Source organism: Uloborus diversus, chromosome 1 (assembly GCF_026930045.1).
Source record: "Uloborus diversus isolate 005 chromosome 1, Udiv.v.3.1, whole genome shotgun sequence".
Classification (NCBI taxonomy): Eukaryota; Metazoa; Arthropoda; class Arachnida; order Araneae; family Uloboridae; genus Uloborus; species Uloborus diversus.
In genome coordinates this window covers 165,553,866-165,625,954 of record NC_072731.1, presented here as the reverse complement: position 1 = coordinate 165,625,954, position 72,089 = coordinate 165,553,866, and the positions used below count along the sequence as shown (strand labels likewise).

Below are 72,089 nucleotides of genomic sequence, written 5' to 3'. Positions count from 1 at the left end.
GAACATCATTCGCAGAAAATTTCCGGGAAGAGTCTATGAAATCCACTCTTTTCCCACAACACTAAAAAATGTCATTCCCCTCTCCTTTCCTTAATAACACCAATAGTGGTTTATGATTGCCTTTCTGGAACTTTAATTTCACGAAATCGCCTAGGGAGTGCCCCTGAGCCCCAGCGGAACCAAACATGACTTACTATCACCTGTTTAAGTCTTCAGTTTCCAAAAATTTCCTGAGCCTAAACTCCCCCAAACATCGTCAAAGACTGTCTAAAGTTTCATTTTCAGAATCTTCAGGGGCAGAAATCTCCGAACACCACTTTTTCTAGCTTAACATTACTAGCATGATATAACTCATTTTGCAAACTATTTCTCCCACACAAAGCAATTTCTCTGATTTGTATACTTAAAATCCCCATTTGTGCGCCATGGAAATGTTCAATCAGAATCAATGTACTCAGAGATAATAAAACGAATGATTACCATGAGGGTCCCCCTCCCCCCCCCCCCCCCAAAAAAAAATTTATGTACAACATAATTAATTCACCATTATATTACAAAACTTTTTGAGTAGAAAATGTTCTTATCTGTTAAATTTTATATGGATAAAGTACGTTTTCTTTTTCTTTTTTTCGAATTTCACCAGAATGTCTCCTCCAAAATTCCTTGTAATTCCTCACTGCCGTTTTCTCTAGCTAATCTGCCACTGTCCACTGGACATCTGTAAATACCTACCCTCAGTGCCGGATTTAAGGGGAGGAGGAGACGGGGGTTGCCAAGGGCGGCGACTTTTAGGAGGCGGAAACATCACACTATTTTTATGTTTTTTTCGTTGAAATTCAATTTAAAACTCGAAAGATTGATAAAGGCGGCAGTTTCGATATTTGCCCCGCCTCGGAAAAAAAATGTAGATCCGTCACTGCCTACCCTTTCCCCAAAAGTATCCTTAAATAGCCTAAAACTGTGTTTTTAAAACTTTAATTTCGAAAAACCTTCGGGGAGGGCCCCCGAACCCCCTATCCTTTCCTTCGCGTCAATAAAGATGGCATAAAATCTTTGTTTTTAGAAATTTCTAAGGAAGAACTCCCGAAAACCACCTTTTCTAGAAAAAAGCATATTGACTCCAGCGAAAAAAAGATGAGAATGAATCCACGGTCCTCTTGCTTCTTATACAAACCAAAGCCTAAAATCATGTTTTTAGTATGCCAATTTCAGAAATTTTTCGGAGGACAGCAGTCTATCTTGCCTTTAATCGAAATTAATGCATCCCCTTAGTAGCACTGAAGCACGTCTACAATTGCATGTTCCAGACTGCAATATGTAACGAATTCTGGTCAGAGACCCTGAATTTATATATATATATATATATATATATATATATATATATATATATATATATATATATATATATATATATATATATATATATATATATATATATATATATATATATGTGTGTGTGTGTGTGTGTGTGTATGTGTACGTATATATAATGTGTGTACGTATGTATCTGTCGGGTCGGCAGAATGTTAGGAGTCAGTCGGCAAAATCAGTTTCAACACCCCCCCCAAACGAATGTATCTGGCGACGGCCCTGATCAAAACGAAACATAACCTTTATGTCTATTATTTCCTAAAATGATAGTTCATTTTCTCTCTAAGTTACTCTTCAGCTTGCAGTAAATTCCTACTGTTATCATATTTTTAATGAGAAATTTACTTACAAATACTTTAACGCAGTGTATCAACATGAATACGTCATAAAGGTAAGAAAAATGAAACATACAGCTGAACTAAGTAGAGGATAATGGGATATAAGTCTTTAAAATTGGAGCTAACTTGAACGCGACTTTTTCACCGGTAAGCAGAAACAGAAATTTTGTTTTAAAAGCAATAAAAAATGGAAAAGAACTAATATCAGTGTTTCATTCCAATACCAAAAAATAACTATTTTAAATTAAAATAATACAACAATAAAATAATACTGTCAACAGAAGTAATTAAAATTTATACATCTCAGAAATTATTTGCAAATAAAATAAAATGGTTTTTAGCACTTTTAGATCACACGAAACTAAAACCATATTTCATTTATTTATCATTTTCAAAAATTATTCTTCATATTTATTCTTTAAACAACGAATGAAATGCGTGCGCTAAGAATGAGAGAATAAGAATGCTTCAAATCAATGTATTCGTTTCGAAACTTTAGGGTAAAAATATTCCCTTTTTTTCGTAAACCTTTGTCTCTTGCTCTGAAAATCCCTCAATAGGATTGAAAAAAAGTTTTTGGCAAGTGTATTTTTTTCAGTATTAATTTATGCATCAGAAACTTAGACATTAACGGGCATATCTGTACAAAAGCTTGAAACAGCACAAAGAAGCAGGGTAAAAATGAATGCTAACATTAACCCGAAGAGCAGATAACGACGCACATACATCAAGAAGCAAACCAATTAATCATTTATAATGTAAAAAGGTTGAAATGGTACTTGGTTGGCCCCCCTGCTAGAAAGAACATCCATAGATGGACCGTCAAAGTGATACATTGGGAACCGAGAGATAAGAAAAGGACGAGGAATATGTGGATGGTGGGAATGATACTTTGTAAAGTTTATAGGCGAAAATTGTGAAGAACTGAAGAAATTAGGGCGAATTGGACAGGTCTTTATCCTGCAGTGACTTGATCAAAGCAGACGACAAGGATGATAATTTAATAAAATATATTGTCAAAAATGAAGAGAAGCTAAAAGTTTTTTTCAAAGCTTATTCAAATGAGCAAGATGAAAGCTTGTTGTTCCCACATCACGCGAAGCTCAAAGTAGAAGATTTTTTTCTTAGAATTATCTTTTCTCTAGAAAACACTCATTAATTTTTAAGTCAAGAAAAGACGTGGAAATATAATTTATCCACACCAAAGCCCTTTTCCAACATGTCAACAAGAAACTGCTAACGGAAGCTGGAAACAATGCACAAAAGCCAACACCAAAAGGATTTATAGCATTCGTGTTCCCTACAATTACTTAACTGTCACCAAAAACACATTAGTTGAAGTGCGCACCGATTCAATCACCAGCGAAACAAGACAAATTAAAATGAAAAAAAAAAAACTCGAAAAACCTCACCTCCTTTTGCGTGACTGTGCAACTGACAGGAGTCCAGCAAGTGGGATAAACAAGAGTGAGATCTATTTGAGTATTTTCGACGAGAGATAATTAAAATGCGAGGATCATTATGCAAATGCCGAAAAGAAAGCAGCATAAAACCCTTCATCTAATCGTTCCGGTCCGACAAGGAACATTTATCTCTCTTCCCTTCGCTCCAACGGAAATGTTCGAACTTCGCTTACAACCCCCCACCTTCATATTAACACAAAGCAACAGGACTCACTGACTCATTAACAGAATGACCCTACCGTTTTGCGAAAGGGACTGTGGTGGGTGTTCTCCCATTTGGTCCAAAAATTTCTCCACGGGGGGCTTCCACCCAACTGACTGGGAACACGATTGACCAATCGGGTGTCTTCCAACTCTACGTAGGGTTTGAAGGGAGGGGCTTAGGTGCTCGGACATTCAAGGCTGTTTTCAAGAGTAAATTTCTAAGCTTAACAATCTGGCGCCTTAGCTTGGCGCAATTTTTAGCACCATTCGGGGTTCAGGGCGTGGGTTGCCATTGAAAAGTTCAACGTGGTATAGAAGAGAGCAACTGGGCTAGCACCATTCGGGATTCCGGGAAAGGGCGGGGGGGGGGGGGGTCCATTTGAGAAGTTCCACGTGGTGAAACTGGTTGCACGTGCCTATGCAAAATGGGAAAGTTCATTGAGGGTAGTCGTCAGGTTAGCAGACTGGAAATAACATTCGGCTCAGGCATCCAGTTCCAGGGAGAACCGGCGTCTTCAATTAATTAAAAAAACACGCTAGTAATAAAATATGAATTAATTCTAAGGAAAATAATAAACATTTATAGTTTATTTTCAACTGAAAAATTAAGTATAATGACTTTATTAATTATTTGTTCAAACTAAAAAATCAAATGCTAATTTAAATAATAATCTAGTTTATTAAACCGATAAATAATATTTTGTTAAAAAAGCGCAAATAATCGCTTTTTTTTAAATAGCTAATTTTAGTGTTCATTGAATGATTGATCAGGAACTTGGAAGCTATTTTCTCTAAGTTTTTCTGAATAACAGTTGTAAATAATTGATAATTAGTTTGTAATAATTGATAATTAGTATTATGCACATAATCAGTTGTGCATTTAAGCAAAATTCAGCGGGGGGAGGAGGGGGAGTCGTATTTCACGACTTTGCCAACTAACTTTAAAATATATTTTCATCTCGAAAACCGCGTTTCTCATCTCATATGGTTCTAAGTTCCAAATAAAGTCCAGTATTATTAGCCGATCGGATCAAACTATTCACTTTTGAATGTAGCAGAGAATACTTGTGCGTTTAAAGATGAACACCCCTGCAAAAGTCCCTCATTTGTGTTCGACTTTTTAAAAAAATTCAGCAAAAGAAAAAATTATCTTAAAAAAAATTGTATTGTACTTTTTGTAGAATGTGCAGAAAAAAGTTTACAACTCGTATTATAATTTATAAACACAAGCGTTTAGTAAGCCGCACTTACATTGTATGAACCTCAATAATTTTATTTATATTTTAGCACAAAGGCAAAAATTGGTGGGGTGCATGGGTTCAAATGCCATTTTTTTTTCAAACATATAGTAACTTTTTTCAAACAAAACACTCTCTCTCTCCCACTCATTAAAGCAGCTCCAGCTTCCACTTTCGGAGAAGTCATTATTAGCATATACAATAGACAAAATAAAAATGAAAAAATCAGGAGAATTGCGTTATATTAAATGACTAACTATGGGCATGGTTTAGGGTTTTTTTTTTTTTTTTAACTTAGATTGATTTTGAACTGTGATGTTACAGGTGCTAAATATATTTCAACCCCCTTTTAAAAATTTCGAGCCCCCCCCCTCCCTCCGCCCTGTGCACGCCCCTGAGTTACAGGCCAGGGCCATACTAAAAACTAAAACTGGTCATGCTCGCTGAGTTCAATTATTTTCAGGAAATACACAAAAAGTATGTTAAAACTTACTTTTTTAGCAACATCATCAAATTTCAAGCAACTAATTCCAGCGTATTTTAATTAAAAATTGGATAAATAATCCCCATTTTTATTAAGCACTTTTATTACTTGCCATGGAAAAATCTGAGGCCTGCTTTCGCTTATATCTCAGCTACTTAACCACTTTGGGATTTTACTTAATGATTTGCTTAATTTAAAGGTACAGCTTAACGCTGAAAAATTAAAATTCTAAAATAAAATTATTTTTTCGTTTCCGATGGAAAACAGCAAATTTCATGCACTTTCCCCATTAAATATTTGAATATAAAACCCATTCTTACAAATTTTGTTGCCTTGCAACAGTATTGTTAATAGTAATCATAATGACTATTTTGAATCAAGGCTTCACTGGAGCAAGAATGAAATTTATACACTGTCGTTGCTTTTTTAGAGTTTTTATCCTCATCCATGCCTATAATCGATAACAGGGCTAAGTAAAGAGACATATTAGGTTCTTTATCACAAAACGTATGTTATGAACCATTCTTTTGCTTATATCTCAGCAACTAGACGACTTCGAGACTTCGGAATTTCACTAAATGATTTGTTTAATCTTAAAGTACAACTTAACGTAAAATAAAAATTTTATTTAAAAACAAAAATCTTCAATATAACGGATTAAAAAAAAATACTAAGTACTTCACATGATGCACTCAAAAGGACAAAAAAACTTTTTTGGTTGAGAAAGGCAATTATATAAGAAAGGAAAAAGTATTCCTGTAGTTTTCAATTATTCCAAGAAAAAGACTTTACTAACGAAGAAAAGCGCGCGCAAGTCATTTCAAATCAAACTTTCCCATTAAGAAAAATATGCATGTTTCAACCCTCAAATTTATGATTGAAAGCTAGAAAATGATAAAACATTCTCTACATGACTTGAGCCGTACTTCTCTTCGTTTGTGAAGCCTTTTTCTTAGAATAATGGAAAACTACATGGATACTTAAATTGTCTTTTCTGACCCGGAAAAGTTATTTTGTCCTTTTGAGTGCATTATGAAAAGTGCTTACTTAGTATTTTTAAAAAAATCTGTTACTAATCGCATTTTTCAAAAGCGATTTTTGACAAATCACTTTCAAAAGGTTCGCTTGAACCAGGGCTGCGGAGTCGGAGGGAAAATGGCCGACTCCGACTCCTAGATTTTTTTAAATCTATTTATTTATTATTTTTTTTCAATCCACTCCCCCTTATGGGAAGGGGGAAAATTTCAAAACATAGGTTGAAATACTAATTCCTTTTTATGAAAATTTAGCGTTGTATTTCATTGCTAAACTAAGATGCATACAACGTTAGAAACTAAACGTGAATATCAAGTTTTCCAATGGTTCGGATTTTATAAGTAAGAATACTTTTAAATCCCATGCTTTAAAATAATGGAAAAGAATTAGTTTGCTGTGTCATAATATATATTTATGTCATAAATAATCCTGCATTTATCTTACTCACAAATACAAACCCCAGTTGCTTAAAATATCATTACAAATTAGAATTTATTGAGGTGATTTGCTGCTACTCATCGGTAACTTATAAGCAATTCTATCGATAAAATTGTGAAATGAAGTTTGAAACATTGTCAAGTGCTTTCATTTTTTGTTATTAAGTTCAAATTAAACTTTGATTACAAAGACTAATTCTTAATAGGTTGTGTTTTTAATCAATATTTAATATTTCATAAGATGTAAAAATTAGAAATTAAAATGCTACAAAATTTAAAATGCAAGTGCTTTTCTTTTTACATTACATCCATGATTTTATGTAAAAAAAGTAGCAGTTAATGTAAACTAGCAATAAATTAATGTTTTAAATTTATTACTAATTAACATTACTGAATTTTTTCTATTTATAGTGTCATATTTGTTTATAATAGTAAAACTAATGTAATGTGTCAGAAGATTTAATAAACATTGAAAAGCAACAAGATTTAAATTTAAGGTCTAAGCATTTTTTAAAAACATTTAAATTAATTTAAATGAGAAAAAATAATAAGTAAGAATTTTAATTAATATTGTGACATGGCATTATACTGATTCTTTCATTCATTGCATAAAAAATGTTTCTTTGGGAATTTTCGAAGTTTTAAATTTGTTCACTATGCGGTTGTCGAATGTTGAAGTAGGGGAATGCGGGACAAAGTGAATAAGAGGGGCAAAGTGAAATGGTGAAATATTTACTCTGCTGTTAGTGCCACCTATCTAGTAATATTTTAACTATGTAGTAAAAAATATAGCCTATTCTAGCTAAGAAAAAAATAACTCTGAAAATCATAGAATGTGATAACACAAGCAATTTTCGAAAAATGATTCTTATATTGTAATATTTTATTGTAAGTCGAAAATTATGCTAGTTATTATTAAATGATAAATTTCTTGCAATTATCATTTGAAATATTAATTGAGACCTAATATTCGATGCAACATTTATTTAGTTAATATTAAGCCCATTAATATTTTAATTATTTTGCGCAGTCAGACAAGTACATGCGGGAAAAGTGAAAAATTAATTTCGTTTAATTATTCAGTCATTTATTAAATCTTTTACGCATTTTATTAATTACTTTATTAACATACCTTAATTTAGTAATTCAATTATTTATTCATTCATACACTTATTTTCTTATTCATTCACTGTTTTACTCACTCGTTTATTTGTCCCCATACATTAATTAATTTATTTAATTAATTATTTGTTTATTTCTTTTAGCATCTTTTCATTTATTCATTCAACCTTTTATTTACTGATTCCTTTGATCAAAAATATTTTTTATAATCCAATAGAAAATATTTTATTTCAAACATATTTCATTTTTCACTTTGCCCCATGAAAAAATAAAGCGAAATTTTTCCACTTTTTTTTTTTTTTGAAAGCGAAAATTCACCGGCGAAAAAAAAAATACCATTTCAATGCACGTTTTATTATAAAATACAATGTTCTTTCATGTACTGTAATTTTCAAAACAATTTCCAATTTGTTCATTTTGAAAAAGCTCAGTCAGCTTAACCATTTCACTTTGCCCCACATTCCCCTACTCTGCCAAAACAAATAATCGGTTTGTCTGCTGATATACAGTATACCGAATACCAAGTATTCCGTGTACAGTCGACGCCCGCTACAACGCGATTCGACTTACGCGAAATGGCTACAACGCAAGTTTTTTCCTAGTAACGAATTTTAGAGCTAACGCGAAATTTCGTCCACAACACAAATTATTTTGGAAGGAAGTATCTGCTTCGTTATTGGCTACAAAATATTTATTTTGTAAATGTTACTACATCACTTGAAGCATCACTGACAGCGAAAGTTCTCACACCAAACTAATCTACGCATCGCGTTGTTAGTGCATCAAAAAACCACTCAGCATCTTTCATTTATTCATTTTTTTCATAATAAATCTTAAAGTGTATGAAATTTCTGGCACCTCAGTGGCACCTTTATCTAAAGTTTGTGAAGATGGGAAGAAAAAAAAAAGGTTCTGATTTTTTTTAAAAAAAAGGGCCTTAGATTCTCGATAGACTTGCACAACTACAAAACGTCGACGGTAGCACGACATTAATATGAGTAAATTTTCCATACGTACAATTAAAAGTCAAAACAAAAAGATATTCCTAAAAGTTCATAACTTAGTTTGAATACTGAAGCTTGCAGAGCAGTCTAGCAAAGTTAATATAGAAGCTGCTCTTGTATTGTGGATTAAAGAGATAAGAAAGAGGGGCTGTTGCCCCAAATTGAAACGTTATAAAAGAAAAGGCGAAGCAACTGTATTTAAAAATACATTAGATGAGAATAACGATCTGATCATGGAGCATACATCATCATCTTCATCTTTTAACTCATAAATATTATTACTGTATTTGCTATACAGTACTATTATAGTTCAGCATTTTATTATTAATACATACTTTGCGTACTGTGTTGTTTTATTTTATGTCTATATCTCCATTCATTTTGAGCACGTAAAATATTTCATGTTGAATAAGTTTTTTTTATTTTTAAATACGGTAAAAGTTCAGTTCTTTATTTAAGAAATTGTGGTGTGTAGTTAAGGAATTTTTTTAAAGCAGTTTGAGGGGTGTTTATAAGTGACTAAAAGAATTTGGTATGCTTTAAAAAAATGTTTTTCATATACTTTTCCACAACGCAAAATTTCAACTTACGCGAGGAGTCATGGAACACATCCTTCGCGTAAGTCGGGACTCGACTGTATCTCTAAAATAATAATAATAAAGAAAGAAAGAATGAATCATCAAAATTCAAAGAACTGGGTGGATAGGTTTTCAAGAAGTTGTTTAGAATTTTATGCTATTTAACATTTATTTACACGGGATTGCTTTTTTAAAAACTAATCTAAAGTTTGTTACTTTTATTTTATTTTTAACCTCATTCTTGTAACTTTATCAAAATAAGTTTTTCGTTTTTGTTTTCCCTTTATTTATCCTTGTTGATTTCTAGCTGCTTTTTTCATTGTGCTGTAATCTACTTTTACAGTCTGGACATAAACTACAAAGTTTTGATAATTTCGATAATTTTGTAACCTTCTCTATGGGAAAATCAGTGTGCTTTATTGAAAAAAAAAAAAAAAATAGCATTTATAATCAGTTGATCATTAATTTGTCACTAAAATAATTTTAATTCACTTAAGGCATTAATTATGCAATTAGTTTATTATTTGGAAATTTAAAGCTTAAAATATAATTGTGTTTTCCTTTTCTTTTTAATTTCCTATGTAGGCAATAAATACTTTCATTATCAATTTGAGCCAGAAAAGTAAAACACGCGAAATTTTCGCCATAGTAATACGAGTATTTTCCCCCTGTCTCACCACTCAACATGGCCTCCACTCACTCACAGTGTACTTCTAACTGGACAATAGGAGTAGATAACACGGCATGTTCCCCTCCCTGTATTCCTACCTCCACGGCAAGAAATCCTTCCACTATGTATTGGCATTTATCGATATTTAGGGATCGCCAAAAAAGTTTATTTTAGACAGTGGGCAAAGATGGCGATGGAGTGGCTCAGACTTTCAGATCTCTTTATTAGGAGGGAGGTGATCGCCCCGTGACAAGCTTATCTTGATGTGTTTGACAGTTTGGGCCAGTTGGAACCTCACCGCTTAAAAACCCTCTTACCAATGGGATTCCCAACCCTTTCAGGACAGGACACTGCCTATCCATTGCTACTTCTTTTGATCGAACGTTATCAGCCTTTTCACTTCACAATGAGCTTTTTAAATTGACCCCTATTCCACAAAAGTATGAAATGTTTGTCAGGTTTACTGGTCAAGGTAAGCATAGATTGCAGTTCGGGAAACTGGCTATAAAACTTAATCATGGAGACAGTTTAGTCTTTTTGTTTGTCTAAGGTCACCACACATCCCGTTTTGTATGTTACAGTCCCGCTTTCAGGTATCCAGCCCCGATGTATCCGCACTTACTGAAACGTCCCGTTTTCTGAAGAGACAGGAGGGAACACCGAGTTCTTTAACCAAAAATCCATGTGTGGAGCTATTTAAGCATTTTAGAACCAAAAAATTAAATCATGCATTTTTTTTTTTTTTTTTTTTTTGTATATTTTATGTTTGCGTGAGCCTAATGCATAGAAAAGATATTTTTGCTTATGACCCATTTGTGGGCTAGCAATAAAACAGTGTTGCAGATCGCAGTTCTTAAAGTAATGCTGATTTCAAAAGCAAATTGAATAAGAATTTATTAAGAATTTTAAAAAATGTTATTTATGCATTTAATATGCAATGCCAAATGTAAAGTAACACTTTTTTTAATAATACAAATAAATACTTTAAATGTATTTATTTGTATATATTTTTTTCAAAAAAATATTGCTTTACATTCGGCATCGCAGAAAAAAAGGGTTAATTTCTCAGAAAAAGGATTTTCTCTTCTTTTCTTTTTAAATAAATGAATGAGACTGACATGTTTTCCTCACATATTATTTGTTGCAGTTGAAGGTGCGATTTTCGGTTCGTATCGTATTATACTATAAAACAAAAGAAATGTTTTTAATTAATATAATTTTTTATAGTAAACGTTAAATTGGTAGAATCATTTCTTTTGGTTTTATTTCGAAAATCCTCCTAGAATTCAAATGAATAAATCTGTTTGTAGTTGGAAGGTCTCAATTGGTTCGTTTAATTGAATCGTTATTTTTTATGAGCTCGTTTACAATCACGTTTTCGGATATATTGCGCTTTTTGTTACCTTCCGACAAGTACGGCATAACGAGTGTTTACTGGTGCGGTGGGGAGGGGGGGGGGACTAAATTATAGGGGAGTCGAAACCAAGGTATTAATGGTTAGTGCTGGGGAGGATTATTATGGCATTAGATGAGCCATTATGTACAGTAAGTAAGAAAAATATATTCCAAAGATTCCTTCAACACTGCAATAAAGAATGCAGTAGTTTGTTTCAATCTCAAATATTAACTAATAAATCTTAGAAATACATTTCCGATAAGCAATAATTAAAGCAACGAAAAGCTCTTTTTAGTCTACTTTTCCAGTAAATGTCAGAGAAAGAATTAAAAATATATGAAAAAAGGCTTAACGCATCTTTAAAATATGCCGGAAAAAAATTGAATAAAAGTTGAAAATTTAAAAAGTGGAAAGTACGGTATTCAGATGGTGGAAATTGTCTGTTCGTCTGCGTGCCCCCCCCCCCCCAATAACTTTTGAGTGAGTAGTCCGATTCGAACAAATTTCTTTTTTGTTCGAAAGACCTCGGTAAGGACAAATCATTTCTATACTTCACTTTTTGATTCTAACAATTTTTGATTCAATTTAAAAAACAGAAAAAGTAAAAAAGAAACATTAGCCCGCTACGAGGAAATTTAAGGCAATCTCGAACGTAGAGAGGAATTTACTTCACATAAATTTTGCAGGAAAAAAACTTTTGATGAAAAACATGTATGGAAAATATCTTTTTTTATTTGAAGAATTTTCCGTTCAATTTTGAACAGTTCAAATTCCTTAAACATTATCGCCTACGGGATAATTGAAATTCAATATAGATTCAGAACTTGAAGGCAAATTAACTTCAAGCAAATTTTGTTGGAAATAGCTCTTGACGACCAACTTCCCACTCCACGATTTTTGGGCACCTGACTCCGACTCCGACTCATTTGTCCGAAAATTGGTCGAACTCTGACTCTCCGATTTCTACTCAGACTTCGTAGCTTTGGCAAAAATTTATACACGGAGGGAAAATGACCGACTCCGAATCTTGGAAATCCGACTCCGACTCTTTAATCTCAAACCAAGTCCCACTCCGACTCCGCAAACATTGGCATAGTTGCAAACTTTAAGGAAAAATGACTGATTCCAACTCCGAGTGTTTGAATATTTAATTTTTTGATTTGAACATTTTTTCGTTCAATTTCGAACAGTTCAAAAAAACTTAAGCATTAGCTCCTACGGGGAAATTTTTTTGACAATGTTTCAGATGCAGCGAAAGGCTTTATTTTGACAAGGCTGAACTGGATCCGGTCACTTAACTGTTTTACTGGTAAGACTGTCATTTATGGTGAATGGAAAAGGAACGCTAACTGCTGGAATTTACAGTTAACACACTGGAGTTACTGTTCAAATTTCAAGTATCGAACTATCACCAAACAGTCAGTTGCTTCGTTCAAATGTAGAAGCAATTTTCCCCCGTCATATCTTGACGGGCGATTTTCTAGTAAGATGATAAAAGCACATTTATTTGCAATTTTTACTGTCGTGAAATAAATCAATCGACGCTATTAAAACTAATTTTCAATTCATCATTAATTTTTGGTTCTGAAAAGTGAAGGGACAAGATCCCTTTACTTATGAAAGTAAGGGGGCTGTTGCCTCCTTACCTCCGTACGAGTCACCTAAGGTAAATTTTTAAATTTTCCTCCCCTTCCCGCCTTGCACACTAAACCTTTTCTCCTATCACTACCAAAGATTGAATAAAACTACGTTTTCAATAACTTTGAAAAGCTTAAGAAGAGCATCGATCCCACCCCTCCGCTTTGTTCTGAACTCACCAAAGCCATTTTCCTTTCAAAGCAATAATTTTCTTATCAAAAACTTTTATTTACAAAAAATATATTGCATTTTCAAAGGTTCTTCCTTCTTCTTTTTTCCTGTTAAAATACTTGATATAAAAATAGGAGAAAGATCGGTAACGGTGGCAGTTTCAATTTTTAGCGGTTTTAATCTTGCTACTGAACTTGACGCGTACATATTTTCTTTTCTAATTTTAGCGATATTTCTTAGGCTGGGGACCTGACAGATTAGTCACTTCAAAGTTTTCTGGGGGTGGGAGGGCTGGGACGAAACATAATCACGGCATATTATAGGAAGAAAGCAACAAAATAAATAAATGTACATTAAAATTGTGAAATCCGGAGAGAGAGTCGCTACCCCCCTTCCCGGATTCCCCAAACAGCCGGCCCGGGCATAGCCCTCCCCTCCCGTCCCCAGAAAAACTCCTCCTATGGTTCCACTTGTGAGGCACACTCTCGAATACCTTGAATCGAACCGTTAAGGGGAGGGAAAGAAAAAAGGATTAAGTGCTTCCGCGCCCTGTCAATCAAAACATTATCAGCTCTTGCTTTTTAAGGAAACCTGTTCACTCAGAAGCCCCCTACTTGTTGATAGTCTTTTAAACCCATTACATACAGTTGGAATTGCGAATACAGTCTGCCTCACTTGCAGAGTTTATTTGGTTGCAGTGAGAGCAAGTGTACGTTAATTTTACAGCTGTTCGGAGAGTAGCGAGTGCTATTTCTAGTTGTGTAGTAATCCCAAGTGTTGACTGCTGTTTCTACGGCCACTTTGTTCCTTCCAAGCTTAAAATATTTCTACGGTGCTTCATCTGTTGTTTGAAAAATGGCATATTCTTCTAATATATTTGAAGCAAGCGACGCAAGGAAGGAAAAGGACACCTTGTGTGGAATTTGTCTGGAAAACGTCCCAGAGAAAAAGTTTGAGTCGGACAGAAAGTATGGGATAATGCAGAATTGTGACCACACATTCTGCTTCGGCTGTATCAAAGCGTGGAGAAATGTGAACCAAGACCTGCCTCCCGAGCTTCGTCGACTCAAGAAGAGCTGCCCGATGTGCCGAAGGGATTCTGATGTCGTCGCTCCGTGCCTTAAACAAATCACCGATCCGATGGAGAAGGAGAAATTAATTCAGGAATACAGAATCGTGATGAAATGCGTCGAGTGCGATGTGTACAAGCAACACGGTGTCTGTCCAGAAGGTGTGAACTGTCTCTATCGCCATGACGAAACAAATGTTCAACCATCTCGTGCAAGATTTTCATCTAGTGAAAGATTTCATCATAGAAATTCAACGAACTCATTCGGACTCACCAACGTCATTTGGTTGGTAAATTACGATCAGCTCGGGAACCCCCGCGCTGTTATACGGTTAGACGGTGTGTTAGACAGACTGCAGTCTCAAATTTGAACTTAAACACTTTCTGTTTCGATTGGATTTTACGAAATATGGACATTTTTACGCAGTGAGTGAGCTTACTTTTTGTTTTGGTTTTTTTCGAACTCTAATTTTTTTTACTTGTTATTTAACATTTCTTGTGGTTTAAGCAAACTAATTTGTTTTTATGGAAACATTTTAATGAAAAAGTATGTATGTATACATTTCGTTGCTCCATTACTTACAAAATTGAAAGGTTAGCTTTGTGCTCTGCAATTTTGACGAATTCATTTCAGTAGTTGCTTGTTATTTTCTTTATATTGACATATGTAGTGCATTTCATTAAATTGTGATTATTTACACATATTAATACAGAATTTTTCGGTGAAATATTTAGCGAACAGCGAAAGGTGTATTTTTTCTACCGCTATTCGATTAGAGTATTTTGTGCAATACCATGAAACAAATTAAAAATCTGCATGTTAGTTTACTATCATTACAATGTTGTCTCGCACGGAAAAATTAAACTGTTCATCTATTGATGTGAAATTCTTTTGTCTATTTTTAGATATATTATGACGAAAATAGTATTATATTGAATACTAAATAAATATATTTTTTTATTCTAAATGTGTACCATGTTTTTTTTTACAAGACATAACAGAATTTCAAAATTCATTTTAGCAGGAAAAATTACATTTCCTTTTAACCTCATTTTTTTACAGCAAAAAAGTTTTCCATGAATCTCAGTTTTATTACAGCGGGAAAAATTATATTTTTGCATGAATTTCAGTTTTTTTTTCAGCAGGAAAAAATATATTTTTGTTTTAATCTCAGTTTTTGGCAGCAGGAAAAATTATATTTTTAAATGAGTTTCAGCTTCTTTCAGCAAAAAAATTATACTTTTACGTGAATTTCAGGTTTTTTTTTTTTTTTTTTTTGCTACAGGGAGAATTATATTTTTTGTAATAACTTTAGGTTCTTGTACAAATGCAAAATGACTGTTTTTGATTACTTAATCATTTGGTGCAAAAAGGGAATAGAAATAAATAATCTTTTTTTTTTTTTTTTTTCAAAAAAACATTAAAGAAAAAAATAACCGAACTACGACATTACCTTAAGAATGAGAACATATATTTACACCAGATGACCTTACAATAAAAAAAATAAATATTCAGTTGAAAAAAAGAAATTATGAAAAGGTTTATAAAAGTTATTTTATTTCATTAAAGCTTTTGGGAATTTAGAAAATATTTGTTATTAAATGTAAAAAAATGGTCGGAGTGAAAATAAAGTTCAAATTTTTTGCATATTTTCCAAGATTTTCAATTTATATTTTACACATTAATTTTGCTTACTAATTTTGAACGAGATATTTTCAGAAAAGTAAATAAAATTTCTTGTACTTAAAAACACTTAAAAGAAAAAAACTCTAATGGAGAAATTTTATTGATTCATTCTTATTTTTCAAAATTATAAGACTTAAGCTCAAAAATAAATGAGTTTTTGTTGAAAGGACGAAAGTCAACTTAGTAGAAACAGTGTTGACATAAGCCATTTTAACAAAAAACGATTTAAATAACATCGCAGATATAATCTACGTCAATGTCATCGATGTGCTCAAACGTTATAACTATTCCCCCCCCCCCAAAAAAAAAATTATTACATTAAAATTCTATGTAGAAATATTTTAGTAAGAGATTTAATTCAAAAATCCACAAATGGAAGAACATTGAAAGAAAATATTTAAATATGTCTCGTCGGCGTTCAAGCAAACGCTACTGATTCCAAAGCTATTAGTTTGGGAAAAAATCAAATTAAAAAACTAAAAGTTGTTCACAGCCATTTATTTGTTACGGAAGGTTTGTTAATGTCAAAATGAATGGTTTATGCAACGAAATATTAGAACCGAAGTTCTGGTCAACCGTAGTTATCTCTTCAAAAGATTTACTCGTGAACTTAAAATGTTTGTTTTCCAGGAACTGTTTTGAGCCAGTAAGATTATTTAATTGAAATTTGTGTTCACTCTTATATATTTTTTGTCTTTTCACAAAATTCAAGTTGACCATTCATAATATGAAGACAAAAAAACATAAACCATAACGTAGTAAAATAATTAAATACCTTTGTACTAAAAGTAACAGATAATAAAACAGTGTTACAATAAGTTCGTAAGAAGCTGTAGACACGTGTTTCGGGGGTTACAAGGATTCCTTTTTAAACATAAAAGAAGTGAACTTAAAGATGTTTAAAAAATAATAACAGTAAATCCAGCAAAAGCGGAAATAAAGCGATGTCCGCTTCTGGAGGATTTCTTTTCATCCATAGGGTAATTTTAACGCAATTTTATTTGTTTTAGGTAACTGACAATGAAAAAAATAAATAAATACCAGTTATTTATGGGACATCCTCGCTTTTGTCTAATTAAAATTAGCTTCATTAGATTCTAAGCATTTTATGATTCTGCTGTGATATTAGTGGGTCTTTGTATTCACATACACTCATTCGCGGTTACTTTGAATCGTATGGGTCAACTTTGCATTGTTCCATATTTTTATGAATTTATTGCTACCTGGTTCCATCGTCAATTATCTGGCGTTCAGAAGAAGTTAGACTGTCAGAGATACACACAAACATACACGCAGTTTTTAGCCTACTTTCCCAGTAAAAGTCAGAAAAAGAAGAAAAAAGCATGAAAGCAGGCTTAATGCATCTTAAAAATATCGCGAAAAACAAAAAAAAAACAAAAAAAAATTAAAAAAAAGTAAAATAATTAAATAAATATTGAAAAATTAAAAATTGGAAATTAGGGTGTTGAGATGGGGAAAAATGTCTGTCGGTCTGTCTGTCTGTCCCCCCCTAATAACTTTTGAATGAATAGTCCGATTCGAACAAACTTTCTTTTGTTCGAAAGATCTCGGCGAGTACACCTCATTCCCATATTTCACTTTTTGATTTGAACTATTTTTTTTTTTTCAGTTTTGAGCAGTTCAAAAAAACTTAACATTAGCGCCTACGTGGAAATTCAAGGCAATTCCGAACTGTGAGGTTAATTTGCTTCAAACAAACTTTGTAGGAAAAAACTTTTGAAGCAAAACTTGTATTTAAAATATCTTTTTGATTTGAACCATTTTGCGTTCAATTTTGAACAGTTCAAATCCCTTAACATTAGCGCCTACGGGGAAACTGAAAGTCAATGTAGATTCCGTACTTGAAGGCGGTTTACTTCAAACACATTTTGTTGGAAACAGCTCTTGACGCCAAACTCCGACTCCGAGAAATTAGGGGCACCTGACTCCGACTCGAGTCCTGTGTCCGATAATTAATCGGACTCCTACTCCCCGACTTCGACTCTGACTTCGTAGCTTTGGCAAAAATTTATACACGGTGGACTGATGACCGACTCCGATTTTTGGATATTCGACTTCGACTCCTTTATCCCAAAATGAGATTGACTCCGACTCTGACTCTGCAGCTATGGTTTATTTGTGAAATAATTATTGTTGATATGACTTGTTTTTATTTGCACGCTAAAATTTAATTTAGTCATTCAGTTTTCGGCGAGTAAACTCGAAGTCAGTTATGTTTCTACATAAAGATATGCGCAGACGATTTTTTTTTTTTTGACAAAGAAAAGTATTTTTTTAAGTTGACATTTTATTGTTTTTATTTATTTTGGTAATTGCATTATATTATTGGTATTTTAATAAGCCTATTAATTTTAATTATTATTTTTTCGTTTTGAAAGTTGTTAAAGAATTTTTTTTTAACGGAAAAAACTGTATTAGTTGCTTTGTTTAAAAGGTGCTGCTTTATTTTTATTTATTTTTTTTTAAAGATGAGTGAGGAATATTTTATTCGTAGAAATCAGCTTAAAATATTTAAAAAATATTTTTGAAACAATTTGTGATTTTAGCTATTTTTGAGAATATTGATCAGGTACTATAAAGTAGTATGGGTATATGGAAAAGTAGGCTCGTTTAGTTCTAGACAGAACTTCTTGTTAATATGTAAGATTGTCTTTCCGCATACCCTTGAAGAAAAGAAAGAGTTTTGAATTTAAAAAAATAATCAATTAAAATACGCACAATCAATTTTATCTAAAATAAATACAGTAAAACATCCGTAAAATCGTTCTGAAAAAAGAAAGAATTAAAATACAATGAAATACCGTAACAAAAATGGCAACCCTTCCTAAAAATATCTCTTTCATTCTTTGGTTTTAGCAATTTTTTAAATCATTTTAATGGTGTATTACTCCTGTCCACGCGGCCAGTTCTGTAAAACGGTTTACACCTCAAGCGTAATGTTGTCGCAGTAAAAACAGTTGCATTTCTGAGGTTTGCTTTTTATTCTCATACCAAGTTAAATTACTATTTTATCTTTGGCAACGGAAGAAAGGGAGGGGGAAACTTGAATTCGTTTCTAAAAAAGGAAAGCTTTTGCAATCCAGGATTGTAGAGAGGTGGGTATTCCGTATTGCCAAAAATTATAACTTAGCATCAATTGCGGTCAACAAATTCAGACTTCATTTGTGCAAAAATAATTTTAAAAAAAATGATGGAATATTGTTAAAGAATTGCAATAATGTTTACAATATGTAAAATACCTATTTATTTCAAAGGTAAGGAAATGAAAATGAAAAAATATATTTAATGTAAATTTATTTGATAATCTTTGACATAAAAATGTTTACGTTAGATTTGACTTAAAGAACAGTCATTCATAATTACCGGATCTAATCGATTAAAATTAAATAGTAAAATAATAACGAACAAAGATCATCCAATGTGAGAGGCACTGCAAAGTAAATGCATAAAAATTAATAAAGAGAATGCTTAAGTTAAAGAACAATCATTCATAATTACCGTATCTAATTGTTTAATGTTAATAATAAAATAATAACGCACAAATATCCAATCGAAAAAGAATTACGAAAAAAAAAACCCTTTATTTTTGAATTCATAAATTGAAATTTAGTTTGCAAAAAAAAAAAAAACACAAATAAATCAATATATAAATAAATTAATTAAATTAAATTAAATTAAAAAAATTAAAATAAAAAATTAATCAATATAAACAGTATTTATTACGTGATGTGCAATCTACCAATCACAGCGTGAATTGATATAATGTCAAGGTCACGGTAAAGAGAGAACAACGAGCAATCTTAATCGCGAAATTAAAAAAAAAACAAGAAGTTCCGTCTAGAACTATACGAGCCTACTTTCCCGTATACCCATACTACTTTCTAGTACCTGATCAACATTTTCCAAAATAGCTAAAATCGCAAATTGTTTCAAACATATTTTTTTAATATTTTAAGCTAATTTCTAGAAATAAAATATTCCTCACACATCTAAAAAAATTAGATGCGTAAAAAAAAATAGCAACACCTTCTAAACAAAGCAGCTAATACACTTTTTTCCAATAAAAAAAATCTTTAACTGCTTTCAGAACGAAAACAATTATAATTAAAATTAATAAGCTCATTAAAATAAATACATCATATCAAAAAAAAAAAATCGTGTCTTTTTCCCCTGTTGCCGAAAATAATTTTTTAAATTAATACGAAATTTAATTTACCAAAATAAATAAAAACAATAAAATGTCAACTTAAAAAAATACTTTTCATTGTCAAAAAAAAAAAAAAAAAAAAAAAAATCGTCTGCGCATATCTTTATGTAGAAACATAACTGATTTCGAGTTTATTCACCGAAAACTGAATACCTAAATTAAAACTTTAGCATGAAAATAAAAACAAGTCATATCAACAATAATTATTTCACAGTTAAAACCATAGCTGCGGGGTCGTAGTCAATCTCATTTTGGGATAAAGGAGTCGGAGACGAATATCCAAGAATCGGAGTCAGTCATTTGTACTCCGCGTATAAATTTTTGCCAAAGCTACGAAGTCGGGGTGTAGGAGTCCGATTAATTGTCGGGCACAGGAGTCGGATTCGGAGTCAGATGCCCCTAAATTCTCGGAGTCGGAGTCTGGAGTTTGGCGTCAGGAGCTATTTCCAACAAAATTTGTTTGAAATAAATCCGTTTTCAAGTACGGAATCTACATTGACTTTCAGTTTCCCCGTAGGTGCTAATGTTAAGTTTTTTTGAACTGTTCAAAATTGAACAAAAAATAGTTCAAATCAAAAAGTGAAATATGGGAATGAGTGTCCTCGCCGAGATCTTTCGAACAAAAAAAAGTTTGTTCGAACCGGACTATTTATTCAACAGTTATTAGGGGGGGGGGGACAGACAGACAGACCGACAGACATTCTTCCCCATCTCAATACCCTACTTTCCAATTTTTAATTTTACGATATTATTTAATTATTTTATTGATTTTTGACTTTTTTTTTGTTTTTCGCGATATTTTTAAGATACATTAGGCCTTCTTTCATGCTTTTTTCTTCGTTTTCTGACTTTTACAGAGAAGTAGACCAACATGAAGTTCCGTCTAGAACTATACGAGCCTACTTTCCCGTATACTCATACTATTTTCTAGTACCTGATCAACAGTCTCAAAAATAGCTAAAATCGCAAATTGTTTCAAGCATATTTTTTTAATATTTTAAGCTAATTTCTTGGAATAAAATATTCCTCACACATCTAAAAAAAATTAGATGCGTAAAAAAAAACAACACCTTTTAAACAAAGCAGCTAATACATTTTTTTCCATTAATAAAAAAAATTCCTTAACAACTTTCAGAACGAAAAAATAAAAATAAAAATTAATAAACTCATTAAAATAAATACATCATATCAAAAAAAAAAAAAATTGCTTCTTTTTCCCCTGTTGCCAAAAAAATTTTTTTTAATTAATACCAAACTAATTTACTAAAATAAATAAAAACAATAAAATGTCAACTTTAAAAAATACTTTTCATTGTCAAAAAAAAAAAAAAAAAATCGTCTGCGCATATCTTTATGTAGAAACATAACTGAGTTCGAGTTTATTCGCCAAAAAATGAATACCTAAATTAAAACTTTAGCATGAAAATAAAAACAAGTCGTATGAACAATAATTATTTCACAGTTAAAACCATAGTTGCGGTGTCGGAGTCAATCTCATTTTGGAATAAAGGAGTCGGAAACGAATATCCAAGAATCGGAGTCAGTCATTTGTACTCCGCTTATAAATTTTTGCCAAAGCTACGAAGTCAGTGTCGAAGTCGGGGAGTCGGAGTCCAATTAATTTTTGGGCACAGGTGTCGGATTCGGAGTCAGGTGCCCCTAAATTCTCGGAGTCGGAGTCTGGAGTTTGGTGTCAGGAGCTATTTTCAACAAAATTTGTTTGAAATAAATCCGCCTTCAAGTACGGAATCTACATTGACTTTCAGTTTTCCCGTAGGCGCTAATGTTAAGTTTTTTTGAACTGTTCAAAATTGAACAAAAAATAGTTCAAATCAAAAAGTGAAATATGGGAATGAGGTGTCCTCGCCGAGATCTTTCGCACAAAAAAAAGTTTTTTCGAATCGGACTATTCATTCCAAAGGTATTAGGGGGAGACAGACAGACAGACCGACAGACATTTTTCCCCATCTCAATACCCTACTTTCCAATTTTTAATTTTTCGATATTTATTTAATTATTTTATTTATTTTTGACTTTTTTTTTGTTTTCCGCGATATTTTTAAGATGCATTAAGCCTTCTTTCATGCTTTTTTCTTCTTTTTCTGACTTTTACTGGGAAAGTAGGCTAAAAAAGAATGAAACCAAAATTTTATAAACCTAAAAGAATGAAGAGCTGTAAAGACTTCATTCTTGACATAGTAATTTATTTGATGCACTCCCTCTTGATCCCCCCTCCTCTTTTTGGGGAACGGGGAAAGGTTTAATAAAATTTTAATGCAGGAAAACTGAAAAATTGTCTCCAAAATGGTTATTGCTTCATTATTTCTTTGTTATTCATTATTCATATTCGAAATTCATATATTGGGGAAAATATTCTTTTGTGATTCCGATGTAAAATTTGCTTTACGGACGATAATGCGCACGAATAATGCAAAATATTGCTTGAGTTTACATGGTCCTAGAGGCGCATTTTGTTTCCAGTATTTTAAAGGTGCATTTGAAGCTTCTAATTGCAGCCTAGGCCAATCGAGAGAGATACAGTGAAGCTCTGGTAATTCGACAGTCGGCACGCGGATAACTCAGCGACTTCAGTAACTCGATACTGATTTTTCAAGTGGTTAGCCCGAACCATTGAACTAATGCAGCGTTTCTTATTTCTTTTGATAAGTGGAACCCTTTTTATTGTCCACTTTTTTCGTGGAACCTCTGGTTTGTCTTCAATAGTGTAATTTGAATACAACATTCTGAAAAAGGTTTACTCGTAATAAAAACGGTAATTATTTTAAATGATAAGTTTTTAAAAACTAACTTCGAAAACCAACAAAAATATCTATAAACCTGTTTAAACAACTCAGTATCAAGCAAAATTTTAATGAGATGAGTGGTACTAATTTTAATATCTGCAGATGAACTTAATATTAGTCTTTACAGACGGAAGTTAAATTCTTATGGTTTAAGTATAGATTTAGGTAAATAGTTTAGGTTTTAGGACAGGTTTAGTAAGTCTGTTACTAATCTTCTTTTATTGTTGTTGACGCATTTAAGTTGAGCATACCGTTTTTATACATACGTGTATCTAGTTTACGGAAGATTAAGGCACTAATAGCGATTTCTGTGGAAATTGTGTGTGTGTGTGTGGGAAAGAGGACAAGGGGGGGGGGGGGGTAGTGACACCATTAAAATTTTTAGGGGTTGCTTTTAGGGATATTTTTCCCTCGTCTGTGGGTTGCCTTTGTTTGTGGGGCCTTCCAGTTTTGAAGTTTCTAGGGGGGGGGGGCATTATTTCTCTTGGAGGAAATTGGCACCCCACGATCAAACTCATCAAGTGGAAAGTTTATCCAGAGATAAGACAGCTTTAAAAACAAGATTAAATTTAAGTTTTATCTTATTGGTGATGAAAGCAGGCCCACAACTTAAGAGGGTCAGGAGGTGGCAGTTGACCTCCCCTGATATTCAAAGAAAAAAGTATTTACACGTATTAGCTAAAGTGTAGTATGGTTGGGGAGGAGGACGTGGGGGAACGCCGCCACCCGTCATCCGAAATGTTTGGGTTTTTTATTGTAAAAACAATGCAAATATAATGTAAATTGATTTCAAAACCGCCTTTCTCTCTCTCTTTCTTGGCGAGTCCCCTAGACCGTAAGATGTGTTCCACCAAACATTTTTGTGTATCTTTTCCATTTTTCATTTTTTTTGCTTTTTTGTCATCTTTTGTGCATCAGCTTTAGTGTACAAGCTTTCTTATTTGATTTCCTTTTAAAATTAAGCACGAAAAGAACGTTTCTCTCTATGGAATCCGAAAAGCGTTTCTTCAAATATCCTCAAAAATTCATTTTTGAAGATACTGCACTTTAACTTCTCACGGCAGAATTGACCCTTTCCCCAGTAAAATTTGGAAGAGACGGGCAGGATAAAAATATATTTTTGGCATTTTAATGCATTCTAAGTAAATTTTACTTCAGTAATTAAAGTGCTAATTACAACATTATTGATGTACTATATATTAAGTATTTCTTATTATAAATCTTATAAGTACTAATTATAGGTATTTCTTTTAGTTTCTGTAAAAAGGTAATTTGTATACTTACGGTTGTAACTGAAAAATTTTAATTAGCAGATCTGTGTTAAATATAAATAAGTGTATAGTAAAATAAAAATTAAAGAAGCCTGTTGAAAGGAAAACAATATATACTAGTAACTCTGACAAATATGATACTGAACAAAAATAATGATTAAAAGATGGAAAATTGTGGCATTTGAAAAATTTCATCAATTTAAGTCTGGTACAGACACTGCAGCGGTCAAACTACTCCGAAAAGCAAAATTGAAAAGGTGTCTCAAATGGAACTGGTCGAGTTCGTAATAACCCAGACTTGTACCAGGCAAATTATTTCATGTCCGAGTATTGTGGTGCACTAATCTGGAAAGGAATTAGCGATTGTAGTTTCATTGAAACAAAACCCATAAAAGTTATTCCAGTATTTTAAAAAATGAATAAATAACGTGCAATATGTTGTGCATTTACGTTATGGCCACTTTTGCCTATAGTGAAAGGTTTTGTTCAGGCGACAGGAGGTATTATAACGAACGTCGATTCTATTAATAGGTTTTAAGAATAGAAAATATTCCCTCTATCCGTGATGTAATTTACAGTATCAATCATTTTGAAGTGCACAATATTGACACTTACTATCCGTTAGTTCCAATTTAGATTTTTTTTCCATTTTGAATGGAAAATTAAATACTTTTCCTTACACTGGTCAGACAATAAAACTTCATATATTGATTATGACTTTAAAAAAAAATATATAAATAAAAGAACCAATATCGTAATCCATGACCGTTTATTTCAGCATCAATGACTATCCATTTTAATATCTATGTACAGTATGAGCTCAAATTAACCTGTTTTTTGTACTTATTCATAGTCATCTCCCAGATTATGAAGAACTACTTACAGACATTTCCTTAATAATTTACTTAACGCACTTAAAATACAGTACTATTCCGAAATGTATTATTATCACGAATTAAACTCTAAAATTTACGTTCAATTTCGTTGTAAAGTCCTCATTCCTCTGAATAAAGTTATCTACTTTCCACTTCATAAGATTGATGGTGATTCTTTAATTTATCACGCACATGCAAAAGATGAATGGAAAACATCTTTCACAGACATTTCAGATGACCCAAAACTGAAATGAGATGCCTTGCAAGATGCAGACGATGAAATAACGCGGTGTTTTAAATTATTTGCCAGTCTTTAAATTTTACTATTTTTCTTAAGGTTTTGGCAGACTTTAAAAACCCCTATGCATCATAATTTTACATTTTTACGTAATGTAAATATGAAAACAAGAACTTGCCAAAATACTAATATCTTTACTTCTATTTGGTTCCACTGATGGAAGTTACCGTATCATTTCACATTGCAGAGTTTATTATTGTTTGTCGAAGAATATTTTGCGTTAACCACAATGCATCACACATTTAAATTTCGAATAATTTTCAAAGGTTGAAACAACTCTGTTACAAATGCCACAATCCAATACTAAAATATCTCTACAGTACTTAAAAATTGAAAATTGCCATAACATGTAGCCATTCACGGATGAGATACCGCATGAAATATTTTTTAAAGCGTTGAGTGACTTTTCAGTCACTCTGTACAATTATTTCCACTCTGATGTGTAATATTTTGGTAAAATATAGTGTAATAATTGCCAAGAGGTGCACATGACTTTCATGGGAGAAATTACATTTTATTAATTTCGAATATTTAATTGTGTTTCGTGGATTCCTTTGTGGTTAACAACTTGCTAAATTATTTAGAACTTGCAATTTCATCAAATTTTTGATTTAAAATTCGCACGACGTTGAAAACTAGTTCAAATCTATTTGATTCTATTTTATATAAAAGATCTCATTTATGAGAAAGGAAGAGCACAGATGTAAAAATTTTTGATCCCCGTCGTTTTGCAGCCTCTGTTTTCCCCGCGCAGGAAATTTCCTTTCTCCATTCTTCCCTAGTTCCTATTGTTTCGCCGACTTGAAAGCTCAAAATGTCTAAAAAGAGCGGTGAGGGCAGAGGTATTTCCTGTCGGCAAATTGGTTGAGACATAATTACGTTTCCAATGCGAAAGACCACACTCTAGCCGTCCTAACTCTAGCCCAGTTTTTGTAACTAATTTCAAAACCAGCTCGCGGCGGTGACACTGATGGGCAAAAACTCTTTAACTTGCAGGAATCCTAAACAAGTCGACCTTTGTGAAATATTTTTCTTCCGAAATTATTTCGCTTTGACCATTTCTGGAAATTTTACTTTCAGACTTCTTAATCAATCAATCCATTCTTTTATGAAAAGAGCTCTTTAGATTTTAGAGCGGAGGTATTCAATTTATTTTTAAAAAGTGAATTTGTAAAATATAAATTAAGCTTAACACTGGGAGATTTTGCACCTGAATGTAATGCTTTGAAATAAAAATTGACCAAAAGTTATAAGTCTTTAAACGCTTTAGGCTCTTTTAGAATCAGAAGATATCCGGAGGTGAATGGATTGAGTGAAATTTTTCCAAATTGAAGTCTTAAAATTAGTTTTAGTCAATCTTTGGCGGTGTTGGAGATGGTAAGGTGAACAGGTTTTTGAGTCTACAGACTGAATACAGAGAGATTTTCAAAATTCAATTGAAAATGCAATCTTGGTAAATTACGGAAAATAAGGGTTATGATTCTCCTCCCGAAATTATTTTTGAACATAAAGTCAATTTTAGGTTATATATTAGTTAGGTCAAAGACAATGCCCTTACAAATTAGTTTCAAAAAAACAATTTTAGACTTTCTTTGGTGATTTGTCACGTTGAGGAAACGAGAAATGTTTAAATAAAGTTCCCATGCGTGAAACGCGCTAAAGCACTTAGAAAAATTGAATTTCTCTTCAAATTTGAGATACCACTGTCATTTCTAGCTACACATTTCGTCATTTAGGGTTACTCATTCCCAATATGTACCAGAGCAGTTTAATAAGCCATTTAACTGCACTACGTTACAGCTTTGTAATAAAACATTGATATAAATTTTGTTTACTTTGCTACACAAACGTTTATTGTCACATAACATAAAAATATATCTGGAATAAAGTAATTTCTGAAGTATGTCTTTCAAATTCTTACGTTTTTGCATTTTTGTGAAATTTTAAAGGTTAATACTTAAGTTTTTATTTATTTATTTTTATTTGAGAAAAATTTTCAAACATTAAATAGTAAAATAGTTTTTCCTGAGCATATTTATCATTACTTTGCAAACGTTTAAACCGTTTCATTAAAAGTCAAATTAATGGTTAATAATAACTCTTCTTAACAGCTGGCAAGTGTCAATACATATTGAAGCACCGTGAATTCTTTCCAACAAACGGAATACAACTATACAAATAGAAAGAAAAAATCCATTGTAGTAAAGATTAAATTTGCAGCGAAGATTATCAATTTGTGTTTTACAAGTTGAGTTTAGCAGATTTTTTTTTTTGGTTCTAAACGTTATTATTATTTTAAACCTTAAACAGTATGTGTTTCTTCTTTTTTTTTATATATCATTAATATTCAGAACAATTAAAAGCAAGAGCTGCCCTTAAGTAATGTCACACTTGTTTCTAACAAATTTGAACCCCCCTCCCCACTCCCGCTTGTCACAAAGTACCGCACTTCACCTACTCCCCTTCCCTCCACTTGTCTCATGTCGCGCTGTTTTTCAGAAGTATATTATTGTTATAAAATGTCCGATAGCACACTTCTACGAGTAGCTATCCCCTCCCCCATCGACAAAAATTGTCAATTTCACGAACCCCCTTCCCTCTTCAAAGCGTGATATCACTTGTGGACGACCACCAAGCAATGAGGAATGTTTTGGTATTGTCTTTCAATGCAAAAATTTTGAGCAAAGAATGGTCAAAATGTAATCAATAACATAACACAATAACAAAAACAAATGTGCAAAATATTGCAGATAAGTTTTTCGGAGTGACAAGGAGCCCTTTTTCGAATATAAAAGATAATAAATAAAGATGAAAAGATGTCTAACAAACATTTTTGCCGGATAGCTTTACATTATAGTACATAGGCGATACATTGAGACGTTAGGGAAACTGGGTACTCTCCTTTGGAAATTTTTGGAAAGTATATGTTTGGGGAAAATACAGGAAGCGAGAGGGTTCGAGGGCACACAACCTGAATTTTTTGGAATTGAGGTCTAAAAACGCAATTCTAAGCTATTTTTGAGCAGGAAAGGGGAAGGAGCACTAAATTCTGAAGCTCTAAAAGCGCAAATCCTATAACGTTTTTAAACTATTTTTTTCTTTCTATCAATCGAGACTATCTTTAGGAAGATCTGACTAGAGAGGGAAGAGGGTTACCACCTGGAAATTGCTTACAAGTGATGTACAAAAATCGCTATTTTAAGCAATGTTTGGCCAAGAAGATACGAAAAAATCACTCTCCCATTAATGCTTCTGAAACTGAAGTTCTAAAAGAATAAATGTTATTCATCTTGAACTCTTTGGTCTCTTGTTACAGGGGGGGGGGGGGTCAGTCAATTTGCTACCCTCAGAAGTTTCCACTCGGGACATGAGCCCCTAGATTTGTCCCTGCAATCAGAGAGCAAAAATTTGAGGGCATGACAAAAAAGAGGAAAAGCCTGTAAAAATGTTTTAATCTCAGAGGGGGAGGGGGGATTGAATTTTAATGAGATTATTATTTTCAAAAGAACAAAACTAATTAGCAAGAAGGCTTTAAACCTCGTTAGTATTTTTTTCTTTAAGCGAGGATAATGAGCTGTCAAAGAGGATTTAGCTCTCTTAAGCCCTTCCCTTTTAACTTCGCCCGTGCCCTCCCCGTAAAATATTGTAGAAATTTTTAAAAATATATAAAATTTCAGAATTAAAAATATTAATGTTTTTATAATTTCTTTTTTTTTTTTTTTTTGAATGGCAGGATTTTTTTTTCTTTTTGAAATATCTTTAGGCTTCAGTGTAAGGCAAGTGTTTCTAACTATATAATAATTTGGAAAGAGAAATGAATGCTCATTCATTAATTCAGAAAGCCATGAAACTACGACCTTACCTAAAAAATCAAAATGCTTTTTTTTACTCCACATGACATTGAGATAGAAGAGTATATATGCATATACAGGAAAAGTAACGAAATTATGAAAAATAATCAAATGACATTAATTTCGTTACTTTTCTTGTATATGCATGTATACTCTTCTATCTTAATATTATGTGGAGTAAAAAAAAAAATTTCATTCTTTAGGTAATGTCGTAGTTTCATGGTTTTCTGAAATAATGAATGATCATTTATTTTTCTTAACAAATTATTATACAGATAGAAACACTTGCCTTACACTGAAGCCTAAAGATATTTAAAAAAAAAAATCGCGCCATTCAAAAAAAAAAGAAAGAAATTCACACAAAAATATAACTAATCCTATATCCTACAGCAAAAAAAAAACACCTGGATTTCACACAAAAAGATAATTTTTACTGCTGCAAAAAAAAGTTGAGATTCACAAAAAACCGAGAGTCATACGAAAACATAATTTTTCCTGATACAGAAAAAAAATCTGAAATTCATAGAAAAATTAAATTTTGCCTCTTGCAAAAAAAAAAAAAAAAAAAAAAAAAACTAAAGATTTATACAAAAAAGGAAATGTTTAATGCTGCAAAAAAACTGATTTTTTTAAAGTATAATTTTTAATGCTGCAATAAAATTTAGATTCACACATAAATATAATTTTTTCTGTGTTAACTTATCTTTACTCTTGTATTGTAATGTCTGGAGTAAATGTACATTCTCATTCCTTAGGTAATGTCGTAGTTTCATGATTGGTTTGATGGTTTTCTGAAAAAAATGGTCATTCATTTCTCTTTTCTTTTTGCTTAAAATTATTAAATAATTATATAACATTTTGCCTTACTGCCAAAATCTTAAATTATTAGGTATTAGAAAAAAAGAACTGAAATTTATGCAGAAATATATTTTTTTCTGCTGCAAAAAAACTGAGATTGAAACAAAAATGTATGATTTTTCCTGCTACAATTAAAACTGAGATTCGTGCAAAAATATAATTTTTCCTGCTACAATAAAACTGAGAGTAATACAAAAAAGTAATTCTTCCTGCTGCAAAATATTTGGAATTGATTACTAAATTCTGTTTTGTACTTAAAAAAAAACAATGCTATATTTACACTTAAAAATATATTTATTTTGTATTCAATATAATAATATTTTCGTCAAAGTATATATAAAACTACACAAAATAATTCCATGTAAATAGATAAACAGTATTATTTTTCCGTGAGAGACAACATTTTAACGATAGACAACCAATAATTCAGATTTTGAATTTCATTGTATTGCACAAAATACTTGGATCACATAGCGGTAGAAAATTCACCGTTCGATTATTATTTCGCCGAAAAATTACGTATTAATGTACGCACCTATAATAACTCTTAAATCAAATGCACCATATATGATTTTAAAAAGGAATTAAAAAATGACTACTAAAATAAGAATTAGTAAACATTACAGACCACAAAGCTAACATTTCAAAACTTTAAATCATAGATAAGCGAAATTCATACATACTTATTCAATAAAATATTTCCATGAACCCAATTTAGTTGATTAAATATACAGAAAAAAAGGAAACAATTTAGTGTTCAAAAAATAATAGCATAAAATAAGCTCAGTCACTGAGTGAAAATGTCGATATTTCGTAAAATCCAAACGATGCTTTAAGTTCTAACTCGAGACTGTAGACTGTTTAAAAATCTCCGTCTAAGCGTATAACAACACGGTTCCCGAACGGATCGTAGCGTACCAACCAAGTTGTGTTGGTGGATCCGAATAAGTTATTCCTATTTCTGCGATTAAATCTTACACTCGATGAATATCTTGCACCAGATGGCAGAACACTTGCTTCGTCATGGTCATAGAGACAGTTCTCACCTTCTGCACAGACACCGTAATGCTTGTAAACTTCGCAGTCGAGGCATTTCATCATGATTCTGTATTCCTCAATTAATTTCTCCTTTTCCAGCGGATCGGTGATGTGTCGAAGGCACGGAGCGACGACATCAGAATCCCTCCGGCAGATCGGGCAGCTCTTCTTGGGTCGACGAAGCTCGGGAGGCAGGTCGTCTTGGTTCACATTTCGCCAGGCTTCGATGCAGCTGAAGCAGAATGTGTGATTACAATTCTGCATAATTCCAAACTTTCTGTCCGTCACTTTCTCTGAGACGTTTTCCAGACATATTCCGCATAAGGTATCATTTTCCTTCACTGCATCGCTTGCTTTACTTTTATTTGAAGAGTTTGCCATCTTTACTCCAACAACAGATGAAGCGCAGTAGAAACGTTTAAAATTTGCAAGGATCCAAGCAACCGCAGAAAAAGCAATGAACAGTGTCAATCACTACAAAACTAGAAATAACGCTCGTAACTCTCCGAACCAGCTGTAGATTTAACGTACTTAGCACTTGCTCGCACTCCAACCAAATAAAATGTGCGCAAGTGGGGCAGACTCAATTCGTAATTCGAAGTACCGGGTTTCTACTACATTTAACATGTAGGGGCTTCTGGGGGAACAGGTTTCCTTAAAAAGCCGGAGTTCAGCACGTTTTGAGTGACGGGGCAGGCGTGCGGAAGAGCTTTATGATTGTTCTCTCTTTTGCTCTTATCAGTACAATTCAAGAACGTGGAGAGTGACCTCACAGATGGAATCAAATCCAAGCCAAATACTACAAAATAGCTGTTTATACTGCCCTTTGAGGGAACTTGTATCGATATTTTTTGTCTACTTTTCCCGCCTTTTACTTCTTCGAACTGCGAGAAAAGCTTCTTCCTCCTGATTCCCCTTCTCTTCTGTAGGTTTCTGAAGGATTACAATTAAATAAATATTGGAAAAATTCAAAAAATCAACATTGAAAATTAGATTTGAATTACCGTTGTCCATTGCAATTTTTTTTTTTTTTTTTTTTTTTTTACGAATCAGCTTGTTTATTTATTATTTATTTTATTTTACTTATTTTTTTGTTCTATGCAAATTTGCGCTTTTGTAGCGTTGCTGTATATTTCTTTTACTTCTTATCTCGCAAGCATTTATTTATTTCATAAGTATGATTTATTTTTGCGAATATATATTCAGTAGCGTCACTACCATTCTGGGGGGTCGATCTTCCCTGGGTGACACTCGAAGCTGATTTGAGAGTTTATCAAAAGTTTAATTACTTGATTCTAGATTTTTCAAAAATGAATCTGAAATAATATTTAATCTTTCAGATTTCAAAGAAAACCGAGAACAGTATTGCGGGTAAGTGAGGATGGGGGATAAAACAGATAAACCGTGAAAATGGTTGGTGCGGGGGACTTCCGGGTGCAATATCATGCGGGAAGGGGCATTTACATATGCTTCTCGGGCAAATTTTACGTAAAATGCATTATAATTCATACTTGTCTTTTAATTTAAACTTTCATTCCACCACAAAAATTAAAAGGATTTGCTCCTGGAAAATGAACGAACTTCATCTTTCTCTACATTGCATAAAATGAAGTATCCAAAAAACGTCTGTTTGTTTAAATGCACAAAACTTGAAAAGTACCCAACCGATTTGAAAGTTGGTATTCTGGAGAGAAAATAACTTTCTTGCAAGGTAAAATGCTTTCTTGCTAGGACGCGGTCTGTGCTGCTTGGGGGTGAGGGAGAAGCGACATAACGAGTTAATTTAAGACATTATAAAAAAAAATATTTTTTCTAATTCTAAAATTTCATGTATTTTTAAAAATTTCTACAAAAAAGGGCTCCCTCCATGTAATATTTTACGGGGAGGGCATGGGCGAGAAGTTAAAAGGGAGGGGCTTAAGAGAGCAAAGTCCTCTTTGACAGCTCATTATTCTCGCTTAAAAAAATACTAACGAGGTTTAAAGCCTTCTTGCTAATTATTTTTGTTCTTTTGAAAATAATAATCTCCTCAAATTTTATCCCCCCCCCCTTTGAGCATTAAGCATTTTTACAGGCTTTTCCTCTTTTCTGTCATGCCCTCTAATTTTTGCGCTCTGATTGCAGGGCCGAATCTTGGGGCTCATGTCCCGAGTATAAACTTCTGAGGGTAGCAAACTGACCGACCCCCCCCCCCCCACACACAAAAGACCAAAGAGTTCAAGGTGACTAAACTTTATCCTTTTAGAACTTCAGTTTCAGAAGCATTAAGTCGGAAAGTCATTTTCTCGTCTCTTCTTGGTCAAACATTGCCTAAAATAACGATTTTTGTACATCACTTGTAAGCAATTTGTAGGTGATAATCCTCTTCCCTCTCTAGTCAGATCTCCCTAAAGATAGTCTTAATAGATCGAAAGAAAAATAGTTTTAAAACTTTTTAGGATTTGTGCTTTTAGAACTTCAGAATTTAGCGCTCCTTCCCCTTTCCTGCTCAAAGATAGCTTAGAATTGCGTTTTTAGACTCTCAATTCCGAAAAATTCAGGGGTGAGCCCTCGAACCCTCTCGCTTCCTGTATTTTCCCCAAACATACACTTTCCAAAAATTTCCAAACGAGAGTACTCAGTTTCCCTAACGTCTCAATATATCGCCTATGTACTATAATGTAAAGCTATCCGGCAAAAATGTTTGTTAGACATCTTTTCATCTATATTTAATATCTTTTATGTTATAAAAAGGGCGCCTTGTAACTCCGAAAAACTTGTCTGCTATATTTTGCACATTTATTTTTGTTACTGTGTTAATTTCTTGATTACAATTTGACCTTTCATTGCTCAAAATTTTTACATTGAAAGACCGAACGAAAACATTCCTCATTGCTTGGCGGTCGTCCACAAGTGATATCACGCTTTGAAGAGGGAAGGGGGTTCGTGAAATTGACAATTTTTGTCGATGGGGAAGGGGGTAACTACTCGTAGAAGTGTGGTATCGATTATTTTATAATAAACAATATGATTCTGAAAAACAGCGGGACATGTGACAAGTGGAGGGAAAGGGATTAGGTGAAGTGCGATACTTTGCGACAAGCGGGAGAGGGGGAGGGGGGTTCGAAATTGTTAGAAACAAGTGTGGCATTGCTTAAGGGAGGTTCTTTCTTTTAATTGTTCCGAAAATTAATGAAGTAAAAAAAAAGAAGAAACACATGCTGTTTTTATAAAGAGCCAGTTTTTATAAGAGTCAGGCAGGTCAGATACATGCAATTTTTGATTTCGCTAAAAATTTAGCAGTGGCTTCTTTGAATGATTTCAGAAGACACATATTTTTTCTTTTCTTCCAAAAAAATTTTTTGTGACTCACATAAATTCTGAAAGTTGGTCCCAAATTAGAGTTTTTCTCAAATCGACATTTTTTAATATTTAATCATCTCTGCGCATTGAGCATTGTCAGAAAAACTCTTTGTGATTACAACATGATATTTAGTGGCCCAAATAAAACATATCGTAAATTTTATGGCTGACCTTCAGTGGAGCCTGTCAGGGGTGGCTAAACTGTGCCAAAAATGTGAAAATGTGTCATGTTTGAGGCTTCCTGGTTAATTGCACTGAGGTTCAACCATTGTTTTTGTGAGCAATTTTTGTAGTGATATATATAAATTATTAAATTGGCTCATTAAATGCATGGTTAATGCTCACTGCTGCGAAAAAGTAATAGTTTTATCATCAAAATATGATAAAAAGTGTACTTTTTAGTGGCTTGTATCTCAGTGCACTGAGGGTCAGTATAGATCTGGATGCCTGCATTTCAAACTAGAGTATGTATTTTCACAATCAAGTGTCAGAACTATGGGCAAATTCTTTTCAAGAACACAATATGCATTTCAAAACAGTAAAATGAACTATTAAGTTTTCAATTCAATCGACATATCAGGGTTTTAACTTTCCCCCAGGGACTTCCAGATACTATTTAAAAAACTAATATGATCAAAAACTTACCATAAAAGAGTTATAGACTTGCAAATAGACTGATTATGCTTACTCGCATACTTTATAATATGGTAACTGGAAGCAAAGTGAAATAATAATTAAAAAAAAACGGTTATTATTGCGGTAAAAAAGGTAAGGTATTGGTAACCTTTTTTGAAGGTGTTTTAGGTATTTTTTTTGCATGCAATGCATTATGATCAAAATAAATTCTTGACTTAAACATTTAATTCAAATTCTTTTAGAACGTAAAAAAACGAAAGTCAGAAAAACACAGCATGGAGTGCAAATCAATTTAAACTTCGTCAATTTTTCTTCACCAAATATTGCATCCTACCTGCTCAATCGGCGGAGTTGTCCTGTCCTACGAAAACGGCGGGAAAATACGCGGCGGAGATGTCTCATGGGGGGGGGGGGGGAGGATGATAGAGATTAACTTTGCGGTGGAGATGTCTCGTGCCCCTCAATGGTCTAAGCTCGTACGAGGGGGGGGGGGAGGCAACCGACACCTCACTTTCATAAGTAAAGTTTTCTTGTCTCATCACTTTTCAGTATTAAAAATTAATAATCAATTGAAAATAAATTTTTAATAGTTTTGATTGATTTATTTCACGACAGTAAAAATTCCAAATAAATGGGCTTTTATCATCTTACTAGAAAATCGCCCGCCAAGGTATGACAGGTGAAAATTGCTTCTACATTTGAACGAAGCAGCTGCCTGTTTGGTGATAGTTCGATAGTTGAAATTTGAACAGTAACTCGAGTGTGTTAACTCTAAATTCCAGTAGATAGCGTTTATTTATCATTGTTGACCATTTTTTCGTTTCTTCATGGTCCTTAAATGGCAGTTTTACCAGTAAAACAGATAAGTGACCGGATCCAGTTCAGCCTTGTCAAAGTAAAGCATTTCGCTGCATGTCAAACATTGCCAAAGAATTTCCCCAAAAGAACTAATGCATAAGTTTTTTGAACTGTTCGAAATTGAACGAAACATTATTTAAATCACAAATTAAATAATCAAAGACTCGGAGTTGGAATCGGTCATTTTTCCTTAAAGTTTACAACTCTGCCAATGTTTGCGGAGTCGGAGTGGGACTTAGTTTGAGATAAAAGAGTCGTAGTCGGATTTCAAAGAGTCGGAGTCCGTCATTTTCCCTCCGTGTATAAATTTTTTGCCAACGCTACGAAGTCTGAATCGAAGTCGGAGAGTAAGAGTTCGTCTAATTTTCGGGCACATGAGTCGGAGTCGGAGTTATACTGTACTTCAATGCAGTTAATAAAAGTATGTTTCAGTTACATGAATGCGTACTAAAATGTGGTTCGAATATGATCCGGTGTACAGAAAGTGTGTTAAAATATATTCCGAATTTTATTATGTTATAAAGAAAATGCACCAAATGTGTTCTGCTCAAGATATTTGCTTTGTTAAAACTTGGAAACTCATTTGAACAAAGATTGGAAGCACATTGGAGAATAGATTGGTGACAATTTGAAAACAGATTTTGAGCACATCTTGGCGCTTTTTTGTTTAAAAAACGTACTTTAAAAACTCTAAAAACGTCTGATGAAAAAGAAAACGATGTTAATGCCTGTGCACTATTCAGGGGAATAATTATTCTACTAATGAAAATATGTCCTTCATTTGTAAACTAATTAGTTAACTAAGAACCCACAAATTTTAAAAAGAAAGGATTTTTTTTTTTTTTTTTTTTTTGTTGCTCTTGTGAGATTAGTATAGAAATAATTCAGTTTTACAAGAGATAGCATTTTTTCTATAGTTTTCTTGGGGAAGAGTGGAGTGTACTATCTTTCGAAAAACATGAAAAGCACCTTATTCCACCGAGGTTGAAATCGATAAGGAATTCAATTTCTACTAATTCTATGTTGAAAGGCAGACATGAGTAAAAAGAGCGGGCAAACTCGAAGTGCGCACCGAGCAACCCTAAAACAGGGCTGCAAAAGAGAAAAGTTATCGCCAAGCATGAAATGTGCTCTTTCCTCCCCCCGAATGTAGAACGATCTCAATTTCACCGGGATTGATATTTCTGGCGCTTCATCAGTAAAAGTTTTGTTGTCGAAATGAAATGAAACATAAGTAGGCTTGCCAGACGTCCCGGTGTCCCGGAGAAAGATAAATTTGATTACAGATGACCAAAAAAGTCTAAAAATAAGAAACTGGGAAGGGTTATCTAGGATAATTACTTTGTCCTTTGTAACATCGGCTTGAAAAATTAATATCGGATTAGCTCGTGAGGATTTTTACCACAAAATTAAAGCCAAAAAATACTTTCCAAAAAAAAAAAAGTGATTGCTAATGAAAAGTATATAATAGGAATATTGTTCGATTCTTTATTCTTCGTCCAAAGTGTTTCTCCCCACTATAATACCTTATAAATAATAACATACAAGGAGCGAAATTTTTAATTTATTCTGCTTGTGTCATTTCTTATTACCATTGTTTTATGTTCATAATTAGTGATCATTTTCTCATGGCATTGAGAACAAACTGCCCTGTAAAATATCCTAAAAGCCAGCCAGGTGTGGTATCCTTTTAAATACTCGCAACACTGGGGGGGGGGGGGGGATTTGGGTGTCCCAGTTGAACAGTATAGAAATCTGGCAAGTCTAATCATAAGTAGAATATCTTTTAAGCTCGTTACGATGCAATACATGCACATTGGATGTCGGCTTAAATTCGAAAAAAAAAAATGTGTATCGCTTCTGTAAAAATTAATTGACTTTTATTGCTATTTTTTCCTCATTTTTTCCTTTTCTTGATTTCATTTATTTAATTTCACATTTTTGGAAAAGTTTAGGAACTTGGAAATACCACAGAGTCAAAGCTTTTTGTCACAGTTTCGACAGTTAAAAGAAAAGAAAACATGACACCCTGACTTTTTTAGAACTTGCCTGCAAAAACCTTTGTACTCTGAAACTATACGTTGCTTCCGGGAAATGTTTTTACAAAGAGCTTCATGCATTTGCATCTGTCTTTTAGAAGCGTTCCCCAGCTTATTCTCTAAGTAATACTATTGAATAAAGCTACCTCCCCCTTGGTGGTATTGATAAGACCCCCCATGCCCCCATTTACAAAAGAAGCAGTCTTTCACAAGTCTTAAGAATATTTCTGAATAGCAATTTAGAAGATAAGGTTAGTAAGTTTACAATTTAAAATGTGAAAGCATATGTGACTTTTATGACCTTTGAATTTTTAGAGGTCGATCACTGGTTCACCAAAACCACCCCAATCATCATTATCAGTGTCAAGAAAAAGAGCTGGATTCTTTTCTTTTTTTGTCTAATTTGAGCTCAAAACCTTTCTATCCCTATCGCTTCAGCGCCAGAGCGAAAATTAACTGTCGTCCACAACCAAAAAAAAAAAAAAAAAAGGTATTAATACGCAAAATATTTAGACAATTTATACTAACCATTAAGCATAACGAAGCATAGCATTTTACAGCATAACGAATTAATATAAAGGAAGATTTATAAATTGATTTTAACTGAAGTTATTAATTTAATTTTTAGTTAAAATTATTGATTTGATGTGCAAACTATAGTTAAATAATTTTTGAGCATCGGGAAACCATATGTGTTTTTAAAATTAACAATATTCACTGCATTTGCTGATAATGTCACTATATGGATTCAGGGGGTTATTTTACATAGAAGTCAGCAAGAATTATGTCATATGCATTTTGAAGGTCTCCCCCCCCCCCCCCCCCCGCACGTTGTTTTTAATTATTCACCGATATAGGGAAAACTTGTCACAATGTTCGTAAAAAATTATCGCCCTTTCTATTTCCAGATTTTGTCAATAAGGCAGTAAAAATATATTAAATCTATTATTCAAAAATAAAATGATATGCACATTTATTGCTTTTTCTTTACTAATAATAAAGCTGAAAGTCTCTCTGTCTGGATGTCTGGATCTCTATGACGTGCATAGCGCCTGGATAATTTGGCCAATTTTCATGAAATTTGGCACAAAGTTAGTTTGTAGCATGGGCGTGTGTACCTTTAAGCGATTTTTCGGAAATTCGATGTGGTTCTTTTTCTATTCCAATTTTATGAACAAAATTATTATAAGATGGACGAAAAAATTACGAAATTATCATAACGTGGAACCGTAACATGAGCACAAGCCAATTGGCGAGATACGAAATTATCATAACGTGGAACCGTAACATGGGTACAAGCCAATTGGCAAGAAAATTCGCCATACATTATTTGTAAATATACAGGCGAACCAAAAGAACTTTTAAGTTTTCTATTACGGGCAAAGCCGTGCGGATACCACTAGTGTACAATAAATCACAATGTGTTCTTCAATATGTTCTCCAATTAGGCATCGCCTTTATCAATTAATGTGATTTATGAAGATTTGTTCTTTTCTCATTAGTTTCCAGTAGGATCAGTAATTTATTTCTAAGAAAGTTTTCTAATTGTCATCTGATATTTCTTTCGTGAAGGACAAAATGTTAATTTTTTTAAATTTAAGTCAAAATAAATAAATAAATAAATAAAGTGGGAAAAGCAGTAATAGGCATTTGTTTTAAAATGTGCCGTTTTTATGTATTTATATGCATTAACGACAAAAAGAGTAAAAATGTGCGATTGCATATGCACATAAGACATTCGAATTATGACGAAGTAAAAAAAAAAAAACGAATATTATAGATATAGGTTTGTGTGTCAAATATTTTATTGTAGGCAACAACAACGTGTGATTTACTCATACAAATAGGGAAAATTTCCAAGTAAACAAGTGTGTTACTTAATTGACGTTGCGAACGGAAATGGCAATTTTGCATATAATAAATGCATTTTTCTTCGGAGCATTGTCGTATATTGTAATTATTGTTACTAGATTTTGCTTACTATCGTACATAATCGGTATCTTAAGTTCAGTTTACAATAATTTGTAAGAAATATATATTTCTTACACATTTTGCTTCAACTGCATTCAAGCCTGGAGAAATGTGAGCCAAGACCTGCCTCCCGAGCTTCGTCGACCCAAGAAGAGCTGCCCGACCTGCCGAAGGGAATCAGATGTCGTCGCTCCGTGCCTTGAACGCATCACCGATCCGGTGGAAAAGAAGAAATTAATTGAGGAATACAGAATCATGATGAAATGTCTCGACTGCGAAGTTTGCAAGCATTACGGTGTCTGTCCAGAAGGCGCGAGCTGTCTCTATGACCGTGACGAAGCAAGTGATCTACCTTCTCGTGCAAGATTCTCTTCGCGCAGAAATACGAATAACTTATTCGGACACACCAACAGAACTTGGTTGATACGCTACGATCCGTTCGGGAACCGTGTTGTTATACGTTTAGACGGTGACTTTTAAACAGTCTACAGTCTCGAGTTAGAACTAAAAGCATCGTTTGGATTTTACGAAGTATCGACATTTTCACTCAGTGACTGAGCTTATTTTATGCTATTGTTTTCAGAACACTAAATTGTTTCTTTTTTTTTCTGTATATTTAATCAACTAAATTGGGTTCATGGAAGTATTTCATTGAATAAGTATGTATGGATTTCGCTTATATATGATTTAAAAGTTTTGAAAGGTTAGTTTTGTGGTCTGTAATGTTTACTAATTTTTATTTTAGTGGTCTTTTTTTTTAATTCCTTTCTAAAATCATGTATGATGCATTTGATTTAAGAATTTTTATAGGTGCATATATTAATACGTAATTTTTTGGCGAAATAATAAACGAGTGGTGAATGGTGAATTTTCTACCGCTATGTGATTCAAGTATTTTGTGCAATACAATGAAATTTAAAATCTGAATTACTGGTTGACTATCGTTAAAATGTTGTCTCACACGAAAAAATAACACTGTTTATCTATTGACGTGGAATTAATTTGTGTATCGTTATATATGTATAGACGAAACTATTATTAAATTGAATACTAAATAAATATATTTTTTAATTGTGAATATAGCATCGGTTTTTTTTTCTTTTGAAATACAAAACGGTTACAATACAAATTTAATACAAATTTAATAATGAATTTCAAAAATTTTGCAGCAGGAAGAATACCTTTTTGCATTACTCTCAGTTTTATTGCAGCAAAAAAATTATATTTTTCATGAATCTCAATTTTAATTGCAGCAGGAAAAATCATACATTTTTGTTTCAATCTCTTTTTTTTTTTTTTTTTTTTTTTGCAGCTGGAAAAAATATATTTCTGCACAAATTTCAGTTTTTTTTTTAAATGCCTAATAATTTAAGTTTTTGGCAGTAAGGCAAAATGATTGTCTTATAATTATTTAATAATTTTCAGCAAAAAGGGAAGAGAAATGAATGACCATTTTTTCAGAAAACCATCAAACCACACACACACAATCATTAATCTACGACATTACCTAAAGAATGAGAATGTACATTTACTCCAGAGGATATTACAATACAAGAATAAAGATAAGTTAACACAGAAAAAATTATATTTTTGCGTGAATCTATGAATTTTATACATATATTGCATTAAAAATTTCACCCATTTGTACCAATCTTTTTTTTCTTTAGGTAAAAATTTTATTTTTATATGAATTTCAGTTTTATTTTTTTTTTGTTGTATGAATTTCAGAATTTTTTTTTTCTTTTTTGTTGCAGGAAAAATTATGCTTTCGTATAAATCTCGGGTTTTTGTTTGTGAATCTAAACTTTTTCTGCAGCAGTAAAAATTATCTTTTTGTTTTAAACTCAGGTTTTTTTTAAATTAGGATATAGGATTAGTTATATTTTTCTATAAATTTCTTTTTTTTTTTTTTTAATGGCAGGATTTTTTCTTTTCTTTTTGTAATATCTTTAGGCTTAAGTGTAAGGCAAGTGTTTCTAACTATATAATAATTTGGGATGAGAAATGAATGATCATTCATTATTTCAGAAAAAAAAAACATGAATCAACGACCTTACCTAAAGAATGAAAATGTTTTTTTTTTACTTCACATAACATTAATATAAAAGAGTATATACGCATATACAGGAAAAGTAACAAAATTATGAAAAATAATCAGATCAGTAAAACACAATTTAGAACCAATAAAAAAATAAGCCAATGGAGTCCAATTTATGTTTAATTGACTGTTTTTTCACAACTTCTCCACTGTTGTATTTTATGAGAAAGATGAATATTTAAATCAAAAACATTTTTGGGAGTTTAGAGAACATTCGCTACCAGATGTAAAAAATAGTCTAGGTGAAAATATAGTTTATAATTTTTGCTTGTTTTTCAAGGTTTTCAGTTCTATATATTTCACATGAATTTCACTTAATTTTTAACTGCGATAATTTTTAAAGAGATATTTTCTGACGGGTAAATAAAAATATTGTTTGGACTTCAAAAGCAAAAAAAAAAAAAAAAAAAAATGTATCGCAACAATTTTATTTATTTATTCTTGTAGTTTCAAAATTAAACGGTGAAACACATCCATACAAAAAGAATTGGTAGTTAGGATGTAGTAATAAAGATAAACATATTATGGTCAATTTGCACCCACACACTTATCATGAAGTCTATATGTACAGCGTATACCAATATGGTGTTTGTATTTCTTATCAATCTCAAAGGATGGGAACCAGCAAATAGGATGTTTTGTATTTAGTTCAAGTTTTGCTAATATATTCATCTATATTGGTGTTTTCCTGGAAAAGAAAGAAGTTTTACAACCCACCCCCCTTTTTTTTTGCCTACTTTCCCAGTAAAAGTCAGAGAGAAGAAAACAGCATGAAAAAGGCTTAATGTATCTTTAAAATATCGCAAAAAGAAAAAGGAAGTCAAAAATAAATAAAATAATTATATAAATATCGAAAAATAAAAATTGAAAAGTAAGGTATTGAGATGGTTGAAAATGTGTCTGTCTGTCCGCCCTCACCCAGTCCAGGATCTACAAATTTCGGGGCCCCCTTGCAAAAAATCTGTAGGTCCCTCCCCAGAGACCAGTAGTGTATATTTCCAACATTAATAAGTCATAGAGCTAAATTTTTGTTTCCCCTAATGACTTTTGATTGAATACTCCGATTCGAACATTTTCTTTTTTAGTTCAAAAGATCTCGGCTAGGACACCTCATTCCGACATTTCATTTTTTCAGTTGAATAATTTTCCGTTCAATTTTGAATAGTTCAAATCCCTTAACATTAGTGCCTACGGCAAAACTAAAAGTTAATAAAGATCCCGAACTTAAAGGCGGTTTTACTTCAAATATATTTTGTTTTGGGAAATAGCTCTCGATGACCATCTTCCGACTCCTAGAAAAAGAATTTCCGAAAAGTTTTCTGAGTTATATATCAAAGTAAATGGCACATAATTGACTTTAAAATGAGCTCTGATACAGCTCTGTAGTTTCCACAGAACTTGAGTTATAACATTTTAAAGCACTGCTGGCAAGCTTTTTTTTTTTTTTTTTTTTAAGGCAGCTTACAAACGAAATTCAAACATTAGTTAATGAATGATAAATTATTTTTTGAAAAATTATATCAAAATAAAAGACATGAAAGAGAAAGATTTCTCAAAGTATCATGAAAATCTGAGAATGGCAGTATGAGTGCCTTGTTGATTTTATATGAGTTACCCGCAGACGTTTTGGAAGCAAGAAAGAGGGCATTGTCCGAAACTTCCTCAAATCCTTCTGGTCCACCCTCCCCGCCGCGTAATTCTTGAAATCAACTTTTGGTAAGAATCCTTCTCCTTCTCCAATCGTACTGCTGTTTCTGAAGATAATACAATGGTTCACCTAACAAAACGGGATGGTGACCCTCAGAAACCTGCCTTTATCAGCAGTCTCTTTTTAATCCAATTTTAATGTAGGTGTTCATGTCACTCAGCCTGGAGGATTATTTCCAACGAATTCAATGGATCAGAAATGCATACGACAAGATGATTTTTGTCTCTCCTGCTCTAACATATTTCTCTATCTGTAAAAGAAGATACGTGAATTGTTGGGATTTGACTGGATTCAGAGGGCATGTTTTAAAACCCTCTTACCCCAGGCATTCCCAACCCTTTCAGGACAGGACACTGCCTATCTCCTGCTACTTCTTTTGATCCAACGTTATCAGCCTTTCCACTTCACAATGAGCTTTTTAAATTGACCCCTGATTACACAAAAGTATGAAATGTTTATCAGGTTTTCTGGTCAAGGTAAGCATAGATTGCAGTTGGGGAAATAGGCTATAAAACTTAATCATGGAGACAATTTAGTCTTTTTGTTTGTCTAAGACCATACGTCCCGTTTTGTATGTTACAGTCCTGCTTTCAGGTATCCAGCCCTGATGTCTCTGCACTTACTGAAACGTCCCGTTTTCTGAAGAGACAGGAGGGAACACCGAGTTCTTTAACCAAAAATCCATGTGTGGAGCTATTTAAGCATTTTAGAACCAAAAAATTAAATCATGCACGTTTTTTTTCAATATTTCAGTGTATATTTTATGCTTGCCTGAGCCTAATGCATAGAAAATATATTTTTGTTCATGACCCATTTGTGGGCTAGCAATAAAACAATATTGCAGATCGCAGTTCTTAAAGCAATGATGATTTCAAAAGCAAATTGAATAAAAACTTAATAAGGATTTTTAAAAAATGTATTTATGCATTTAATATGCAATGCCAAATGAAAAGTAACACTTTTTTAATAATACAAATAAATACTTTAAATATATTTTTTTCTATATATTTTTTTTAAAAAAATATATCTTTACATTTGGCATCACAGAAAAAAAAGGTTTAATTTCTTAGAAAAAGGATTTCCCTTTCTTTTCTTTTTATATAGATGAATGAAACTGATATGTTTTCCTCACATATCATTTGTTGCAGTTGAAGGTGCGATTTTCGGTTCGTATCGTATTATACTATAAAACAAAAGAAATGTTTTTAATTAATGTAATTTTTTATAGTAAACGATAAATTGATTGAATCATTTTTTTTTTTTTTTGGTTTTATTTCGAAAATCCTCCTAGAATTGAAAAAAAAAAAAAAAAATCTGTTTGTAGTTGCAAGGTCTCAATTGGTTCGTTTAATTGAATCGTTATTTTTATGAGCTAGTTTACAATCACGTTTTCGGATATATTGCGCTTTTTGTTACCTTCCGACAAGTACGGCATAACGAGTGTTTACTGGTGCGGTGGGGAGGGGGGGGGGGACTAAATTATAGGATCCGAAACCAAGGTATTAATGGTTAGTGCTGCCAAGGATTATTATGGCATAAGATGAGCCATTGTGTACAGAAAGTAAGAAAAAATAGATTCCAAAGATTCCTTCAACACTACAATACAGAATGCAGTAGTTTGTTTCAATCTCAAATATTAAGAGCCATTGTCTGTAAGGATCAGGCAGGATGTGATTATTGACATTTTTCATTTTCTTTATTTTTGCAAATGTTGTTCCTTATCATGAATGTAATGTTTGTGCAAAAAATGAGCTCTGTCTGCCTTACCGTTTTTGGGAAATTAAATTTTTTAATTTAGGGGGCGTGGCACATTTTTGCGTGTTTTTCAAATTTGCAGATTTTTAAGTTCTTGTTTCTTTAAGCGCCCCTATAATGACATGGATTTTTAAATTCTATACTATTATATGGTCTTCTTAGATACTATTACAGCTGTCAAATCGCTGTCACTACGAGGGCAACAGCCACAAACTCCGTTTAAAAATGACCAAAAATGAATTTTTTTACTACATTCAATGCCAATTTTCTCAAAGCGCCTTCATGATGACACCAACCTTTTTACATAAATTCCTAGCTACACTTGCATACATCAAAAATATGGAATAAAATTGGTGTCACTATAAGGGCGCCAGAAGATATTGGAACTTTTACGTGATAAATTTCACTAAAATGCGAATGTTCAAAACCTAACTACTACTCTCGCCCTCATAGCAGATATCTGAAACTAATTTAGTTTGATAACCAACATGTTCGTCTAACATATGAACTAAAAAAGACGGTGTGACTCCTATTACTTTCGAAAATATAATCATTCGAAATTAGTACGTTATGGAGTTATTTAAAAAAAAAAACTTTTCTAATTCGAATGGCTTTTTGCACGGTTTGTTTCAAACTTTAATATAAAATTACAGTAGTGACACCTAAAATAATATGTCTCTAATGCTTTTTATAAAAAAAAGCTTTATAAAAAGCATTAGAAACGCAGTAAATCGATATAGGAACAGATGGACGTATTGTGTAATGTGCATTATAAGCTAAAATAGTCGTACTAATATTCATATTTTTTCAACCATACTAATTTTTTTATCTTTTATTTATATTAAAAATGCAACTATTCACAACATAATGTCTTAAATAGTTATAAACATAATATATTATATAGCGAGCATTCAGAATCTGAAACATAATTTGAGGATGACGTAGACTAAAACAAAGAAAACATAAAAAATCAAATTACCCAGTTTCAGAAAGACGGTCGTCTCCTATTGATATCTGGTAATTTTGTAGCACAAAAAGCTTGGGAAAACATGGTATCCCGGAGAAGTAGTACAAGTTGACCATTTGCTTATCTAAATACAACTAGCCCCCTCATAGCAGAGATCTGAAACTAATTAACCAACATGTTTGTCTAACATTTGCACTAATAAAATTAGTGTCACTCCTACTACTTTTGGAAATATAATCATTCGAAGCTAGTATGTTGTGGTGTATTTTTTTGCATTTATTATTATTTTCTTTTAAATTTATTTTATTTGTTTATTTATGTATTTTGTTAATTTAATCTTATCCCACCCAGATAGTGTTTTTGACCATATATTTATTTTTAATTTATTAAAAAGAATTAACGTTTAACATAAACAGCTTTGGGCAGTAAGAGCGTCTTTATCTTGAATAGAAAATGCTCGTTTTGATATAGGTACAGGTGGATCTATTGTGCATAATATGTTTAGATTATCATACCAATACTCGCCTTTTTTCCCGTGAAATAAATTTATTTATTCCAATCCTTCTTGCCATGCATTTGACCTTTACTTGCAAATGGTCAACTTCTACTATTTCTTCGGGATACCATGTTTCCCAAGCTTTAATGCTACAAAATTACCTGATATCAATAAGAGTTGACCGTCTTTCTGAAACTGTATGATTTGATTTTTTATGTTTTCTTGTTTTAGTCTACGTCATCCTCACATTATGTTTCAGATTCTGAATGCTCGCTATATAATACATTATGTTTATAACTATTTAAGATATTATGTTATAAATAGTTGCATTTTTAAAATAAATAACAGATAAAAAATTTGTATGGTTGAAAAATATGAATATTAGTACGACTATTTTAGCCTATGATGCACATTACACAATACGTTCATCTGTACCTATATCGATTTACTGTGTTTCAGATGCTTTTTATAAAGCTTTTTTTATAAAAAGCATTTAGAAACATATTATTTTAGGTGTCACTACTGTAATTGCATATAAAAGTTTAAAACAAACCGTGCAAAAAGCCTTTCGAATGATTATATTTTCGAAAGTAATAGGAAAGACACCGTTTCTTTTAGTTCATATGTTAGACGAACATGTTGGTTATCAAACTTAATTAGTTTCAGATCTCTGCTATGAGGGCGAGAGTAGTAGTTAGGTTTTAAACATTCGCATTTTTGAGAAATTTATCACATAAAATTTCCAATATCTTCTGGCGCAATTATAGTGACACCAATTTTATTACATATTTTTGATGTATGCAAGTGTAGCTAGGAATTTATGTAAAAACGTTGGTGTCATCATGAAGGCGCTTTGAGAAAATTGGCATTGAATGTAGTAAAAAAATTCATTTTCGGTCATTTTTAAACGGAGTTCGTGGCCGTCGCCCTCGTAGTGACACCGATTTGACAGCTGTAATAGTATCTAAGAAGACCATATAATAGTATAGAATTTAAAAATCCAAATCATTATAGGGGCGCTTAAAGCAACTACAACTTTAAAATCTGCAAATTTGAAAAACACGCAAAAATGAGCCACGCCCCCTAAATTTAAAACATTAATTCCCCAAAAACGGTAAGGCAGACAAAGCTCATATTTTGCACAAACGTTACATTCCTGATAAGGAACAACATATGTGAAAATAAGAAAAATTAAAAATGTCAACAATCACAAATTCCCTAGACTGCCTGATTCTTACAGACAATGGCTCTTAACTAATAAATCTTAGAAGTGCATTTCCGATAAGCAATAATTAAAGCAACGAAAAGCTCTTTTTAGTCTACTTTTCCAGTAAAAGTCAGAGAAAGAAGCAAAAATATATGAAGAAAGGCTTAACGCATCTTTAAAATATGCCGAAAAAAATTGAATAAAAGTTGAAAATTTAAAAAGTGGAAAGCACGGTATTCGGATAGCGGAAATTGTTTGTTCCTCTGCGTGCCCCCCCCCCCCCCCAATAACTTTTGAGTGAGTAGTCCGATTCGAACAAATTTCTTTTTTGTTCGAAAGACCTCGGTAAGGACAAATCATTTCTATACTTCACTTTTTGATTCGAACAATTTTTGATTCAATTTTAAACAGCTCAAAAAGAAAAAAAGAAACAATAGCCCCTACTAGGAAATTTAAGGCGATCTCGAACATAGAGGCGAATTTACTTCACATAAATTTTGCAGGAAAGAAACTTTTGATGAAAAACATGTATGGATAATATCTTTTTTGATTTGAAGAATTTTCCGTTCAATTTTGAACAGTTCAAATTCCTTAAACATTAGCGCCTACGGGAAAATTGAAATTCAATATAGATTCAGAACTTGAAGGCGAATTAACTTCAAGCAATTTTTTTTGGAAATAGCTCTTGACGACCAACACCCCACTCCAAGAATTCTGGGGCACCTGACTCCGATTGCGACTCATTTGTCCGAAAATTGGTCGAACTCCGACGCTCCGATTTCTACTCAGACTTCGTAGCTTTGGCAAAAATTTATACACGGAGTTAAAATGACCGACTCCGAATCTTGGAAATCCGACTCCAACTTTTATCTCAAACCAAGTCCCACTCCGACTCCGCAAACATTGGCAGAGTTGCAAACTTTAAAGAAAAATGACCGATTCCAACGCCGAGTCTTTGAATATTTAATTTTTTGATTTGAACATTTTTTCGTTCAATTTCGAACAGTTTAAAAAAACTTAAGCATTAGCTCCTACGGGGAATTTTTTTGACAATGTTTCAGATGCAGCGAAAGGCTTTATTTTGACAAGGCTGAACTGGATCCGGTCACTTAACTGTTTTACTGGTAAGACTGTCATTTATGGTGAATGAAAAAGGAACGCTAAATGCTGGAATTTGCAGTTAACACACTGGAGTTACCGTTCAAATTTCAAGTATCGAACTATCACCAAACAGTTAGTTGCTTCGTTCAAATGTAGAAGCAATTTTCCCCCGTCATATCTTGACGGGCGATTTTCTAGTAAGATGACAAAAGCTCATTTATTTGAAATTTTTACTGTCGTGAAATAAAACAATTGACCCTATTAAAAATAATTTTCAATTCATCACTAATTTTTGGTTCTGAAAAGTGAAGGGACAAGATCCCTTTACTTATGAAAGTAAGGGGGCTGTTGCCTCCTTGCCCCCCCTCCCCCCGTATGAGCCACCTAAGGTACGTTTTTAAATTTTCCTCCCCTTCCTACCTTGCACACTAAACCTTTTCTCCTATCACTACCAAAGATTGAATAAAACTACGTTTTTAGTAACTTCGAAAAGCTTAAGAAGAGCATCGATCCCACCCCTTCGCCTCTCTTCTGACCTCATTGAAACCATTTTCCCTTCAAAGCAATAATTTGATCACCAAAAACTTTTATTTACAAAAAATATACTGCATTTTCAAAGGTTCTTCCTCCTTCTTTTTTCCTGTTAAAATACTTGATATAAAAATAGGAGAAAGATCGGCAACGGTGGCAGTTTCAATTTTTAGCGGTTTTAATTTTGCTACTGAACTTGACGCGTACATATTTTCTTTTCTAATTTTAGCAATATTTTTTAGGTTATGGACTTGACAGATTAGTCACTTCAAAGTTTTCTGGGGGTGAGAGGGCTGGGACGAAACATAATCACGGCATGTTATAGGAAGAAAACAACAAAATAAATAAATGTACATTAAAATTGTGAAATCCGGAGAGAGAGTCGCTACCCCCCCCCTTCCCAGATTTTCCAAACAGCCGGCCCGGGCATAGCCCTCCCTTCCCATCCCCAGGAAAACTCCTCCTATGGTTCCACGTGTGAGGCACACTCTCGAATACCTTGAATCGAACCGTTAAGGGAAGGGAAAGAAAAAAGGATTAAGTGCTTCCGCGCCCTGTCAATCAAAACATTATCAGCTCTTGCTTTTTAAGGAAACCTGTTCCCACAGAAGCCCCCTACTTGTTGATAGTCTTTTAAACCCATTACATACAGTTGGAATTGCGAATACAGTCTGCCTCACTTGCAGAGTTTATTTGGTTGCTGTGAGAGCAAGTGATAAGTACGTTAATTTTACAGCTGTTCGGAGAGTAGCGAGTGCTATTTCTAGTTGTGTAGTAATCGCCAGTGTTGACTGCTGTTTCTACGCTCACTTAGTTCCTTCGAAGCTTAAAACATTTTTACGGTGCTTCATCTGTTGTTTGAAAAATGGCATATTCTTCTAATATATTTGAAGCAAGCGACGCAAGGAAGGAAAAGGACACCTTGTGTGGAATTTGTCTGGAAAACGTCCCAGAGAAAGAGTTTGAGTCGGACAGAAAGTATGGGATAATGCAGAATTGCGACCACACATTCTGCTTCGGCTGTATCAAAGCGTGGAGAAATGTGAACCAAGACCTGCCTCCCGAGCTTCGTCGACTCAAGAAGAGCTGCCCGACGTGCCGAAGGGATTCTGATGTCGTCGCTCCGTGCCTTAAACAAATCACCGATCCGATGGAGAAGGAGAAATTAATTCAGGAATACAGAATCGTGATGAAATGCGTCGAGTGCGATGTGTACAAGCAACACGGTGTCTGTCCAGAAGGTGTGAACTGTCTCTATCGCCATGACGAAACAAATGTTCAACCATCTCGTGCAAGATTTTCATCTAGTGAAAGATTTCATCATAGAAATTCAACGAACTCATTCGGACTCACCAACGTCATTTGGTTGGTAAATTACGATCAGCTCGGGAACCCCCGCGCTGTTATACGGTTAGACGGTGTGTTAGACAGTCTGCAGTCTCAAATTTGAACTTAAACACTTTCTGTTTCGATTGGATTTTACGAAATATGGACATTTTTACGCAGTGAGTGAGCTTACTTTTTGTTATTTTTTTTCGAACTCTAATTTTTTTTACTTGTTATTTAACATTTCTTGTGGTGTAAGCAAACTAATTTGTTTTTATGGAAATATTTTAATGAAAAAGTATGTATGTATACATTTCGCTGCTCCATTATTTACAAAATTGAAAGGTTAGCTTTGTGCTCTGTAATTTTGACGAATTCATTTTAGTAGTTGCTTGTTATTTTCTTTATATTGACATATGTAGTGCATTTCATTAAATTGTGATTATTTACACATATTAATACAGAATTTTTCGGTGAAATATTTAGCGAACAGCGAATGGTGTATTTTTCTACCGCTATTCGATTCAGTATTTTATGCAATACCATGAAACAAATTAAAAATCTGCATGTTAGTTTACTATCATTACAATGTTGTCTCGCACGGAAAAATTAAACTGTTTATCTATTGATGTGAAATTCTTTTGTCTATTTTTAGATATATTATGACGAAAATAGTATTATATTGAATACTAAATAAATATATTTTTTTATTCTAAATGTGTACCATGTTTTTTTTTACAAGACATAACAGAATTTCAAAATTCATTTTAGCAGGAAAAATTACATTTCCTTTTAACCTCATTTTTTTACAGCAAAAAAGTTTTCCATGAATCTCAGTTTTATTACAGCGGGAAAAATTATATTTTTGCATGAATTTCAGTTTTTTTTTCAGCAGGAAAAAATATATTTTTGTTTTAATCTCAGTTTTTGGCAGCAGGAAAAATTATATTTTTAAATGAGTTTCAGCTTCTTTCAGCAAAAAAAATTATACTTTTACGTGAATTTCAGGTGTTTTTTTTTTTTTTTTTTGCTACAGGGAGAATTATATTTTTTGTAATAACTTTAGGTTTTTGTACAAATGCAAAATGACTGTTTTTGATTACTTAATAATTTGGTGCAAAAAGGGAATATAAATAAATGATCTTTTTTTTTCAAAAAACATTAAAAAAAAAATATCTAACTACGACATTACCTTAAAAATGAGAACATATATTTACACCAGATGACCTTACAATAAAAAAAAGATAAATATTTAGTTGAAAAAAAAGAAATTATGAAAAGGTTTCTAAAAGTTATTTTATTTTATTAAAGTTCTTGGGAATTTAGAAAATATATGTTATTAAATGTAAAAAAATGGTCGGAGTGAAAATAAAGTTCAAATTTTTTGCATATTTTCCAAGATTTTCAATTTATATTTCACACATTAATTTTGCTTGCTAATTTTGAACAAGATATTTTCAGAAAGGTAAATAAAATTTCTTGTACTTAAAAACACTTAAAAGCAAAAAAAAAAAAAAACTCTAATGGAGAAATTTTATTGATTCATTCTTGTTTTTCAAAATTATAAGACTTAAGCTCAAAAATAAATGAGTTTTTGTTGAAAGGACGAAAGTCAACTTATTAGGAACAGTGTTGACATAAGCCATTTTAACAAAAAACGATTTAAATAACATCGCTGATATAATCTACGTCAATGTCATCGATGTGCTCAAAAGTTAAAACTATTCCCCCCCCCCAAAAAAAAAAAAATTTTGCATTAAAATTCTATGTAGAAATATTTTACTAAGGGATTTAATTCAGAAATCCATAACATTGAAAGAAAATATTTAAATATGTCTCGTCTGCGTTCAAGCAAACGCTACTGATTCCAAAGCTATTAGTTTGGGAAAAAATCAAATTAAAAAACTAAAAGTTGTTCACAGCCTTTTATTTGTTACTGAAGGTTTGTTAATGTCAAAATGAATGGTTTATGCAACGAAATAATCGAACCGAAGTTTAGTCAGCTGTGGTTATCTCTTCAAAAGATTTACTCGTGAACTTAAAATGTTTATTTTCCAGGAATTATTTTGAGTCAGGAAGATTATTTAATTGAAATTTGTGTTCACTTTCATATTTTTTTGTCTTTTCACAAAATTCAAGTTGACCATTCACAATATGAAGACAAAAAAACATAAACCATAACGTAGAAAAATAATTAAATACCTTTGTACTAAAAGTAACAGATAATAAAAAAGTGTTACAATAAGTTCGTAAGAAACTGTAGACACGAGTTTCGGGGGTTACAAGGATTCCTTTTTAAACATAAAAGAAGTGAACTTAAAGATGTTTAAAAAATAATAACACTAAATCCAGCAAAAGCGGAAATAAAGCGATGTCCGCTTCTGGAGGATTTCTTTTCATCCATAGGGTAATTTTAACGCAGTTTTATTTGTTTTAGGTAACTGACAATGAAAAAAAAAAAAAAAAAATACCACAGTTATTTATGGGACATCCTCGCTTTTATCTAATAAAAATTAGCTTCATTAGATTCTAAGCATTTTATGATTCTGCTGTGATATTAGGAGTTGCAAGGATTTCTTTTTACACATAAAAGAAATGAATTTAAAGTTGTTTGAAAAATAATAACAGTAAATCCGGCAAAAGCGGAAATAAAGCGATGTCTGCTTCTGGAGGATCTCTCTTCATCCATAGACTCACTCCGTTCGCATTGAAAAAGCACGTAATTTTAACGCAGTTTTATATCTTTTACGCAATTGACGATTAAAAAAAAATAAATAACGCATTTATTTACGGGACACCCTCGCTATTTCTCAAATAAAAGTTAACTTCATTAGATTCTAAGCAGCTCTATGATTCTGCAGTGATATTAGTGGGTCTTTGTATTCACATACACTCATTCGCGGTTACTTTGAATCGTATGGGTCAACTTTGCATTGTTCCATATTTTTATGAATTTATTGCTACCTGGTTCCATCGTCAATTATCTGGCGTTCAGAAGAAGTTAGACTGTCAGAGATACACACAAACATACACGCAGTTTTTAGCCTACTTTCCCAGTAAAAGTCAGAAAAAGAAGAAAAAAGCATGAAAACAGGCTTAATGCATCTTAAAAATATCGCGAAAAACAAAAAAAAAATCAAAAATAAGTAATATAATTAAATAAATATTGAAAAATTAAAAATTGGAAAGTAGGGTGTTGAGATGGGGAAAAATGTCTGTCGGTCTGTCTGTCCCCCCCCCCCTAATAACTTTTGAATGAATAGTCCGATTCGAAGAAACTTTCTTTTATTCGAAAGATCTCGGCGAGTACACCTCATTCCCATATTTCACTTTTTGATTTGAACTTTTTTTTTTCAGTTTTGAGCAGTTCAAAAAAACTTAACATTAGCGCCTACGTGGAAATTCAAGGCAATTCCGAACTGTGAGGTTAATTTGCTTCAAACAAACTTTGTAGGAAAAAACTTTTGAAGAAAAACTTGTATTTAAAATATCTTTTTGATTTGAACCATTTTGCGTTCAATTTTGAACAGTTCAAATCCCTTAAAATTAGCGCCTACGGGGAAACTGAAAGTCAATGTAGATTCCGTACTTGAAGGCGGATTTACTTCAAACAAATTTTGTTGGAAACAGCTCTTGACGCCAAACTCCAGACTCCGACTCCGAGAATTTAGGGGCACCTGACTCCGACTCGAGTCCTGTGCCGATAATTAATCGGACTCCTACTCCCCGACTTCGACTCTGACTTCGTAGCTTTGGCAAAAATTTATACACGGAGGACTGATGACCGACTCCGATTTTTGGATATTCGACTTCGACTCCTTTATCCCAAAATGAGATTGACTCCGACTCTGACTCTGCAGCTATGGTTTATTTGTGAAATAATTATTGTTGATATGACTTGTTTTTATTTGCACGCTAAAATTTAATTTAGTCATTCAGTTTTCGGCGAATAAACTCGAAGTCAGTTATGTTTCTACATAAAGATATGCGCAGACGATTTTTTTTTTTTTTTTTTTGACAATGAAAAGTATTTTTTTAAGTTGACATTTTATTGTTTTTATTTATTTTGGTAATTGCATTATATTATTGGTATTTTAATAAGCCTATTTATTTTAATTATTATTTTTTCGTTTTGAAAGCTGTTAAAGAATTTTTTTTAACGGAAAAAACTGTATTAGCTGCTTTGTTTAAAAGGTGCTGCTTTATTTTTATTTTTTTTTTTAAAGATGAGTGAGGAATATTTTATTCGTAGAAATCAGCTTAAAATATTTAAAAAATATTTTTGAAACAATTTGTGATTTTAGCTATTTTTGAGAATATTGTTCAGGTACTAGAAAGTAGTATGGGTATATGGAAAAGTAGGCTCGTTTAGTTCTAGACAGAACTTCTTGTTAATATGTAAGATTATCTTTCCGCATACCCTTGAAGAAAAGAAAGAGTTTTGAATTTAAAAAAATAATCAATTAAAATACGCACAATCAATTTTATCTAAAATAAATACAGTAAAACGTCCGTAAAATCGTTCTGAAAAAAGAAATAATTAAAATACAATAAAATACCGTAACAAAAATGGCAACCCTTCCTAAAAATATCTCTTTCATTCTTTGGTTTTAGCAATTTTTTAAATCATTTTAATGGTGTATTACTCCTGTCCACGCGGCCAGTTCTGTAAAACGGTTTACACCTCAAGCGTAATGTTGTCGCAGTAAAAACAGTTGCATTTCTGAGGTTTGCTTTTTATTCTCATACCAAGTTAAATTACTATTTTATCTTTGGCAACGGAAGAAAGGGAGGGGGAAACTTGAATTCGTTTCTAAAAAAGGAAAGCTTTCGCAATAAAGGATTGTAGAGAGGTGGGCATTCCGTATTGCCAAAAATTATAACTTAGCATCAATTGCGGTCAACAAATTCAGACTTCATTTGTGCAAAAATAATTTAAAAAAAATGATGGAATATTGTTAAAGAATTGCAATAATGTTTACAATATGTAAAATACCTATTTATTTCAAAGGTAAGGAAATGAAAATGAAAAAATATATTTAATGCAAATTTATTTGATGATCTTTGACATAAAAATGTTTACGTTAGATATGACTTAAAGAACAGTCATTCATAATTACCGGATCTAATCGAGTAAAATTAAATAGTAAAATAATAACGAACAAAGATCATCCAATGTGAGAGGCACTGCAACGTAAATGCATAAAAATTAATAAAGAGAATGTTTAAGTTAAAGAACAATCATTCATAATTACCGTATCTAATTGTTTAATGTTAATTTAAAAAATAAGGCACAAATATCCAATCGAAAAAGAACTACCAAAAAAAAAAAATTCTTTTTGAATTCATAAATTGAGATTTAGTTGGCAAAAAAAAAACACAAATAAATCAATAAATAAATTAATTAATTAAATTAAATTAAAAAAAAATTGAAATAAAAAATTAATCAATATAAACAGTATTTATTACGTGATGTGCAATCTACCAATCACAGCGTGAATTGATATAATGTCAAGGCCACGGTAACAACGAGCACTCTTAATCGCGAAATTTAAAAAAAAAACAAGAAGTTCCGTCTAGAACTATACGAGCCTACTTTCCCGTATACCCATACTACTTTCTAGTACCTGATCAACATTTTCCAAAATAGCTAAAATCGCAATTTGTTTCAAACATATTTTTTTAATATTTTAAGCTAATTTCTAGAAATAAAATATTCCTCACACATCTAAAAAAATTAGATGCGTAAAAAAAAATAGCAACACCTTCTAAACAAAGCAGCTAATACACTTTTTTCCAATAAAAAAAATTCTTTAACAGCTTTCAGAACGAAAAAAATTATAATTAAAATTAATAAGCTCATTAAAATAAATACATCATATCAAAAAAAAAAAAAAAAATCGTTTCTTTTTCCCCTGTTGCCGAAAATAATTTTTTTAATTAATACGAAATTTAATTTACCAAAATAAATAAAAACAATAAAATGTCAACTTAAAAAAATACTTTTCATTGTCAAAAAAAAAAAAATCGTCTGCGCATATCTTTATGTAGAAACATAACTGATTTCGAGTTTATTCGCCGAAAACTGAATACCTAAATTAAAACTTTAGCATGGAAATAAAAACAAGTCATATCAACAATAATTATTTCACAGTTAAAACCATAGCTGCGGGGTCGGAGTCAATCTCATTTTGGGATAAAGGAGTCGGAGACGAATATCCAAGAATCGGAGTCAGTCATTTGTACTCCGCGTATAAATTTTTGCCAAAGCTACGAAGTCGGGGAGTAGGAGTCCGATTAATTGTCGGGCACAGGAGTCAGATTCGGAGTCAGATGCCCCTAAATTCTCTGAGTCGGAGTCTGGAGTTTGGCGTCAGGAGCTATTTCCAACAAAATTTGTTTGAAATAAATCCGTTTTCAAGTACGGAATCTACATTGACTTTCAGTTTCCCCGTAGGTGCTAATGTTAAGTTTTTTTTTTTTTGAACTGTTCAAAATTGAACAAAAAATAGTTCAAATCAAAAAGTGAAATATGGGAATGAGTGTCCTTGCCGAGATCTTTCGAACAAAAAAAAAGTTTGTTCGAACCGGACTATTTATTCAACAGTTATTAGGGGGGGGGGGGGACAGACAGACAGACCGACAGACATTCTTCCCCATCTCAATACCCTACTTTCCAATTTTTAATTTTACGATATTATTTAACTATTTTATTTATTTTTGACTTTTTTTTTTGTTTTTCGCGATATTTTTATGATGCATTAGGCCTTCTTTCATGCTTTTTTCTTCTTTTTCTGACTTTTACTGAGAAGTAGACTAACAAGAAGTTCCGTCTAGAACTATACGAGCCTACTTTCCCGTATACTCATACTATTTTCTAGTACCTGATCAACATTCTCAAAAATAGCTAAAATCGCAAATTGTTTCAAGCATATTTTTTAAATATTTTAAGCTAATTTCTTGGAATAAAATATTCCTCACACATCTAAAAAAAATTAGATGCGTAAAAAAAATAGCAACACCTTTTAAACAAAGCAGCTAATACTTTTTTTCCATTAAAAAAAAATTCTTTAACAACTTTCAGAACGAAAAAATAATAATTAAAATTAATAAACTCATTAAAATAAATACATCATATCAAAAAAAAAATAATAATAATAATAATTGTTTCTTTTTACCCTGTTGCCAAAAAAAAATTTTTTTTATTAATACCAAACTAATTTACTAAAATAAATAAAAACAATAAAATGTCAACTTTAAAAAATACTTTTCATTGTCAAAAAAAAAAAAAAAATCGTCTGCGCATATCTTTATGTAGAAACATAACTGAGTTCGAGTTTATTTGCCAAAATTGAATACCTAAATTAAAACTTTAGCATGAAAATAAAAACAAGTCGTATCAACAATAATTATTTCACAGTTAAAACCATAGCTGCGGTGTCGGAGTCAATCTCATTTTGGAATAAAGGAGTCGGAGACGAATATCCAAAAGTCGGAGTCAGTCATTTGTACTCCGCTTATAAATTTTTGCCAAAGCTACGAAGACAGTGTCGAAGTCGGGGAGTCGGAGTCCAATTAATTTTTGGGCACAGGAGTCGGTTTCGGAGTCAGGTGCCCCTAAATTCTCGGAGTCGGAGTCTGGAGTTTGGCGTCAGGAGCTATTTTCAACAAAATTTGTTTGAAATAAATCCGTCTTCAAGTACGGAATCTACATTGACTTTCAGTTTTCCCGTAGGCGCTAATGTTAAGTTTTTTTGAACTGTTCAAAATTGAACAAAAAATAGTTCAAATCAAAAAGTGAAATATGGGCATGAATGGGAATGAGGTGTCCTCGCCGAGATCTTTCACACAAAAAAAAGTTTATTCGAATCGGACTATTCATTCCAAAGGTATTAGGGGGAGAACAGACAGACAGACATTTTTCCCCATCTCAATACCCTACTTTCCAATTTTTAATTTTTCGATATTTTTTTAATTATTTTATTTATTTTTGACTTTTTTTTTTTGTTTTCCGCGATATTTTTAAGATGCATTAAGCCTTCTTTCATGCTTTTTTCTTCTTTTTCTGACTTTTACTGGGAAAGTAGGCTAAAAAAGAAAGAAACCAAGATTGGATAAACCTAAAAGAATGAAGAGCTGTAAAGAGTTCATTCTTGACATAGTAATTTATTTGATGCACTCCCTCTTGATCCCCCCTCCCCTTTTTGGGGAACGGGGAAAGATTAAATGAAATTTTAATGCAGGAAAACTGAAAAATTGTCTCCAAAATGGTTATTGCTTCATTATTTCTTTGTTATTCATTATTCATATTCGAAATTCATATATTGGGGAAAATATTCTTTTGTGATTCCGATTTAAAATTTGTTTTACGGACGATAATGCGCACGAATAATGCAAAATATTGCTTGAGTTTACATGTTCCTAGAGGCGCATTTTGTTTCCAGTATTTAAAAGGTGCATTTGAAGCTTCTAATTGCAGCCTAGGCCAATCGAGAGAGATACAGTGAAGCTCTGGTAACTCGACAGTCGGCACGCGGATAACTCAGCGACTTCAGTAACTCGATACTGATTTTTCAAGTGGTTAGCCCGAACCATTGAACTAATGCAGCGTTTCTTATTTCTTTTGATAAGTGGAACCCTTTTTATTGTCCACTTTTTTCGTGGAACCTCTGGTTTGTCTTCAATAGTGTAGTTTGAATACAACATTCTGAAAAAGGTTTACTCGTAATAAAAACGATAATTATTTTAAATGATAAGTTTTTAAAAACTAACTTCGAAAACCAACAAAAATATCTATAAACCTGTTTAAACAACTCAGTATCAAGCAAAATTTTAATGAGATGAGTGGTACTAATTTTAATATCTGCAGATGAACTTAATATTAGGCTTTACAGACGGAAGTTAAATTCGTATGGTTTAAGTATAGATTTAGGTAAATAGTTTAGGTTTTAGGACAGGTTTAGTAAGTCTGTTACTAATCTTCCTTTATTGTTGTTGACGCATTTAAGTTGAGCATACCGTTTTATACATACGTGTATCTAGTTACGGAAGATTAAGGCACTAATAGCGATTTCTGTGGAAATTGTGTGTGTGTGTGTTTGGGAGGTGGGGGTATTCATCTTTCAAACCACTCCAGGATTCAAATGACAGATGTGGGTATTGACGGCCAAATGGGTTTTCAATCCACAAATAATTTGGATATTTTCTCTGTTAATGATTCGAAAAAGACCGATTCAAAGCTTCGCTCGCTCAAACCTTATTTTATTCGATTGTAAAAAACACTAGTTTAAAATAAAAACCATATACCTTTCGTGGAACCGCTGAAGGATCTCCGTGGAACCCCGGGGAAGGAGGGTGCGGAACACAATTTACGAAACACAGAACAAATGCACAAAGGGAAGAGGAAATGTCTGCTGCGTGCAACATCACGAGTCGATTTTCCCTAGTTGTGTGACGGCGTGGTATAGTTACCAGGAAAACAGGGTGGATGTCCTTGAAGCAAAATTATCATTTGTACCATTTTTAATGGGCTTTTTGGTTTTATTTTGGAATAGATAGGATTAGCGAGACCGTGCCTCTTACTATTCGGTACTTTCTGGCAGATTCTACCTATTACGAATGATATAAATGATGTTTCGCTTCAAAATTATCCACCACCTATCCGTTGTCAAGTTTTAATCTGGTTTGGTGAATCAGTTGTTCTCAAGTCATAAAAAGGGTTTACTAATCTAATATGGAACAATAACATGTTTTTTGAAAAATGGCTCTTTCTAGGCTCTCAATAAAGCTTTCTTCATAAGGTTTTTAGGAATCTTTCCTTCTAAATCTGGAGTGCATAAATACTGAATGAGTGTGTCAAAAGAAAGGGGGGGGGGGGCTCAATAACAGTTCAGAAACCTTGAAAGAAGAAACGAAAGAAAATATTTGCAAAAATTGTTCTATAAACTGAATGAATTCATGCAAAGCAAATTATTCTTTCTGTTGAGGAAATATTTATGACAGAGATATCATTTTTTATTCTGTTAGACTTGATAAATACAGTCAACTCTCGATGGCTCGAAGTGTCAAGGGACCGGCTAAAACTTTCGAGCAATCGGTAGTTCGATTTGTGGGAAGTTCCTTTCATAGCCATCTAACCAGGAAACCACACCATCAAGGAATTTCGAAAAAAATCAAAATTGGTGGCATTTGGAAGAGCGTTGTAAAATATGTCTATGGCACAAATATTATGAGCCCTCGTGACCCCGTTATCAAAATGTGAGGTCCTAAAGTCTGCCGAAAATTTAAGTAAAGTCACCAAATTTAGCGAGTTTCGTTCATAAATGGAAGGTATGGCGCGAATTCAACACCTGCATCTGACAAGACATCTCATTACCATTTTTGGTCTTTACCAAAGTGCGTGAAAAATGTTTTAAGCAAATACTTTGCTCGGGATAACTACCGGGAAAGAGGAGAAGGGGGGGGGGGTAGTGACACCATTAAAATTTTTAGGGGTTGCTTTTAGGGATATTTTTCCCTCGTCTGTGGGTTGCCTTTGTTTGTGGGGCCTTCCAGTTTTCCAGTTTCTAGGGGGGGGGGCATTATTTCTCTTGGAGGAAATTGGCACCCCACGATCAAACTCATCAAGTGGAAAGTTTATCCAGAGATAAGACAGCTTTAAAACAAGATTAAATTTAAGTTTTATCTTATTGGTGATGAAAGCAGGCCCACAACTTAAGAGGAGGTGGCAGTTGACTCCCCTGATATTCAAAGAAAAAGTATTTACACGTATTAGCTAAAGTGTAGTATGGTTGGGGAGGAGGACGTGAGGGAACGCCGCCACCGTCATCCGAAATGTTTGGGTTTTTTATTGTAAAAACAATGCAAATATAATGTAAATTGATTTCAAACCGCCTTTCTCTCTCTCTTTCTTGGCGAGTCCCCTAGACCGTAAGATGTGTTCCACCAAACATTTTTGTGTATCTTTTCCATTTTTCATTTTTTTGCTTTTTTGTCATCTTTTGTGCATCAGCTTTAGTGTACAAGCTTTCTTATTTGATTTCCTTTTAAAATTAAGCACGAAAAGAACGTTTGTCTCTATGGAATCCGAAAAGCGTTTCTTCAAATATCTCAAAAATTCATTTTTGAAGATACTGCACTTTAACTTCTCACGGCAGAATTGACCCTTTCCCCAGTAAAATTTGGAAGAGACGGGCCGGATAAAAATATATTTTTGCATTTTAATGCATTCTAAGTAAATTTTACTTCAGTAATTAAAGTGCTAATTACAACATTATTGATGTACTATATATTAAGTATTTCTTATTATAAATCTTATAAGTATTAATTATAGGTATTTCTTTTAGTTTCTGTAAAAAGGTAACTTGTATACTTAAGGTTGTAACTGAAAAATTTTAATTAGCAGATGGGTGTTAAATATAAATAAGGTGTATAGTAAAATAAAAATTAAAGAAGCCTGTTGAAAGGGAAAACAATATATACTAGTAACTCTGACAAATATGATACTGAACAAAATAATGATTAAAAGATGGAAAATTGTGGCACTAGAAAAATTTCATCAATTTAAGTCTGGTACAGACACTGCAGCGGTCAAACTATTCCGAAAAGCAAAATTGAAAAGGTGTCTCAAATGGAACTGGTCGAGTTCGTAATAACCCAGACTTGTACCAGGCAAATTGTTTCATGTCCGAGTATTGTGGTGCACTAATCTGGAAAGGAATTAGCGATTGTAGTTTCATTGAAACAAAACCCGTAAAAGTTATTCCAGTATTTTAAAAAAATGAATAAATAACGCGCAATATGTTGTGCATTTACATTATGGCCACTTTTGCCTATAGTGAAAGGTTTTGTTCTTTCGACAGGAGGTGTTATAACGAACGTCGACTCTATTAATAGGTTTTAAGAATAGAAATATTCCTTCTATCCGTGATGTAATTTACAGTATCAATCCTTTTGAAGTGCATAATATTGACACTTACTATCCGTTAGTTCCAATTAAGATTTTTTTTCCATTTTGAATAGAAAATTAAGTACTTTTCCTTACACTGGTCAGACAATAAAACTTCATATATTGATTATGACTTTTAAAAAATATAAATAAAAGAACCAATATCGTAATCCATGACCATTTTATTTCAGCATCAATGACTATCCATTTTAATATCTATGTACAGTATAAGCTCAAATTAACCTGTAGTTCGTACTTATTCATAGTCATTCTCCCATATTATGAAGAACTACTTACAAGACATTTCCTTAATAATTTACTTAACGCACTTAAAATACAGTACTATTCCGAAATGTATTATTATCACGAATTAAACTCTAAAATTTACGTTCAATTTCGTTGTAAAGTTCTCATTCCTCTGAATAAAGTTATCTACTTTCCACTTCATAAGATTGATGGTGATTCTTTAATTTATCACGCACATGCAAAAGATGAATGGAAAACATCTTTCACAGACATTTCAGATGACCCAAAACTGAAATGAGATGCCTTGCAAGATGCAGACGATGAAATAACGCGGTGTTTTAAATTTTTTGCCAAGTCTTTAAATTTTACGATTTTTCTTGAGGTTTTGGCAGACTTTAAAACCCCTATGCATCATAATTTTACATTTTTACGTAATGTAAATATGATAACAAGAACTTGCCAAAATACTAATATCTTTACTTCTATTTGGTTCCGCTGATCGAAGTTACCGTATCATTTCACATTGCAGAGTTTATTATTGTTTGTCGAAGAATATTTTGCGTTAACCACAATGCATCACACATTTAAATTTCGAATAATTTTCAAAGGTTGAAACAACTCTGTTACAAATGCCACAATCCAATACTAAAATATCTCTACAGTACTTAAAAATTGAAAATTGCCATAACATGTAGCCATTCACGGATGAGATACCGCATGAAATATTTTTTAAAGCGTTGAGTGACTTTTCAGTCACTCTGTACAATTATTTCCACTCTGATGTGTAATATTTTGGTAAAATATAGTGTAATAATTGCCAAGAGGTGCACATGACTCTCATGGGAGAAATTACATTTTATTAAATTCGAATATTTAATTGTGTTTCGTGAATTCCTTTGTGGTTAACAACTTGCTAAATTATTTAGAACTTGCAATTTCATCAAATTTTTGATTTAAAATTCGCATGACGTTGAAAACTGGTTCAAATCTATTTGTTTCTATTTTATATAAAAGATCTCATTTATGAGAAAGGAAGAGCACAGATGTAAAAATTTTTGATCCCCGTCGTTTTGCAGCCTCTGTTTTCCCCGCGCAGGAAATTTCCTTTCTCCATTCTTCCCTAGTTCCCATTGTTTCGCTGACTTGAAAGCTCAAAATGTCTAAAAAGAGCGGTGAGGGCAGAGGTATTTCCTGTCGGCAAATGGGTTGAGACATAATTACGTTCCCAATGCGAAAGACCACACTCTAGCCGTCCTAACTCTAGCCCAGTTTTTGTAACTAATTTCAAAACCAGCTCGCGGCGCTGACACTGATGGGCAAAAACTCTTTAACTTGCAGGAATCCTAAACAAATCGACCTTTGTAAAAAATTTTTCTTCCGAAATTATTTCGCTTTGACCATTTCTAGAAATTTTACTTTCAGACTTCTTAATCAATCAATCCATTCTTTTATGAAAAGAGCTCTTTAGATTTTAGAGCGGAGGTATTCAATTTATTTTTAAAAAGTGAATTTGTAAAATATAAATTAAGTTTAACACTGGGAGATTTTGTACCTGAATGTATTGCTTTGAAATAAAAATTGACCAAAAGTTATAAGTCTTTAAACGTTTTAGGCTCTTTTAGAATCAGAAGATATCCGGAGGTGAATGGATTGAGTGAAATTTTTCCAAATTGAAGTCTTAAAATTAGTTTTAGTCAATCTTTGGCGGTGTTGGAGATGGTAAGGTGAACAGGTTTTTGAGTCTACAGACTGAATACATAGAGATTTTCAAAATTCAATTGAAAAGGCAATCTTGGTAAATTACGGAAAATAAGGGTTATGATTCTCCTCCCGAAATTATTTTTTGAACATAAAGTCAATTTTAAGTTACATATTAGTTAGGTCAAAGACAATGCCCTTACAAATTAGTTTCAAAAAAACAATTTTAGGCTTTCTTTGGTGATTTGTCACGTTGAGGAAACGAGAAATGTTTAAATAAAGTGATTTTTTGTAAAAGAATTTTCGCTTCTACACTAGCCGTTGTTTCTACATAAAAATATGGTAAAACCATAGCTAACACAATTTTGAAAGAAAAAAAAAATGTGACTTATGCCTTTTTTGGAATAATCAATTCATGTAAGGATGAAAGAAGGGATAACATGACACATTTTTCTTGGAGGGCGATGCAAAGATACTCCATCGACAGTCCTTGGCTAGCTAGCCCCCTGAACTGGTATCAAAGTCTTCTGATTTCATCTGTTATCTTTTCTTCATCCTCTTCATTTTTACTCTCTACTTCCCATGCGTGAAACGCGCTAAAGCACTTAGAAAAATTGAATTTCTGGTCAAATTTGAGATACCACTGTCATTTCTAGCTACACATTTCGTCATTTAGGGTTACTCATTCCCAATATGTACCAGAGCAATTTGATAAGCCATTTAACTGCACTACGTTACAGCTTTGTAATAAAACATTGATATAAATTTTGTTTACTTTGCTACACAAACGTTTATTGTCACATAACATAAAAATATATCTGGAATAAAGTAAATTCTGAAGTATGTCTTTCAAATTCTTACGTTTTTGCATTTTTGTGAAATGTTAAAGGTTAATACTTAAGTTTTTATTTATTTATTTTTATTTGAGAAAAATTTTCAAACATTAAATAGTAAAACGGTTTTTCCTGAGCATATTTATCATTATTTTGCAAACGTTTAAACCGTTTCATTAAAAGTCAAATTAATGGTTAATAATAACACTTCTTAACAGCTGGCAAGTGTCAATACATATTGAAGCACCGTGAATTCTTTCCAACAAACGGAATACAACTATACAAATAGAAAGAGAAAATCCATTGTAGTAAAGATTAAATTTGCAGCGAAGATTATCAATTTGTGTTTTACAAGTTGAGTTTAGCAGATTTTTTTTTTTTTGGTTCTAAACGTTATTATTATTTTAAACCTTAAACAGTATGTGTTTCTTCGTTTTTTTATATATCATTAATATTCAGAACAATTAAAAGCAAGAGCCGCCCTTAAGTAATGTCACACTTGTTTCAAACAAATTTGAACCCCCCCCCCCCCTCCCCACTCCCGCTTGTCACAAAGTACCGCACTTCACCTACTCCCTTTCCCTCCACTTGTCTCATGTCGCGCTGTTTTTCAGAAGTATATTGTTGTTATAAAATGTCCGATAGCACACTTCTACGAGTAGCTATCCCCTCCCCCATCGACAAAAATTGTCAATTTCACGAACCCCCTTCCCTCTTCAAAGTGTGATATCACTTGTGGACGACCACCAAGCAATGAGGAATGTTTTGGTATTGTCTTTCAATGCAAAAATTTTGAGCAAAGAATGGTCAAAATGTAATCAATAACGAAACACAATAACAAAAACAAATGTGCAAAATATTGCAGATAAGTTTTTCGGAGTGACAAGGAGCCCTTTTTCTAATATAAAAGATAATAAATAAAGATGAAAAGATGTCCAACAAACATTTTTGCCGGATAGCTTTACATTATAGTACATAGGCGATACATTGAGACGTTAGGGAAACTGGGTACTCTCCTTTGGAAATTTTTGGAAAGTATATGTTTGGGGAAAATACAGGAAGCGAGAGGGTTCGAGGGCGCACAACCTGAATTTTTTGGAATTGAGGGTCTAAAAACGCAATTCTAAGCTATTTTTGAGCAGGAAATGGGAAGGAGCACTAAATTCTGAAGCTCTAAAAGCGCAAATCCTAAAACGTTTTTAAACTATTTTTTCTTTCTATCTATCGAGACTATCTTTAGGAAGATCTGACTAGAGAGGGAAGAGGGTTACCACCTGGAAATTGCTTACAAGTGATGTACAAAAATTGCTATTTTAAGCAATGTTTGGCCAAGAAGATACGAAAAAATCACTCTCCCATTAATGCTTCTGAAACTGAAGTTCTAAAAGAATAAATTTTATACATCTTGAACTCTTTGGTCTCTTGTTACAGGGGGGGGGGGGTCAGTAAATTTGCTACCCTCAGAAGTTTCCACTCGGGACATGAGCCCCTAGATTCGTCCCTGCGATCAGAGAGCAAAAATTTGAGGGCATGACAAAAAAGAGGAAAAGCCTGTAAAAATGTTTTTATCTCAGAGGGGGAGGGGGGATTGAATTTTGAGGAGATTATTATTTTCAAAAGAACAAAACTAATTAGCAAGAAGGCTTTAAACCTCGTTAGTATTTTTTCTTTAAGCGAGGATAATGAGCTGTCAAAGAGGATTTAGCTCTCTTAAGCCCTTCCCTTTTAACTTCGCCCGTGCCCTCCCCGTAAAATATTGTAGAAATTTTTAAAAATATATAAAAATTCAGAATTAAAATATTTATGTTTTTATAATTTCTTTTTTTTTTTTTTTTTTGAATGGCAGGATTTTTTTTTTCTTTTTGAAATATCTTTAGGCTTCAGTGTAAGGCAAGTGTTTCTAACTATATAATAATTTGGAAAGAGAAATGAATGCTCATTCATTATTTCAGAAAACCATAAAACTACGACCTTACCTAAAAAATCAAAATTTTTTTTTACTCCACATAACATTAAGATAGAAGAGTATATATGCATATACAAGAAAAGTAACGAAATTATGAAAAATAATCAGATCAGTAAAACACAATTTAGAACCAATAAAAAAATAAGCCAATGGAATCCAATTTATGTTTAATTAATTGTTTTTTCATAACTTCTCCACTGTTGTATTTTATGAGAAAGATTAATATTTAAATCAAAAACATTCTTGGGAGTTTAGAGAACATTCGCTAGAGGTAAAAAATAGTTTACGTGAAAATAAAGTTTATAATTTTTGCTTGTTTTCCAAGGTTTTCAGTTCTATATATTTCACATGAATTTCACTTAATTTTTAACTGTGATAATTTTGAAAGAGATATTTTCTGACGGGATAATAAAAAAATTGTTTGAACTTCAAAAGCAAAAAAAAAAAAAAAAAAATGTAACGCAACAATTTTATTTATTTATTCTTGTAGTTTCAAAATTAAACGGTGAAACACATCCATACAAAAAAAAAAAATTGGTAGTTAGAATGTAGTAATAAAGATAAACATATTATGGTCAATTTGCACCCACACACTTATCATGAAGTCTATATGTACAGCGTATACCAATATGGTGTTTGTATTTCTTATCAATCTCAAAGGATGGGAACCGGCAAATAGGATGTTTTGTATTTAGTTCAAGTTTTGCTAATATATTCATCTATATTGGTGTTTTCCTGGAAAAGACAGAAGTTTTACAACCCACCCCCCTTTTTTTGCCTACTTTCCCAGTAAAAGTCAGAGAGAAGAAAACAGCATGAAAAAGGCTTAATGTATCTTTAAAATATCGCGAAAAGAAAAAAAAATGTCAAAAATAAATAAAATAATTATGTAAACATTTTTTTTTTAATTTACGTCCACCAACGTCCTCTCGGACATAAGGTGCCTTACAGTCCAATTATGTAAATATCGAAAAATTAAAAATTGAATAGTAAGGTATTGAGATGGTTGAAAATGTGTCTGTCTGTCTGCCCCCCCCCCCCAGTCCCGCGTCTATAAATTTCGGGGATCCCTTGCAATAACATGTGTAGGGCTCCTCCTCAGATACCAGTAGTGTATATTTCCATTATTAATAAGTCATAGAGCTAGGTTTTTGTTTCCACTAATGACTCAAAAATAAATAAAATAATTATATAAATATCGAAAAATTAACCATTGAATAGTAAGGTATTGAGATGGTTGAAAATGTGTCTGTCTGTCGGCACCTCCGCCCCCCCACCCCCAAGTCCCGGATCTATAAATTTCGAGGCTCGCTTGCAATAAAATCTGTAGGGCCACTCCTTAGAGACCAGTAGCGTGTATTTCCAACATTAATAAGTCATAGTCAAGCTAGGTTTTTGTTTCCCCTAATGACTTTTGATTGAATACTCCGATTCGAACATTTTCTTTTTTAGTTCGAAAGATCTCGGGTAGGACACCTCATTTCCACATTTCATTTTTTGATTTGAACAATTGTTCGCTCAATTTTGAACAGTTCAAATCCCTTAACATTAGTGCCGACAACGAAACTAAAAGTTAATAAAGATCCCGAACTTAAAGAAGGATTTACTTCAAATGTATTTTGTTCTTGGAAATAGCTCTCGGTGACAATCTTCCGATTTTCCGAAAAATTTTCTGAGTCATATATCAAAGTAAATGGCACATAATTGTCTTTAAAATGAGCTTTGATATAGCTCTATAGTTTCCACAGAACTTGAGTTATAACATTTTAAAGCACTGCTGGCAAGCTTTTTTTTCAAAGGTAGCTTACAAACGAAATTCAAACATTAATTAATGAATAATAAGTTATTTTTTGAAAAATTATATCAAAATTAAAGACATGAAAAAGAAAGATTTCTGAAAGTATCATAAAAATCTGAGATTGGCAGGATGAGTGCCTCGTTGATTTTACATGAGTTACCCGCAGACGTATTGAAAGCAAGAAAGAGGGCATTGTCCGAAACTTCCTCAAATCCTTCTGGTCCACCCTTCCCGCCGCGTAATTCTTAAAATCAACTTTTGGTCAGAATCCTTCTCCTTCCCCAATCGTACTGCTGTTTCTGAAGATAATACAATGGTTCACCTAACAAAACGGGATAGTGACAATCAGCCATCTGCCTTTATCAGCAGTTTCTTTATTAATCCCATGTCACTCAGCCTGGAGGAATATTTCCAACGAATTCAATGGATCAGCAATGCACACGACAAGATGATTTTCTTCTCTCCTGCTCTAACATATTTCTCTATCTGTAAAAGAAGATACATGAATTGATGGGATTTGACTGGATTCAGAGGGCATGCTTAAAAACCCTCTTACCAATGGGATTCCCAACCCTTTCAGGACAGGACACTGCCTATCCCCTGCTACTTCTTTTGATCGAACGTTATCAGCCTTTTCACTTCACAATGAGCTTTTTAAATTGACCCCTATTCCACAAAAGTATGAAATGTTTGTCAGGTTTACTGGTCAAGGTAAGCATAGATTGCAGTTCGGGAAACTGGCTATAAAACTTAATCATGGAGACAGTTTAGTCTTTTTGTTTGTCTAAGGTCACCACACATCCCGTTTTGTATGTTACAGTCCCGCTTTCAGGTATCCAGCCCCGATGTATCCGCACTTACTGAAACGTCCCGTTTTCTGAAGAGACAGGAGGGAACACCGAGTTCTTTAACCAAAAATCCATGTGTGGAGCTATTTAAGCATTTTAGAACCAAAAAATTAAACCATGCACGTTTTTTTTTTTTTTTTTTTGTATATTTTATGTTTGCGTGAGCCTAATGCATAGAAAAGATATTTTTGCTTATGACCCATTTGTGGGCTAGCAATAAAACAGTGTTGCAGATCGCAGTTCTTAAAGCAATGCTGATTTCAAACGCAAATTGAATAAAAATTTATTAGGAATTTTTAAAAATGTTATTTATGCATTTAATATGCAATGCCAAATGTAAAGTAACACTTTTTTTAATAATACAAATAAATACTTTAAATGTATTTATTTGTATATATTTTTTTCAAAAAAATATTGCTTTACATTTGGCATCGCAGAAAAAAAGGGTTAATTTCTCAGAAAAAGGATTTTCTCTTCTTTTCTTTTTAAATAAATGAATGAGACTGACATGTTTTCCTCACATATTATTTGTTGCAGTTGAAGGTGCGATTTTCGGTTCGTATCGTATTATACTATAAAACAAAAGAAATGTTTTTAATTAATATAATTTTTTATAGTAAACGATAAATTGATTGAATAATTTTTTTTTTTTTTTTTGTTTTATTTCGAAAATCCTCCTAGAATTGAAAAAAATAAATCTGTTTGTAGTTGGAAGGTCTCAATTGGTTCGTTTAATTGAATCGTTATTTTTATGAGCTCGTTTACAATCACGTTTTCGGATATATTGCGCTTTTTGTTACCTTCCGTCAAGTACGGCATAACGAGTGTTTACTGGTGCGGTGGGGGGGGGGACTAAATTATAGATGCGAAACCAAGGTATTAATGGTTAGTGCTGGGGAGGATTATTATGGCATTAGATGAGCCATTATGTACAGTAAGTAAGAAAAATAGATTCCAAAGATTCCTTCAACACTGCAATAAAGAATGCAGTAGTTTGTTTCAATCTCAAATATTAACTAATAAATCTTAGAAATACATTTCCGATAAGCAATAATTAAAGCAACGAAAAGCTCTTTTTAGTCTACTTTTCCAGTAAATGTCAGAGAAAGAATTAAAAATATATGAAAAAAGGCTTAACGCATCTTTAAAATATGCCGGAAAAAAATTGAATAAAAGTTGAAAATTTAAAAAGTGGAAAGTACGGTATTCAGATGGTGGAAATTGTCTGTTCGTCTGCGTGCCCCCCCCCCCCCCCCAATAACTTTTGAGTGAGTAGTCCGATTCGAACAAATTTCTTTTTGGTTCGAAAGACCTCGGTAAGGACAAATCATTTCTATACTTCACTTTTTGATTCTAACAATTTATGATTCAATTTAAAAAACAGAAAAAGTAAAAAAGAAACATTAGCCCGCTACGAGGAAATTTAAGGCAATCTCGAACGTAGAGAGGAATTTACTTCACATAAATTTTGCAGGAAAAAAACTTTTGATGAAAAACATGTATGGAAAATATCTTTTTTTATTTGAAGAATTTTCCGTTCAATTTTGAACAGTTCAAATTCCTTAAACATTATCGCCTACGGGATAATTA

The 72,089-nt window shown here is 32.6% G+C and overlaps 1 protein-coding gene across 1 annotated transcript; it reads right to left on the bottom strand.

Annotated features, from left to right (window-relative positions):
• Positions 1 to 30,951: 30,951 nt before the first annotated feature.
• On the bottom strand, positions 30,952 to 31,509 carry LOC129216885 (E3 ubiquitin-protein ligase makorin-1-like). The gene has a single exon (XM_054851104.1). It carries the CDS (start codon positions 31,507 to 31,509, stop codon positions 30,952 to 30,954), a length of 558 nt encoding a protein of 185 aa, XP_054707079.1.
• Positions 31,510 to 72,089: the final 40,580 nt, after the last annotated feature.

What these genes read in the sequence shown, in the direction of transcription:
- LOC129216885 (XM_054851104.1), bottom strand. Translation starts at nt 31,509, where the DNA reads ATGGCAAACTCTTCAAATAAAAGTAAAGCAAGCGATGCAGTGAAGGAA.